Source organism: Apodemus sylvaticus, chromosome 20 (genome assembly GCF_947179515.1).
Source record: "Apodemus sylvaticus chromosome 20, mApoSyl1.1, whole genome shotgun sequence".
NCBI lineage: Eukaryota > Metazoa > Chordata > Mammalia > Rodentia > Muridae > Apodemus > Apodemus sylvaticus.
The window spans coordinates 55,835,142-55,907,230 of NC_067491.1; the positions used below are offsets into that span (position 1 = coordinate 55,835,142).

The following is a 72,089-nucleotide window of genomic DNA, read 5'->3' on the forward strand; positions in this document are numbered from 1 at the left end:
TGCTATGAACATAGTAGAACATGTATCCTTATTACATGGTGGGGAGTCTTCTGGGTATATGCCCAGGAGTGGTATAGCAGGATCTTCTGGAAGTAAGGTGCCCAGTTTTCGGAGGAACCGCCAGACTGATTTCCAGAGTGGTTGTACCAATTTGCAACCCCACCAGCAGTGGAGGAGTGTTCCTCTTTCTCCACACCCTCTCCAACACCTGCTGTCTCCTGAATTTTTAATCTTAGCCATTCTGACTGGTGTAAGATGAAATCTTAGGGTTGTTTTGATTTGCATTTCCCTAATGACTAATGAAGTTGAGCATTTTTTAAGATGCTTCTCCGCCATCCGAAGTTCTTCAGGTGAGAATTCTTTGTTTAACTCTGTACCCCATTTTTTAATAGGGTTGTTTGGTTTTCTGGAGTCTAACTTCTTGAGTTCTTTATATATATTGGATATTAGCCCTCTATCTGATATAGGATTGGTGAAGATCTTTTCCCAATTTGTTGGTTGCCGATTTGTCCTCTTGATGGTGTCCTTTGCCTTACAGAAACTTTGTAATTTTATGAGGTCCCATTTGTCAATTCTTGCTCTTAGAGCATACGCTATTGGTGTTCTGTTCAGAAACTTTCTCCCTGTACCGATGTCCTCAAGGGTCTTCCCCAGTTTCTTTTCTATTAGCTTCAGAGTGTCTGGCTTTATGTGGAGGTCCTTGATCCATTTGGATTTGATCTTAGTACAAGGAGACAAGGATGGATCAATTCGCATTCTTCTGCATGCTGACCTCCAGTTGAACCAGCACCATTTGTTGAAAAGGCTATCTTTTTTCCATTGGATGTTTTCAGCCTCTTTGTCGAGGATCAAGTGGCCATAGGTGTGTGGGTTCATTTCTGGATCTTCAATCCTGTTCCATTGATCCTCCTGCCTGTCACTGTACCAATACCATGCAGTTTTTAACACTATTGCTCTGTAGTATTGCTTGAGGTCAGGGATACTGATTCCCCCAGATTTCCTTTTGTTGCTGAGAATAGTTTTAGCTATCCTGGGTTTTTTGTTGTTCCAGATGAATTTGATAATTGCTCTTTCTAACTCTGTGAAGAATTGAGTTGGGATTTTGATGGGTATTGCATTGAATCTGTATAGTGCTTTAGGCAAAATGGCCATTTTAACTATATTGATTCTGCCGATCCATGAGCATGGGAGGTTTTCCCATTTTTTGAGGTCTTCTTCCATTTCCTTCTTCAGAGTCTTGAAGTTCTTGTCATACAGATCTTTCACATGTTTGGTAAGAGTCACCCCAAGATACTTTATACTGTTTGTGGCTATTGTGAAGGGGGTCATTTCCCTAATTTCTTTCTCAGCCTGCTTATCCTTTGAGTATAGGAAGGCCACTGATTTGCTTGAGTTGACTTTATAACCTGCCACTTTGCTGAAGTTGTTTATCAGCTGTAGGAGCTCTCTAGTGGAGTTCTTTGGGTCACTTAGGTAGACGATCATGTCGTCTGCAAATAATGATAGTTTGACTTCTTCCTTTCCAATTTGTATCCCTTTGACCTCCTTATGTTGTCGAATTGCCCGAGCTAGTACCTCAAGTACAATATTGAAAAGATAAGGAGAAAGGGGGCAGCCTTGTCTGGTCCCTGATTTCAGTGGGATTGCTTCAAGTTTCTCTCCATTTAGTTTGATGCTGGCTACCGGTTTGCTGTATATTGCTTTTACTATGTTTAGGTATGGGCCTTGAATTCCTGTTCTCTCCAAGACTTTAAGCATGAAGGGATGCTGAATTTTGTCAAATGCTTTTTCAGCATCCAATGAAATGACCATGTGGTTTTGTTCTTTGAGTTTGTTTATGTAGTGGATTGTATTGATGGATTTCCGTATATTGAACCAACCCTGCATTCCCGGGATAAAGCCTACTTGATCATGGTGGATGATCGTTTTGATGTGTTCTTGGATTCGGTTGGCAAGAATTTTATTGAGTATTTTTGCATCGATGTTCATAAGGGAAATTGGTCTGAAGTTCTCTTTCTTTGTTGGATCTTTGTGTGGCTTTGGTATCAGCGTAATTGTGGCTTCGTAGAAGGAATTGGGTAGTGTTCCTTCTGTTTCTATTTTGTGGAATAGTTTGAAGAGTATTGGTGTTAACTCTTCTTTGAAGGTCTGGTAGAATTCTGCACTGAAGCCATCTGGTCCTGTGCTTTTTTTGGTTGGAAGACTTTCTATGACTCCTTCTATTTCTTTAGGCATTATGGGACTGTTTAGATGGTCTAGTTGGTCCTGATTTAATTTTGGTATTTGGTATCTGTCAAGGAAATTGTCCATTTCCTCCAGATTCTCCAGTTGTGTTGAGTATAGGCTCTTGTAGTAGGATCTGATGATTTTTTGGATTTCCTCAGTTTCCGTTGTTATATCTCCCTTTTCATTTCTAAGTTTGTTAATTTGGATACTTTCTCTGTGCCCTTTGGTCATTCTGGCTAAGGGTTTATCTATCTTGTTGATTTTCTCAAAGAACCAGCTCCTGGTATTCTTGATTTTTTGTATGGTTCTCTTTGTTTCTACTTGATTGATTTCGGCCCTGAGTTTGATGATTTCCTGCCTTCTACTCCTCCTGGGCGAAATAGCTTCTTTTTGTTCCAGGGCTTTCAGGTGTGTCATTAAGCTGGTAATGTATGCTCTCTCCATTTTCTTTTTGGAGGCACTCAGGGCTATGAGTTTTCCTCTTAGCACTGCTTTCATTGTGTCCCATAGATTTGGGTATGTTGTGTTTTCATTTTCATTGTGTTCTAAAAAGTCTTTAATTTCTTTCTTTATTTCTTCCTTGACCAAGGTATCATTGAGTAGAGTATTGTTCAGTTTCCACGTGTATGTGGGCTTTCTGTTGTTTCTGTTGCTATTGAAGACCACTTTTACTCCATAGTGATCAGATAGGAGGCATGGGATTAGTTCGATCTTCTTATATTTGTTGAGGTCTGTCTTGTGACCAATTATATGGTCGATTTTGGAGAAGGTACCATGAGGTGCTGAGAAAAAGGTATATTCTTTTGTTTTAGGATAGAATGTTCTATATATATATCTGTTAAATCTAATTGGTCCAAAGCTTCAATTAGTTTCATTGTGTCCCTGTTTAGTTTCTGTTTTCCTGATCGGTCCATTGAGGAAAGTGCAGTGTTGAAGTCACCCACAATTATTGTGTTAGGTGCAATGTGTGCTTTTAGTTTTAATAAAGTTTCTTTTACAAAAGAGGGTGCCCTTGCATTTGGGGCATAGATGTTCAGGATTGTCAGTTCTTCTTTTTGTATTTTTCCTTTGACCAGCAAGAAGTGTCCCTCAGGGTCTCTTTTGATGACTTTGGGTTGAAAGTCAATTTTATCTGATATTAAAATGGCTACTCCAGCTTGTTTCCTGAGACCATTTGCTTGTAAAATTGTCTTCCAGCCTTTTACTCTAAGGGAGTGTTTGTCTTTGACCCTGAGGTGTGTTTCCTGTAAGCAGCAAAATGTAGGGTCCTGTTTACGTATCCAGTCAGTTAGTCTGTGTCTTTTTATTGGGGCATTAAGTCCATTGATGTTAAGAGATATTAAGGAATAGTGATTGTTACTTCCTATCATTTTTGACGTTAATTTTTTAAATTTGAATGCTTAACTTCTTTTGGGTTTGATGAAAGGTTACTATCTTGCTTTTTCCAGGGTGAAGTTTCCCTCCTTGTATTGGTGTTGTCCTCCTATTATCCTTTTTAGGGCCGGGTTTGTGGATAGATATTGGGTAAACTTGGTTTTGTCATGAAATATCTTAGTTTCTCCATCTATGGTGATTGAGAGTTTTGCTGGATATAGTAGTTTTGGTTGGCATTTGTGTTCTCTTAGAGTCTGCATGAGATCTGCCCAGGACCTTCTAGCCTTCATAGTCTCAGGTGAAAAGTCTGCTGTGATTCTGATAGGTCTTCCTTTATATGTTACTTGGCCTTTTTCTCTTACTGCCTTTAGTATTCTTTCTTTGTTTAGAACATTTGGTGTTTTGATTATTATGTGACGGGAAGTATTTCTGTTCTGGTCCAGTCTGTTTGGAGTTCTGTAGGCTTCTTGTATATTCATGGGCATCTCTCTCTTTAGGTTAGGGAAGTTTTCTTCCATAATTTTATTGAAGATATTTGCTGGCCCTTTAAGTTGTAAATCTTCACTCTCCTCTATGCATATGGCAGCTCTTAAAGGTTCTTCAAAGCTGTTGACAAACAGCAGGGATGCCACTGACTTCACATGTGCTTGGAAGAAGAATCATACATAAGTCTCTTTCAAACCTACACGTCATATATTGACCTTGAATGTATTTTTCCCCATAAAATAAGAGACAAAGTTCCATGTTGTTTTGGGACACAAAGATTTATCTTATACTTAATTTGTTTTCTGCCTTGATACTTACTTACTGGAGTCATATAGTAATGGGAGGGACAGGTAAGCAGAGCAGACATATCTTGAACGGAGAAATGAAAGCATAGCAATGAGGGATTTGATCAGAAATAATGACTCATTAAATATGGCTGGGACCATTCCCTCAGAATGTTATTCCTCAGGGACAGAGTCCTGAGAAGGAGGATTCAAGTAATCAGAGATTAAATGGATATCACATATGGTCCTGAGGAGTCTTGCATATTCTGGTTATTATGTCACATAAGCTTACTTTGAAGTGAAGTACAGCATTTCATATATTGTCTTTGAAGGTGAAATAGGTCAATATTTACAAAAATTAAACAATGGAACTAAGTCAGTAGTAGTTAATTAAACCATGCTGTGCCATAAAAACACAGGATTTCTCAAGACCATTACAGACCAAACACACAGTGGGTTTAGGACTAACAACCATAACCCAGCAACCATCTTTGCTCCTATGACTGAGCAGACACAGTCCAGCCAGCTACACATAGATCACCTGTGTATTATTGCTTGGCACACAGCCTGCCAGGACTCCACCTGCACCCAGGAGCTGGGCAGCACTGCCACAGCCATCTGTGCACTTAGTCTGCTAGGGGATATCTGCTCTACATTGAGTACCACGATTAGAGGTGAGGTCGCCATCTTCACTCCTGCGACTGAGCGGGCTGCTACAGCCAGGAAAGCAGAGAACACCCAAGTATAAGATCACTTGGGATTTTGTTTTTCAGGACCCCACCTGAACCCAGGAGCTGGGCAGGTATACAGCAAACTGTGCCAGGGGGAAAATGGTCAGCCAGGGGTGCTGAGATAGGGTGCAGGCACACAGGAGGAACAAGCACCAGTCTGTGATAGCAGGACCAACTAACACCAGAGGTAAGCAGATGGTAAAAGGCAAATATAGTAACATTACTAACATAAATCCAGGCAATATGGCATCACCCGAACCTAATTCTCCCACAACAGCAAGTCCTGGATACCCCAACACACCAGAAAACCAAAAATTGGATTGAAAATCATAGACAATGATGCTGATGGAGGGCTCCATAGAGGGTAGCAAGAGGACATAAATAACTCCCTTAAAGAAATACATGAGAACATAAGAAAACAGGGGAAAGTCCTTAAAGAACTAAAGAAAAACACAATAAATCAGGTGAAGGAATTGAACAAAACCATCCAGGATCTAAAAATAGAAACAATAAAGAAATCACCAAGGGAAACAACTCTGGACATAGAAATACTAGGAAAGAAGTCAAGAGTCATGGATCCAAGCATCACCAACAGAATACAAGAGATAGAAGAGAGAATCTCAGATGCAGAAGATACCATAGAAATCATTGATACAGCAGTGAAAGAAAATGAAAAATGCAAAAAGCTCCTGACCTAAAACATCAAGGAAATCCAAGACAATATGAGAAGACCAAACCTAAGGATTATAAAAGAGAATGAAGATTTCCAACTTAAAGGGCCAGTTAATGTCTTAAACAAAATTATAGAAGAAAACTTCCCTAACCTAAAGAAAGAGATGCCCATAAACATACAAGAAGCCTACAGAACCCCAAATAGATTTGACCAGAAAAGAAATTCCTCCCATCACATAATTAAAACACCAAATGTACTAAACAAAGAAAGAATATTAACAGCATTAAGGGGAAAAGGTAGAGTAACATATAACAGTAGGCCTATCAGAATTACCCAGGACTTCGCACAAGACTATGAAAGCCAGAACAGCTGGATAGATGTCAGAGAGACCTTAAAGGAACACAAATGCCAACCCAGACTGCGGTATCCAGCAAATCTTCCAGTTACCATAGATGGAGAAACCAAGGTATTCCATGACAAAAACAAATTTACACAAGATCTTTCCACAAATCCAGCCCTTCAAAGGATTATGAATGGAAAACACCAACATGATCCTGAGCTACATAACCAAGCAGACTGACTAAGGGAATACAGGAAGGTCAAACATAATTTCGCCTCAGTGGACTCAGCTTCAGTTGCTGCCTCCATATCCTACCTTGCGTTCCTGCCAGGTTTCCTCCGTGATATGTTTACATGCTGTAATGTGAACACCCTTCCTCCATAATTTGCTTTTGTCCACAGGGTTTTAGGAAAAGAGCATAAACCTTATCCTGTAGGATTATTCACCTCAGAATACTCATTTATTTGTGCCTAAAATAACAAGTCAACATGGTTGTAATAACAATGCAATGAATTGAAACTGTAAAATGTATCTGGGTAAAAGGAAATCTTGACCATCGCTTCATGACCAATTTGTATTACCCACAGATATGGATCAGTGTGTGAAGTGTCCAGAAACTTACTATGCAACTGCAGAAAAGAGACACTGCCTCAAATAAACTAACATTTCTTTCCCATAGGAATGGGACTCGCAATCACATCTGTGGGATTCTCTGCTCTCAAAGCTCTTGTTATTTGGGTCTCCGTAAACCCCAGAAACACTTCAGTTGTGAAGGCCAATAACAGATCTCTCAGTAACATCCTGCTCATCAGTCTTACCCTCTGTTTTCTCTGTCCTTTTGTCTTCATTGGCCTCCCAAACACTGCCACATGTACCCCTAAGCATAACTTATTTAGACTCCAGTTTACAGAGGCTCTATCTAGTGTGTTGCCTAAACCTTCACTGTGGTTATGGCCTTTGTGATTACTGCTCCAGGAAGGAAGACAAGATGGTGGCTGATATTACAGGTCCTGAATTTCATCATTCCAGTTTGGACCATGATAAAAATACTTTTTTATACTGTGTGGTTGGTTACAGCTTCTCCATTTTTGACATGGGTGCTCATTCTGAGCATAAACACATCATCATTCTATGCAACAAGAACTCATCTCTTGCCCTCCATGGCACTCTGGCCTACTAGGGAGTCTTGGACTTTAGTAGCTACTTCATGGCTTTTCTGTCCAGGAATCTGCCTGACATATTTAATGAGGCCAAGTTCCTGGCTTTCAGCATGCTGGTGTTTTGTAGTGTCTGGATCACCTTCCTTCCTGTCTACCACAGCACCACAAGGAAGGCCATAGGAGTTATGGAAATTATCTTTATCTTGGCTTCCAATGCAAGCATTCTAAGACTATTTTTTATCAAATCAGGAATAAAAGACATCAAAGTAGCAAAAACTTGCTTAAAAGACAGTTCCCATGGTTCTTCAAGTAAAGTGATTATTAGTAGTTATCTACCACACTAATAGTCATATATAAGGTTATAATATTGTATCCCAAAAATAGCTTTATGGGATTTTTCTTACCAAATATTATATTCTGAGCTCGATTTTCTTGAATAGCATGGTAAACTAAGGAACAACCAATTTTCTGTGGTTGAACTAGGATTTGTCCAGGATTCAAAATAAATAAACATGTGTAATAAATGTTTTGAAAACATATTTGTTCAAGATATGATTGTATGAGTTTTTACTGATTTTACTAACAATAAATTATTTTTTCAGATTGAAATCTGTTACATTTTGGAATCATGATTCTCTATGCACCAAATTATATGCTGATTCTCAGGCTTTTCCTCTAATTTGTTATTCCTTATTCACATTAGCAAATTCGACCAGTGGTACTTTTACTTAGAGAACAATTACAATTCTCCCAGTACTGACCAGAACCTGTTTTTCTGATGGAGTTAACTTTGATCTTCTCAGATGTTATGAATTGCACAGAGCATAGCTGCAACATTAATTTCTCTAACAAAGAATTATCAAAACATTTCACATTTTCTAATCAGTCTGTTCCTTTTTAACTTTGAAAAATTATCTTATCTATTCACAAACCATATGTTGATGCCCGTCCCAGTTACCCACTCCAAGAATTCTTCACCCCAACTCTGCTCCTCATCTTCTGTGAGAGGGAGTCATCCCCAGTGGGGCAAGCCCATCTCTGCATCATCAAGTCTGTACAGGATTTTGCACATCAAATCCTTCTGAGGCCAGACAAGGCTTTCAGTCCTCTGATATATACATGCCAGGGTCTACAGACCAGTCCGTGTGTCATTGGTTGGTGGGTTTCTCTCTGTGAGCTCCCAAGGGTCAGGGTACTTGAAATTTTGATCTTCCTATGAGGTTGCCATCCCCTGCAGTTTCTTCAATCCTGTTCATTAGGGATCCCTGAAATCAGTCTCATGTTTGACTGTAAGTACATGCATCTATCTTGATCAACAGCTGGGAAAGCCTCCCAGAGGATAGACAAGCTAGGCTCCTGTCTGCAGGAATACCGGAGCCTCATTAATATGGTAAGGGTTGTGTGCATGCCCATGAGATCAATCCCTAGTTTGGTCTTTCACTGGTCAGCCATTCTTTCAGTCACTGGACCATTTTTTGCTTCCATCTCTTTTAGATATGCACAACTCTGGGAAAAAGGACTGGACCAGAACAGAAATTCCTACCATCACATAATAATCAAAACACCAAATAAACTAAACAAAGAAAGAAAATTAAAAGCAGTAATGGAGAAAGGTCAAGTCATTTATAAAAGCAGGCCTATCATAATTACACCAGACTTCTCACCTGAGAAGATGAAAGCTAGAAGATCCTAGACAGATCTCAGATAGACCCTAAGAGAACAAAAATGCCAGCCCAGACTACTATACCCAACAAAACTCTTAATCACGAAAGATGGAGGAACCAAGATATTATGTGATAAAACCAAATTTATACAATATCTTTCTACAAACCCAGCCCACAAAGGATAATAGATGGAAAACACCAAAACAAGGAGGGAAACTATACCCTAGAAAAAGCAAAAAAGTAATCTTCTTCCAACAAACCCAAAGTAAAGTAACCACACAAACATAAAAATAACATCAACATAAAAATTACAGGAAGCAACAATCACTATTTCTTAATATCTCTTAACATCAATGAACTCAATTCCCCAACAAAAAGACATAGACTAACAGAAATATATTTTAATGTAAATCTTCAATTTTATCAGGAAATGGTTGCAATTCCTATTGCAATTAATTGGTGGTGTTTTTATGTCTATCATTAATCTGTATTATTTTCCATGATAATCTTCAATTTTGACATAGTTTTCGATATATATCTTTAATTTCATCAGAGATATTTTCCATGAAAATATTCAATTTTATCAGAAAATGTTTATAATTTAACTTTCAATGAACTTAGAAATCATTTATGGCTACAATTTTATCTGTATAATTTTCCACAAAATAGTCAATTTTAACGTGTTTTTCTATATATTTTTTGAATTTTATCCATGTAGAAATTTTTCCATGTAAATCTTCAGGCTTATCAGAAACTGTTTATAATTCCACTTTTAATAAAATTAGAAATATTTTTATACCTACCATTTTATCTCTGTAATTTTCCACGATAATCTTCAATTTTAACATGTTATGTTATTTTTCTTTACAATTTTATCAGAAATATTTTCAACATAAGTCTTCAATTCTATCACAAAATGTTTCTATTTCCTTTTTCAATTAATTTAGTAATATTTATTATGTCTACCATTTTATTCTTATTTTCCATGAAAATTGTCAATTTTAGCGTGTTTTTCTATATATTTCATTTTTTCAGAAATATTTTCCATGTAAATCGTAAATTTTATCATAAAATGTTTTTACTTCCTTGTTCAATAAAGTCAGGAAGAAAGAAAGAAAGAAAGAAAGAAAGAAAGAAAGAAAGAAAGAAAGAAAGAAAGAAAGAAAGAAAGAAAGAAAGAAAGACAGAAAGACACGAAGACAGAAACAAAGACAGAAAGAAAAAGAAAGAAAGGCTGGGCAGCAACCCCACATCTCCAGGTCCTGCAAGAGGCAAGAGTGTGTTCCTGGAGGCCAGCTGGGAGAAGTCAGTGTGCTCTGGTGAATCCAGTGGGCCCCGGCAGGAGCCTTCAGGTGTCTGCTTTGGGATCTGAACTGCCACAGCACTAGCTCTCCAGAAAGTGCGGGAGTCCTGGTGTGCACTCAGAGACAGTCTGGGAGCACACAGCTTGCTCCAGTAGCATGGAGCTTAGGTTCCAGTCCTGAGGCCTCTGGCGGGAGCCCTCAGATCTCTCCGATTCTGGATCCAGATCAGCCTGGGAGGCAAACTCACATCTCCAGATCCTGCAAGATGAAAGAGGGGCTTCTGGAAGGCCGGCTGGGAGTAGTCAGTGTGCTCTGGTGAATCCAGCAGGCCCCAGAAGGAGCCTTCAGGTGTCTGCTTCGGGATCTGAACAGCCTGGGCAACAGCACCCTGTGTCCAGGCAGTGAAGGAGGTAAGCTGTGCACCAGAGGCCACCTGGGAAGGGGCAGCTTGCACTGGTGAGTCCAGCATTGACAAGACCAACTAACACCAGTGAGAACTAGATGGCAAAAGGCAAATGCAAGAATGTCACTAAAAGAAATCAAGGCAATATGGCAACATCTGAACCCAATTCTCCTTTAACAGCATGTCCTGGATACCCCATCACACCAGTAAATCAAGATTTGGATTTAAAATCACTGGTCATGATGCTGGTACAGACACACATGAAGGACATACTTAAAGAAATTCAGGAGAAAATGGATCAAAACGTAGAAGCCCTTGCTAGGGAAACACAAAAATCATTGAAAGAAATTCAGGAGAATACAAAAGCCAATAATGAGGAAACGCGAAAAACACTTAAAGAAATACAGGAGAACTTTGGTCAATAGGCTGAGGTCATGAAAGGGGAAACACAAAAATTTCTTAAAGAATTACAGGAAAGCACAAACAAGCAAGTGAAGGAGCTAAGCAAAACCATCCAGGATCTAAAATCAGAAGTAGAAACAACTAAGAAAACTCAAAGGGAGACAACTTTGGAGATAGAAAGCCTTGGGAAGAAATCAGGGTACATAGATGCAAATATCAATAACAGAATACAAGAGATAGAAGAAAGAATCTCAGATGCTGAAGATACCATAGAAACCATGGACTCAACAGTTAAAGAAAATATAAAATGCAAAAAGCTTGTAACCCAAAATATCCAGGAAATCCAGGACACAATGAGAAGACCAAACCTAAGGATTATAGGCATAGATGAGAGTGAAGATTTACAACTTAAAGGGCCAGCAAATATCCTCATCAAAATTATGGAAGAAAACTTCCCTAACCTAAAGAGAGAGATGCCCATGAATATACAAGAAGCCTACAGAACTCCAAACAGACTGGACCAGAACAGAAATACTTCCCATCACATAATAATCAAAACACCAAATGTACTAAACAAAGAAAGAATATTAAACGCAGTAAGAGAAAAAGGCCAAGTAACATATAAAGGAAGACCTATCAGAATCACAGCAGACTTTTCACCTGAGACTATGAAGGCTAGAAGATCCTGGGCAGATCTCATGCAGACTCTAAGGGAACACAAATGCCAGCCAAAACTACTATATCCAGCAAAATTCTCAATCACCATAGATGGAAAAACTAAGATATTTCATAACAAAACCAAGTTTACCCAATGTCTATCCACAAACCCAGCCCTACAAAGGATAAATTTGTAGACCTAGGGTGGTGGTGGAAATCCACATACTGGAGTCCGGAAGATTCCAATTCAAAGACAAGGGAATATGCACAAGGCCCTTCGCAGTGGGTCCTGCCTTCCATGGGAGGGGGAGGAAAACAGAAAAGAGCTGCCACATCCTCCCCAGTCCTACCCGCCCCTTTGACAGCAGGACTCAGTGGCCTGCGACAACTTTCAGTTTGGCAGGAGAAGGATGTGGTGAAGAGAATTTCTCTGCAGAGGATGAGCTGCTCAGAGCTGACTGCAAGTAGACGGTCTTGTGGAAAAGTCTGTTGCTTAAAAAGACCACCAAGGAGAAGAGGCGCAACTGGAAAAGATATGCTTTTCCAGGAGTCTTTGCTTCATTGGTGCTAATGATGAATAAAGGAAACAGGATAGAAAAGAGGCAGCCACTGATAATGTAGGAGGATTGCATTGCTGTGAGGAAAGCCAAGGGTAAGCCAAACCCAAAGTAGTAAGGCCAATTCCTTTCTATGTTTGACAGTCGCTGGTGCATTTCAATTCCTTTGTTGAACCAGCGGTACTCGAAGCAGTACAGCGAGTAGAGAAGAGACATGTGCAGCAGACTGACCAGCTGACCCACAAGATGGATGGGGAAGAGACTCACAAACATCCCCTGGATAAGGAAAAGTGCCTGTAGCAAAAGGTTGAAGAGCATGTCAGCAATTATCTTGTTGACACTGGGGAATGGATGAGGTTTCCTCCCTGATACTTCAAATGCCAAGTCAGCTATATCTTGGAATCAAATGGCATTCACAACTTTGCTAAGCACAAACAGGGGGAGCACCCATAGAGCACTGAAAATTGATGTGAGGAAGAATTCCAGCCATGACCAAACATCTCCATGTAGTGATGGATCACCAATAATCCGGGCTGTTACTGATTGAAGCACAGGAATAAACACTCGATAAAACAAGAGGAGACTGAAACAGAATACTCCACCGTTCCAAGCACAACACTGGAAAATTCTACTAACAATGGGTGGCTCACTCTCTTGCTTCCGTTCTACACTCTGGGGTCTCCTCTGGGCCAAGAGGCTACTTGCTCTTCTTCGATGCTGCTCCTCTGTCTTCTGCTGGATCCGAGCATCTAGCTTTGAGATGGTACAGATGCCCCAGATGGAGTCTTTGATTCCCCTGCCATTAAACATAAAGTGTGCCATTAAAGTTTCGGGCTTTGATCAGTGAATATTGTCTTAGCCATATTTCTTTTCTCCCCTCTTCCCTATTTATTCCTCAGCTTCTGTTCCAGAAACCCACTTCGTAATAGCTGCAGGCAGCTATGGAACCCAAGAGAGTGGCGCCCGGACGCGGGACTGGCTGGATTCCAGAAGATTACCTGAGGTGACCCTATCTTGGCGAAGCTTCGCGGAAAACGGAAAAAGGAAAAGATAGTATCCTGCATGGTGAGTTATAGGATACAGACTATGTGAGGCAGTATAGACCCAGTGCTGTACTCGCTTAGGGGGCAGACAGTGGAATATGGGGAAGGAATTTGGTAGGCATTTGCCCAAAGCTCGTAAGAGCTGATTTAGGCGAAAAAGAAAGGGGTTTTAAAAATAGGCATATGTCCACAGCCTCTAAGAGCTGTTTAAAGAGGAAAAAGGATGCAATTGCTTAACAAGCGCGCTTAACTTTCTGTGTATCTTTCCGTGTTTGTCCCAGTGCACCGACTGTTTGTCTATGTGTATGTTTATGTCCTCTCTGTGTTTTTGTGTGAATGACTGTTTCATGTTAAAAAGAAAAATTGGTAAGGATTTCATCTGCTGGTAACCTCTTGAGCCAGCCACAGTTTGTGTGGGGATTGATTTAAAGCCGGGCCGCAGCAGCGCAGCTCACTCACCCAAGAGGCAAGCATGGCTGGGGAAAAAGCTGCTCTTAAAAGCCCAGAAGCCTCAAGATTTGGGAAAACTTTGGTTTGGCTTGTGAAATTCATGTAGTTGCTTTATACTTGTTTCTAATTGGTTTTAATGGTATAAGGCTTTACATGTCTTGACTAAAGAGTTATAAATTAATTGGTTATTATGTAAAAGGTATAGTGTTATTAAGAAAAGGTTAGTTTAAAACTGGTGATTCAGTGTTGGAGCCATCTTAACTAGCTACACGTGGCCTAACGCAACTCATGCTTTGTTCTTGTTTATAATTGGATTTAAAGATATATTTTGCATGTCTTGACTATAGAGTATTGGCTTAAGTCACTGGACATGATTTAAAAGGTATAATGTTATTAATAAAAGTTAGGTTAAAGCTGGTAGTTTAGGGTAGTCGCCATTTTTAAACAACACGTGGCATGACGGTTAAAGCTGGTAGTTTAGGGTAGTCGCCATTTTTAAACAACACGTGGCATGACACAATCCAGGAAATACAGGCCTTTAAGATGCTCCTAAATTGGCATGGTGTTTCATGTGAATCTTGGCCTGGAGATTGGACTTAATGAAGATTAAGATTTAAAATAATGTCTCTTTAATAAGTTACACTGTCATACACTTGAACATAAGAACTGGCAGACAAATCTTGTGCTGTAAATATGTGTTTGCCATTGATTTTAAAGAAAATAGATTGCTTAAAATTGGGATTTGCTTCCAAAATTGCAATTGTACTCTAATATTGCAAGAAAACATTGAGTTACAATAAAAATCAGTGTGTCATTGGCTGCAGTTTTCAGTTTGCAGGCTCATAATTGTTAACATTTTGTAATTAAGATAATTTTGAGAGTGATACAGCTATGGGTTTTAGAGGCCCATTGCCACTTTTCCACAAGTTTATAGGCTACAATGGTAGGAGCAAAATTTAACCCTCCAAGATTAAAAAGGAGATCTCAGTGGAAATGTATTTGATATCAAGTAGGTTCCTTTGACCATGGAATTACAGGTTTCTTTTGTTTAATCCTCAAAACGTCCTTGCAGGTTTGGGTCTGGTCTTAGATAAAAGGCTCAGATCTAGTCCTTGCCAAGGACTAAAGGTGGATCCTAGGGCAGAAAAAAAAAGTTTTGTCTCTGTTTCAATACTAGAAGTTAGGATCTTAATATTCAGTGTATAATGTTCATGGAATGTTTGTTACAGGCCCTTGCTCCTAACTATGGACCTTTAGAATTTTTAGGTAAATGGCTTTCAAAAGTTGTTAAGATATATTAATTGGCTTTATCTTATATTTACCTCATTTTAAGCTTGCCACAGAAGGTCTTAAACCTCTGTTTTCAAGGTAGGAAACATGTGTTCCTTGCTTCAAGTAGCAATCAAATTTATTATCTATTATATGGCAAACATTTTTAGGCAAAATTAATAATTGTTATCCAAAAGATAATTTGTACTATCAGATCACATGTTTATTCCTTTGTTTCTCCCTGCTTCAACACAGATACCTGAATTGGGTGCTATAGCAGCTATTTTTAAGATGTTAAAAGTCAAGCTTTTAATAATAGTATATATATATATATATATAGCTCATGGTTTATAATTGCTTAAAATTGGTCCATTTTTAATACTGCTAATTCTTAATTTTTACAGTTTATGCAAATGTGATTCAAATTTCTAAGAACAAAGGATATGTTCTCTAAATGACTGTCCTTTAGGTATTTGAAATAATTTTATAGTTTGTACACATCAAATTATAAAGATTTGTTCTTGATGTCCTTAATTTCTACCTCTACCATGTAATGGTGTTAATCCTAGAGGACTTAGTTATTACAGATAAATGATACTCATATTTCTAATTTAGAAGATTAAAATATATGTACATGTGACTAATGATTCATTTTTAGTCTTTCTAGTTGCAACTGCTCTAACAGAAAAAACAACTAAAAATGCTATGTTTATTTTCTATACTTACATATTTATTGCCTATGTTATGGGTTATACTTTGTGTTCCAACTTAAATAAAACAATATCTTCTTAGAAGAGAGAAGAGAGGGGAAATTGTGTCCCTGTGCATATCATTTAAATTATGCTTGCATGTTTTTAAGAAAATTTTAAAATTTAGATGCCAAGAAACTCCTTGCTAAATGTATATGACATCTTGCAATTAGGCATATTGATGTCTAGGTGAAATGAAGGAATTCACTTATTGACATATGCCATGATCCTGATTTAATATTGGGGAAGAAGGCATGTCCCCTATGTTTTTTCCACAGAATGCTGCAGAAGATATGCTGACTGTGTGCTTGCTGATTGCCCAGACCATGGTAACATAAGAGCTATATTGGGTATATGTTCTTGACTTACCTTAATTGTCAAATGTCCCAGGTTAGATAAATTGCCTAGCTTCAAGCTTTTAGACTTTGTGGGACAGAACATGGAGACTGTTAAGCTAGCTTAGGAAAAATTAATCTAAAGAAGAGTTAAAATGACTCTTCTCCTTATTGTGTTCAGCTGACTCAACCATAGACTGGTCTAGAAATAATTCCAATATTGAAGATTCCAATTTTGAAGATGGCTAACGATCTTCAGCCAGCTGTGTTAATTTAACATATAGTCTCCATTTTTCCTGAGAAGTAACAGCATACCTCTTGATACACAAGGCTACCTCTCCCACCCCAGAGGCCAAGCTTTGGGTCCTTAAAGTTGTTAATTTGCAACTGAATTGGATACTTCGGTGACAAGTTAATCCTATTCCACCTTTAAATCTTGACCTTGTTTGTTAAGCAGACTGGCTGTCTCCACCCAGGCTCACCTGGATGGAGAGTTTGCATGTCTGTTAAAGACACTTGCAGACCCCCCTGGCTTCAAAACTTACACAAGTGGATCTCCAAAGAGGGAGTCACATAGAACTCAGATCTATGTGTGTTTGTTTATGAACAAACATCGGTACCAGTGAGACGTGCGAGGCAAAGCACCGCAAGGGGAGGTGAATTTCTGCTTCTGAGTCCCCAGGAAGTACACCTAATTGCATAGGGGTTAACGTCGAGAGGCTGTCCTTAAAATAATAAGGGAGCCTATTACCCCTCCTCTGAAAAAGACGTTATACAATATTTAAGAGGAATTACGGTCAATGCTTCCCCTCCTGGTTAAGGCCCGCCTTCTTATGAAGGATATTTATCCACTTGTTTTCTACCTCCTCGTGTTCTAATTAATAAAAAAAGGGAGGAATTGTACAGAGCCATATTGGGGCAGTCATGCACTTGGCCAGAGTTTGACTTTGGTCAAGGTTAACTTCTCCCAGATAGCCAGGATCCTGCTCCACCTAGGGCAGAGTGCTCGAAGTAAAGGTTAAGTTCATTGTTCCTCCAGGACTAGGAATTCCTGAATTAAGCAGGTGACCCACCCAGCTGCCAGAGCAGTCAAGACGAGGACCTCCAAGAGAAGCTAGACAACTTCCACCGGAACTCAGCCTGGAGTCTGGGGGGAAGGGTTTGCCAAAACTGTTAAAAGGTCTGGCGCCATTAAAGTTTCGGGCTTTGATCAGTGAATATTGTCTTAGCCATACTTCTTTTCGCCCCTCTTCCCTATTTATTCCTCAGCTTCTGTTCCAGAAACCCACTTTGTAATAGCTGCAGGCAGCTATAGAACCCAACAGGAAAACACCAATAAATGGAGGGAAACTTCACCCTGGAAAAAGCAAGATAGTAACCTTTCATCAAACCCAAAGGAAGTTAAACAATCAAATTTAAAAAATAACATCAAAAATGACAGGAAGTAACAATCACTATTCCTTAATATCTCTTAACATCAATGGACTCAATGCTCCAATAAAAAGACATAGACTAACCGATTGGATACGTAAACAGGACCCTACATTTTGCTGCATACAGGAAACACACCTCAGGGTCAAAGACAAACACTACCTTAGGGTAAAAGGCTGGAAGACAATTTTACAAGCCAATGGTCGCAGGAAACAAGCTGGAGTAGCCATTTTAATATCAGATAAAATTGACTTTCAACCCAAAGTTATCAAAAGAGACTCTGAGGGACACTTCTTGCTGGTCAAAGGAAAAATACAACAAGAAGAACTCTCAATCCTGAACATCTATGCTCCAAATGCAAGGGCACCCTCTTTCATAAAACAAACTTTATTAAAGCTCAAAGCACACATTGCACCTAACACAATAATTGTGGGTGACTTCAGCACTGCACTTTCCTCAATGGACCGATCAGGAAAACAGAAACTAAACAGGGACACGATGAAACTAAATGAAGCTTTGGACCAATTAGATTTAACAAATATATATAGAACATTCTATCCTAAAGCAAAAGAATATACCTTTTTCTCAGCACCTCATGGCACCTTCTCCAAAATCGACCATATAATTGGTCACAAGACAGATCTCAAGAAATATAAGAAGATCGAACTAATCCCATGCCTCCTATCAGATCACTATGGAGTAAAAGTGGTCTTCAATAGCAACAAAAACAACAGAAAACCCACATACACGTGGAAACTGAACAATATTCTACTCAATGATACCTTGGTCAAGGAAGAAATAAAGAAAGAAATTAAAGACTTTTTTTTTCTGTACATTTAGTGTTTTATTTTTTTTTAATTTTTTTATTCGATATAATTTATTTACATTTCAAATGATTTCCCCTTTTCTAGCCCCACCACTCCCCGATAGTCCCGAAAGCCCCCTTCTCTTCCCCTGTCCTCCCTCCCACCCCTTCCCACTTCCCCGTTCTGGTTTTGCTGAGTACTGTTTCACTGAGTCTTTCCAGAACCAGGGGCCACTCCTCCTTTCTTCTTGTATCTCATTTGATGTGTGGATTATGTTTTGGGTATTCCAGTTTTCTAGGTTAATAACCACTTATTAGTGAGTGCATACCATGATTCACCTTTTGAGTCTGGGTTACCTCACTTAGTATGATGTTCTCTAGTTCCATCCATTTGCCTAAGAATTTCATGAATTCATTGTTTCTAATGGCTGAATAGTACTCCATTGTGTAGATATACCACATTTTTTGCATCCACTCTTCTGTTGAGGGATACCTGGGTTCTTTCCAGCATCTGGCAATTATAAATAGGGCTGCTATGAACATAGTAGAGCATGTATTCTTATTACATGGTGGGGAATCCTCTGGATATATGCCCAGGAGTGGTATAGCAGGATCTTCTGGAAGTGAGGTGCCCAGTTTTCGGAGGAACCGCCAGACTGATTTCCAGAGTGGTTGTACCAATTTGCAACCCCACCAGCAGTGGAGGAGTGTTCCTCTTTCTCCACACCCTCTCCAACACGTGCTGTCTCCTGAATTTTTAATCTTAGCCATTCTGACTGGTGTAAGATGAAATCTTAGGGTTGTTTTGATTTGCATTTCCCTAATGACTAATGAAGTTGAGCATTTTTTAAGATGCTTCTCTGCCATCCGAATTTCTTCAGGTGAGAATTCTTTGTTTAACTCTGTACCCCATTTTTTAATAGGGTTGTTCGGTTTTCTGGAGTCAAAAAACCCAGGATAGCTAAAACTACTCTCAGCAACAAAAGAAAATCTGGGGGAATTAGTATCCCTGACCTCAAGCAATACTACAGAGCAATAGTGTTAAAAACTGCATGGTATTGGTACAGTGACAGGCAGGAGGATCAATGGAACAGGATTGAAGATCCAGAAATGAACCCACACACCTATGGCCACTTGATCCTCGACAAAGAGGCTGGAAACATCCAATGGAAAAAAGATAGCCTTTTCAACAAATGGTGCTGGTTCAACTGGAGGTCAGCATGCAGAAGAATGCAAATTGATCCATCCTTGTCTCCTTGTACTAAGCTCAAATCCAAATGGATCAAGGACCTCCACATAAAGCCAGACACTCTGAAGCTAATAGAAAAGAAACTGGGGAAGACCCTTGAGGACATCGGTACAGGGAGAAAGTTTCTGAACAGAACACCAATAGCGTATGCTCTAAGAGTAAGAATTGGCAAATGGGACCTCATAAGGTTACAGAGTTTCTGTAAGGCAAAGGACACCATCAAGAGGACAGATCGGCAACCAACAAATTGGGAAAAGATCTTCACCAACCCTACATCAGATAGAGGGCTAATATCCAATATATATAAAGACTTTTTAGAATATAATGAAAATGAAGACACAACACACCCAAATCTATGGGACACAATGAAAGCAGTGCTAAGAGGAAAACTCATAGCCCTGATTCCCTCCAAAAAGAAAATGGAGAGAGCATACATTACCAGCTTAATGACACACCTGAAAGCCCTGGAACAAAAAGAAGCTATTTCACCCAGGAGGAGTAGAAGGCAGGAAATCGTCAAACTCAGGGCTGAAATCAATCAATTGGAAACAAAGAGAACCATACAAAGAATCAAAAAAACCAGGAGCTGGTTCTTTGAGAAAATCAACAAGATAGATAAACCCTTTGCCAGACTAACCAAAGGACACAGAGACAGTATCCAAATTAACAAACTTAGAAATGAAAAGGGAGATATAACAGAAACTGAGGAAATTCAAAAAATCATTAGATCCTACTACCAAAGCCTATACTCAACACAACTGGAGAATCTGGAGGAAATGGACAGTTTCCTAGACAGATATCCAACACCAAAACTAAATCAGGATCAAATAGATCAACTAAACAGTCCCATAACACCTGAAGAAATAAAAAGTGTCATAGAAAGTCTCCCAACCAAAAAAAGCATGGGACCAGATGGCTTCAGTGCAGAGTTCTATCAGACCTTCATAGAAAACCTAACACCAATACTCTTCAAACTATTCCACAAAATAGAAACAGAAGGAACTCTACCCAACTCGTTCTATGAAGCCACAATTACTCTGATACCAAAACCACACAAAGATCCAACAAAGAAAGAGAACTTCAGACCAATTTCTCTTATGAATATTGATGCAAAAATACTTAATAAAATTCTTCTAACCGAATCCAAGAACACATCAAAACGATCATCCACCATGATCAAGTAGGCTTCATCCCAGGGATGCAGGGATGGTTCAATATAAGGAAAACCATCAATGCAATGCACTACATAAACAAACTCAAGAAAAAAAACCTCGTGGTCATTTCATTAGATGCTGAAAAAGCATTTGACAAAATTCAGCATCCTTTCATGATAAAAGTGTTGGAAAGAACAGAAATTCAAGGACCATCCCTAAACATAGTAAAAGCAATATACAGAAAACCAGTAGCCAACATCAAACTGAATGGAGAGAAACTTGAAGCAATCCCACTAAAATCAGGGTCTAGACAAGGCTGTCCTCTCTCTCCATATCTTTTCAATATAGTACTTGAAGTTCTTGCTAGAGCAATTAGACAACATAAGGATGTCAAGGGGATACAAATTGGAAAGGAAGAAGTCAAATTATCACTATTTGCAGATGACATGGTAGTCTACTTAAGTGACCCAAAAACTTCCACCAGAGAACTCCTACAGCTGATAAACAACTTCAGCAAAGTGGTTGGTTATAAAATCAACTCAAGCAAATCAGTTGCCTTCCTATACTCAAAGGATAAGCAGGCTGAGAAAGAAGTTAGAGAAATGACACCCTTCAAAATAGCCACAAACAATATAAAGTATCTTGGTGTGACTCTAACAAAACAAGTGAAAGATCTATATGACAAGAACTTCAGGTCTCTGAAGAAGGAAATCGCAGAAGACCTCAGAAAATGGAAAAATCTGCCATGCTTGTGGATTGGCAGGATTAATATAGTTAAAATGGCCATCTTGCCAAAAGCAATCTATAGATTCAATGCAATCCCCATCAAAATCCCAACTCAGTTCTTCACAGAGTTAGAAAAAGCAATTCTCAAATTCATCTGGAATAACAAGAAACCCAGGATAGCTAAAACTATTCTCAACAACAAAAGAAATTCTGAGGGAATCAGTATTCCTGACTTCAAGCAATACTACAGAGCAATAGTGTTAAAAACTGCATGGTCTTCGACAAAGGGGCTGAAAGCATCCAGCAGAAAAAAGATAGTCTTTTCAACAAATGGTGCTGGTTCAATTGGAGGTCAGCATGCAGAAGAATGCGCATTGATCCATTCTTATCTCCTTGTACCAAGCTCAACTCCAAATGGATCAAGGAGCTCCACATAAAACCTGACACACTGAAACTAATTGAAAAAAAAACTGGGGAAGACCTTGGAGGACATGGGCACAGTGGAAAAGTTCCTGAATAGAACACCAATAGCTTATACTCTAAGATCAAGAATTGACAAATGGGACCTCATAAAACTACAAAGTTTCTGTAAGGCAAAGGATACCGTCAAAAGGACAAAATGTCAACCAACAGATTGGGAAAGAATCTTCACCAACCCTAAATCCGACAGAGGGCTAATATCTAATAAATACAAAGAACTCAAGAAAGTAGAACCCAGAGATCCAAATAACCCCATTAAAAAGTGGGGTACGAAGCTAAACAAAGAATTTTCACATGAAGAACTTCCGGAGAGCTGAGAAACACCTTAAGAAATGTTCAACATCATTAATCATTAGGGAAATGCAAATCAAATCAACCCTGAGATTTTACCTCACACCAGTCAGAATGGCTAAAGTCAAAAACTCAGGAGACAGCAAGTGTTGGGGAGGATGTGGAGAAAGAGGAACATTCCTCCACTGCTGGTGGGATTGCAAGATGGTGCAACCACTCTGGAAATCGGTCTGGCGGTTCCTCAGAACACTGGGAATGTCACTTCCTGAGGACCCTGTTATACCACTACTGGGCATATATCCAGAGGATTCTTCAGCATGCAATAAGGACACATGCTCCACTATGTTCATAGCAGCCCTATTTGTAGTAGCCAGAAGCTGGAAAGAACCTAGATGTCTTTCAATGGAGGAATGGATACAAAAATGTGGTATATTTACACAATGGATTGCTATTCAGTCATTAGAAACAATGAATTCATGAAATTCTTAGACAAATGGACAGAGCTGGAGAACATCATACTAAGTGAGGTAACCGAGTCTCAAAAGATCAATCATGGTATGTACTCACTGATAAGTGGATATTAGCCTAGAAACTTTGAATACCCAGGACATAATCCACAAATTAAATGATGTCCAAAAAGAATGGAGGAGTGGTCCCTGGTTCTGGAAAGACTCAGTGCAAGAGTATAGGGGAATTCTAGAACAGGGAAGTGGGAAGGGGTGGATGGAAGAATAGGGGGACGGAAGAGGGCGTATGGGACTTGCAGGGAGTGGGGGTCCCAGAAAAGGGGAAATCATTTGCAATGTAAATTAAAAAAAAGGTTAAAAAAAACTGCATGGTATTGGCACAGTGACAGACAAGTGGACCAATGGAATAGAGTTGAAGATCCAGAAATGAATCCACACACCTATGGTCACTTGATCTTCAGCAAAGGAAACAAAAACATCCAGTGGAAAAAGATAGCCTTTTCACCAAATGGTGCTGGTTCAATTGGAGGTCAGTTTGCAGAAGAATGCGAACTGATCCATTCTGATCTCCATGTACTAAACTTCAATCCAAGTGGATCAAGGACCTCCATGTAAAACCAGACACACTGAAACTAAAAGAAAAGAAACTGGGGAAGACCCTTGAGGACATGGGCACAGGGGAAAAGTTCCTGAACAGATCACTAATAGCTTATGCTTTAAGATCAAGAATTGACAAATGGGACCTCATAAAATTACAAAGTTTCTGTAAGGCAAAGGACACTGTTAAAAGGACAAAACGGCAACCAACAAATTGGGAAAGGATATTCACCAACCCCACATCTGATAGAGGGCTAATATCCAATATATACAAAGAACTCAAGAAGTTAGACCCCAGGGAATCAAATAACCCTATTAAAAAATGGGGTACAGATCTTAACAAAGAATTTTCACCTGAAAAAATTCGGATGGCTGAGAGGCACCTTAAGAAGTGCTCAACATCATTAGTCATTAGGGAAATGCAGATCAAAACAACCCTGAGATTTCACCTTACACCAGTCAGAATGGCTAAGGTCAAAAACGCAGGAGACAGTAGGTGTGGGCGAGGATGTGGAGATAGAGGAACACTCCTCCACTGATGGTGGGGCTGGAAGATGGTACAACCACTGTGGAAATCAGTCTGGAGGTTCCTCAGAAAACTGGACATGAGACTTCCAGAGGACCCTGCTATACCTCTCCTGGGCATATACCCAAAGGATTCCCCGGCATGCAATAAAGACACGTGCTCCATTATGCTCATAGCAGCCTTATTTATAATAGCCAGAAGCTGAAAAGAACCCAGATGACCCTCAAAGGAGGAATGGATTCAGAAAATGTTGTATATTTACACAATGGAATACTACTCAGCAATTAGAAACAATGAATTCACAAAATTTTTAGGCAAATGGTTGGATCTGGAAAATATCATCCTAAGTGAGGTAACCCAATCACAAAAGAATACACATGGAATGCAATCTCTGATAAGTGGATATTAATTAGCCCAGAAGCCCTGAATAGCCAAGGCACAAATTGCATAACAAATGACTCCCATGAAGAAGTATGGAGAGGGACCTGATCCTGGAAAGGATTGATCTAACATTGGAAGGGAATACAAGGACAGAGAAAAAGGAGGGAGGTGATTGGAGAAGGGATGGAGAGAAGAAGTTTTATGGGACATATGGGGAGGGGGGATCCGGGAAAGGGGAAATCATTTGGAATGTAAACAAGGAATATAGAAAATAAAAATATTAAATTAGAAAATAGAAAAAAAGAAAAAGAATAAATGAATGAATGAATGAATGAAATAATTTTTGTGTTTCCTCTTTAAGGTCTTCTACCTGTTTGTCTGTGTTCTCTTGGATTTCTTTAAAGGAGTTATTTATGTCCTCCTTAAAGTCCTCTATCATCATCATGAGATGTGATATTAAATCAGAGTCTTCCTTTTCTGGTGTGTTGGGGAAGCCAGGGCTTGCTGTGGTGGGAGAACTGTGCTCTGATGATGCCAAGTAGCCTTGGTTTCTGTTGCTTGTGTTCCTGCACTTGCTTTTCACCATCTGGTTATCTCTCTTGTTAGCTGGTCTTGCTGTCTTTGACTGTGGCTTGTTTGTCTTGCAAGCCTGTGTGTCAGTACTCCTGGGAAACAAGTTCTCTCTACAAGGAATTTAGGTATAGTGAGCTGTGGTATAGGGTCAGCTCTGTTTTGGTAGGTGTGTAGGCACTCCTGGGGGACCACCTCTTTCCTGGTGGTATTTGTGTATATATCTCTGTGACCCAGGATCAGCTCTGGACACAGAAGGAAATCAGAAGCCTCCTGTCCCAGGCAACCCCTCTCTTCCTGTGCACTGAGTGTTCTGGGCAGGTTCCTCTAAGCAGCAGGAGTGTTCCTACTTGGACTCATCGGCCTTCCCAAGCTCCTTGTGACCACCTGGGTATGGAGCACTGTGTCAGGAGGTCTATTTTCTGTACGACCTGCATATTAAGTGCTGTGACAGAAGATTGTCTCCAGCCACAGACAGAAACTGGAAGTCTCCCATCGCAGGGCACTCCTGGGTTCTTTTTTTTCCCAATATTATAACACATATTATTCTCAATTTCAAAAATAATGAGAATAAAATTCTGAATAAGAAAAAAGTAATTCATTTTTATTAGATATATTCTTTATTTACATTTCAAATGTCCACTTTTCTGGTTGCCCTCCCTGAAAATCACAGGACTTATCTCCCCTCCACCTGTTTCCCAATAAACCCTCTCCAACTTCCCTTTCCTGGTATTTCCCTACACTGCAGCATCAGCCTTCCCAGGACACAGAACCTCTCCTCACTTTGATGTCCAACAAGGACATCCTCTGCTACCTATGCATCTGGAGCCATGGGTAACTCCAGTATCCTGAGATTTCAACACACTGCAGTCAAAATTGCTAAGATCAAAGCCTCAGGAGGCAGCAGGTTCTGGTAAGGATGTGGAGAAAGAGGAAGACTCCTCCACTACTGGTGGGATTGCAAGCTGGCTCAAGTGCTCTGGAAATCAGTTTGGCAGTTCCTCAGAAAATTGGGTATAATACTACTGGAGGACCTTCCTATACTACTCCAGGGCATATACCCAGAAGATTCTCCAGCATGTAATAAGGACACATGCTCCACTATGTTGATAGCAGTCCTATTTATAATAGTCAGAAGCTGGAAAGATCCCAGATGTCCCTCAACAGAGGAATGGATATAGAAAATGTGGAATAGTTACACAATGGAATACTACTCAGCTATTAAAACAATGAATTTATGAAATTATTAGACAATTGGGTAGAAATGCAAAATATCATCCTGAGTTAGGTAACCCAATCACAAAGGAACACATATGGTAGGCACTCAATGATAAATGGATATTAGCTCAAAAGCTTGACATACTCAAGGCACAATTCACCCCTGGGTTCTTGTGGCCCAAACATTGTTTCTTAAATCTCTTTAACTGCAACTGAAACAGTACTACAGTTACTAGTTTGAAGGAGGAGTATCTAGGATACTATGCACCTTTACAATGACTGATAGAGAGCAATTGTCATGGATAGAGTTAGAGGAAAGAAAGAGCTTCTTGAAGAAGGAATACAGACAAATTTCATGGTGTGAAAATCCTGCACTCCAGACTCCCTCCCATGCACAGAGACAGCTTGATTTCCAGGGTCTCTGTCACAACCAGGCACACAGGACGGACAGGATGCAGGCAGAAAAGCAAGGCCAGTTTATACCTGAGTTAACCAGATGGCAAAAGACAAGTCCAAGAACATAACCAACAGAAACTGATGCCACTTGACACAATCAGAACCTATCTCTCCCACCACAGAAAATCCTGGATATTCAAACACACCTGAAAATCAAAACTCCAACCTAAAATCCCATCACATGAAGATGATAGAGGACTTTAAGGGGGACATAAATAACTCACCTAAGGAAAAACAAGAGAACACAGGTAAACAGGGAGAAGCATTTAAAGAGGAGACACATAAATCCCTTAAAGAAATACAAGAAAACACAAACCAACAAGCGAAGGAATTCAACAAAACCATACAGGATCCAAAATTAGAAACAGAAACAAAAAAGAAATCACAAAGGAAACCCTGGAGATGGAAAACCTAGCAAGCATCATGAAAAGAATACAAGAAATAGAAGAGAGAATCTCAGCCATAGAAGATGCCATAAAAGATAGTGATACAACAGTCAAAGAAAATACAAAGCAGGAAAAGTTTCTAACACAAAGCATCCAGGAAATCAAGTAAACAATAAATAGACCAATCCTAAAAGTAATAGAAATAGAAGAGAGCAAAGATTCCCAGCTCTAAGGACAAGAGATATCTTCAACAAAATCATGCAAGAAACCTTCCCCAATCTAAAGAAGATAGCCATAAATGTAGAAGAACTGTACAGAACACCAAACAGATTGATCCAGAAAAGAAAGTCCTCCTGTTACATAATAATCAAAACACTAAATGCACAGAACAAAGAAAGAATGTTAAAGGTGTAAGAGGAAAAGGCCAAGTAGCATATAAAGGCATACCTATCAGAATTAAACCAGACTTCTCAACAGAGACTCTAAAAGCCCCTGGACATACGTCATGCAGACCCTAAGAGAATACAAATGTCAGCTGAGGCTACTAAACCCAGGAAAACTATCAATCATCATTGATGGAGAAACTAAGATATTGCATAACAAAACCAAATTTAAGCAATATTTATCTACCAATTTAGCACTACAGAATATTTTCGAAGGGAAATTCCAACACAAAGAGGGTATCTATACCCAAGAAAACAGAAGAAATTAATCATCTCACAACAAACCCAAAAGAAGAGAAACACATATACACTCGCACGCGCGCACACACACACACACACATGTACATGCACACACGCATACACACACATGCAATACCACTTCTAACAACAAAAAATCAGGAACCAACAATCACTGGTCTTTAACATCCTTCAGCGTCAATGGACTCAAGTCCCCCAATAAAAAGACAGCCTAATAGACTGAATATGTAAGTAGGATCCATCATTTTGCTGCATATTAGAAGCATACCACAACAACAAAGACAACACCTACCTCAGAGTAAAAGATTGGAAAAAGTTTTCCAAGCAAATGGTCCCAAGAAACAAGCTGGATTGGCCTTTCTAATATCCAATAAAATAGACTTTCAACCAAAAGTTATCAAAAGAGATGGGAAGGACACTTCATACTCATCAAAGGGAAAATATACTAGGATGAAGTCTCAATTCTGAAGGACTGTGCTCAAAGCACAAGGATAACCATATTCATAAAAAAACTTTACTAAATCTCAAAACACACACTGAATCTCACTTAATAATAGTGGGAGATTTCTTTTTTATTGATATATTTTTATTTACATTTCAAATGATTTCCCCCTTTCTGGGTCCCCACTCCCCACAAGTCCCATAAGACATCTTCCCTCACCCTGTTCCTCCATCTACCCCTTCCCGCTTCCCTGTTCTGGAATTCCCCTATACTCTTGCACTGAGTCTTTCTAGAACCAGGGACCACTCCTCCATTCTCTTTGGACATCATTTAATATGTGGATTATGTCTTGGGTATTCAAAGTTTCTAGGCTAATATCCACTTATCAGTGAGTGCATACCATGATTGATCTTTTGAGACTGGGTTACCTCACTTAGTATGATGTTCTCCAGCTCCATCCATTTGTCTACGAATTTCATGAACTCATTGTTTCTAATGGCCGAATAGTACTCCATTGTGTAAATATACCACATTTTTTTTGTATCCATTCCTCCATTGAAGGACACCTGGGTTCTTTCCAGATTCTGGCTACTACAAATAGGGCTGCTATGAACATACTGGAGCATGTGTCCTTATTGCATGCTGAAGAATCCTCTGGATATATGCCCAGGAGTGGTATAACCGGGTCCTCAGGAAGTGTCATACCCAGTTTTCTGAGGAACCTCCAGACTGATTTCCAAAGTGGTTACACCATTTTGCAATCCCACCAGCAGTGGAGGAGTGTTCCTCTTTCTCCACATCCTCGCCAACACCTGCTGTCTCCTGAGTTTTTGACCTTAGCCATTCTGACTGGTATGAGGTGAAATCTCAGGGTTGTTTTGATTTGCATTTCCCTAATGATTAATGATGTTGAACATTTCTTTTTTTTTTATTCGATATAATTTATTTACATTTCAAATGATTTCCCCTTTTCTAGCCCCCACTCCCCGAAAGTCCCTTAAGTCCCCTTCTCTTTCCCTGTCCTCCCACCCACCCCTTCCCACTTCCCCGTTCTGGTTTTGCCGAATACTGTTTCACTGAGTCTTTCCAGAACCAGGGGCCAGTCCTCCTTTCTCCTTGTACCTCATTTGATGTGTGGATTATGTTTTGGGTATTCCAGTTTTCTAGGTTAATAACCACTTATTAGTGAGTGCATACCATGATTCACCTTTTGAGTCTGGGTTACCTCACTTAGTATGATGTTCTCTAGCTCCATCCATTTGCCTAAGAATTTCATGAATTCATTGTTTCTAATGGCTGAATAGTACTCCATTGTGTAGATATACCACATTTTTTTGTATCCACTCTTCTGTTGAGGGATACCTGGGTTCTTTTTGTCAATTCATGATCTTAGAGCAAACGCTATTGGTGTTCTGTTCAGAAACTTTCTCCCTGTACCGATGTCCTCAAGGGTCTTCCCCAGTTTCTTTTCTATTAGCTTCAGAGTGTCTGGCTTTATGTGGAGGTCCTTGATCCATTTGGATTTGAGCTTAGTACAAGGAGACAAGGATGGATCAATTCGCATTCTTCTGCATGCTGACCTCCAGTTGAACCAGCACCATTTGTTGAAAAGGCTATCTTTTTTCCATTGGATGTTTTCAGCCTCTTTGTCAAGGATCAAGAGGCCATAGGTGTGTGGGTTCATTTCTGGATCTTCAATCCTGTTCCATTGATCCTCCTGTCTGTCACTGTACCAATACCATGCAGTTTTTAACACTATTGCTCTGTAGTATTGCTTGAGGTCAGGGATACTGATTCCCCCAGATTTTCTTTTGTTGCTGAGAATAGTTTTAGCTATCCTGGGTTTTTTGTTGTTCCAGATGAATTTGATAATTGCTCTTTCTAACTCTGTGAAGAATTGAGTTGGGATTTTGATGGGTATTGCATTGAATCTGTATAGTGCTTTAGGCAGAATGGCCATTTTAACTATATTGATTCTACCGATCCATGAGCATGGGAGGATTTCCCATTTTTTGAGGTCTTTTTCCATTTCCTTCTTCAGAGTCTTGAAGTTCTTGTCATACAGATCTTTCACATGTTTGGTAAGAGTCACCCCAAGATACTTTATACTGTTTGAGGCTATTGTGAAGGGGGTCATTTCCCTAATTTCTTTCTCAGCCTGCTTATCCTTTGAGTATAGGAAGGCCACTGATTTGCTTGAGTTGATTTTATAACCTGCCACTTTGCTGAAGTTGTTTATCAGCTGTAGGAGCTCTCTAGTGGAGTTCTTTGGGTCACTTAGGTAGACGATCATGTCGTCTGCAAATAATGATAGTTTGACTTCTTCCTTTCCAATTTGTATCCCTTTGACCTCCTTATGTTGTCGAATTGCCCGAGCTAGTACCTCAAGTACAATATTGAAAAGATAAGGAGAAAGGGGGCAGCCTTGTCTGGTCCCTGATTTCAGTGGGATTGCTTCAAGTTTCTCTCCATTTAGTTTGATGCTGGCTACCGGTTTGCTGTATATTGCTTTTACTATGTTTAGGTATGGGCCTTGAATTCCTGTTCTTTCCAAGACTTTAAGCATGAAGGGATGCTGAATTTTGTCAAATGCTTTTTCAGCATCCAATGAAATGACCATGTGGTTTTGTTCTTTGAGTTTGTTTATGTAGTGGATTGTATTGATGGATTTCCGTATATTGAACCAACCCTGCATTCCCGGGATAAAGCCTACTTGATCATGGTGGATGATGGTTTTGATGTGTTCTTGGATTCGGTTGGCAAGAATTTTATTGAGTATTTTTGCATCGATGTTCATAAGGGAAATTGGTCTGAAGTTCTCTTTCTTTGTTGGATCTTTTTGTGGCTTTGGTATCAGCGTAATTGTGGCTTCGTAGAAGGAATTGGGTAGTGTTCCTTCTGTTTCTATTTTGTGGAATAGTTTGAAGAGTATTGGTGTTAACTCTTCTTTGAAGGTCTGGTAGAATTCTGCACTGAAGCCATCTGGTCCTGTGCTTTTTTTGGTGGGAAGACTTTCTATGACTCCTTCTATTTCTTTAGGCATTATGGGACTGTTTAGATGGTCTAGTTGGTCCTGATTTAATTTTGGTATTTGGTATCTGTCAAGGAAATTGTCCATTTCCTCCAGATTCTCCAGTTGTGTTGAGTACAGGCTCTTGTAGTAGGATCTGATGATTTTTTGGATTTCCTCAGTTTCCGTTGTTATATCTCCCTTTTCATTTCTAAGTTTGTTAATTTGGATACTTTCTCTGTGCCCTTTGGTCAGTCTGGCTAAGGGTTTATGTATCTGGTTGATTTTCTCAAAGAACCAGCTCCTGGTTTTGTTGATTTTTTGTATGGTTCTCTTTGTTTCTACTTGATTGATTTCGGCCCTGAGTTTGATGATTTCCTGCCTTCTACTCCTCCTGGGCGAAATAGCTTCTTTTTGTTCTAGGGCTTTCAGGTGTGTCATTAAGCTGGTAATGTATGCTCTCTCCATTTTCTTTTTGGAGGCACTCAGGGCTATGAGTTTTCCTCTTAGCACTGCTTTCATTGTGTCCCATAGATTTGGGTATGTTGTGTTTTCATTTTCATTGTGTTCTAAAAAGTCTTTAATTTCTTTCTTTATTTCTTCCTTGACCAAGGTATCATTGAGTAGAGTGTTGTTCAGTTTCCACGTGTATGTGGGTTTTCTGTTGTTTCTGTTGCTATTGAAGACCACTTTTACTCCATAGTGATCAGATAGGAGGCATGGGATGCGTTCTATCTTCTTATATTTGTTGAGGTCTGTCTTGTGACCAATTATATGGTCGATTTTGGAGAAGGTGCCATGAGGTGCTGAGAAAAAGGTATATTCTTTTGTTTTAGGATAGAATGTTCTATATATATCAGTTAAGTCTAATTGGTCCAAAGCTTCAATTAGTTTCATTGTGTCCCTGTTTAGTTTCTGTTTTCCTGATCGGTCCATTGAGGAAAGTGCAGTGTTGAAGTCACCCACAATTGTTGTGTTAGGTGCAATGTGTGCTTTTAGTTTTAATAAAGTTTCTTTTATGAAAGAGGGTGCCCTTGCATTTGGGGCATAGATGTTCATGATTGACAGTTCTTCTTTTTGTATTTTTCCTTTGACCAGCAAGAAGTGTCCCTCAGGGTCTCTTTTGATGACTTTGGGTTGAAAGTCAATTTTATCTGATATTAAAATGGCTACTCCAGCTTTTTTCCTGAGACCATTTGCTTGTAAAATTGTCTTCCAGCCTTTTACTCTAAGGTAGTGTTTGTCTTTGACCCTGAGGTGTGTTTCCTGTAAGCAGCAAAATGTAGGGTCCTGTTTACGTATCCAGTCAGTTAGTCTGTGTCTTTTTATTGGGGCATTAAGTCCATTGATGTTAAGAGATATTAAGGAATAGTGATTGTTACTTCCTATCATTTTTGACGTTATTTTTTCAATTTGATTTCTTAACTTCTTTTGGGTTTGATGAAAGGTTACTATCTTGCTTTTTCCAGGGTGAAGTTTCCCTCCTTGTATTGGTGTTGTCCTCCTATTATCCTTTTTAGGGCCGGGTTTGTGGATAGATATTGGGTAAACTTGGTTTTGTCATGAAATATCTTAATTTCTCCATCTATGGTGATTGAGAGTTTTGCTGGATATAGTAGTTTTGGTTGGCATTTGTGTTCTCTTAGAGTCTGCATGAGATCTGCCCAGGACCTTCTAGCCTTCATAGTCTCAGGTGAAAAGTCTGCTGTGATTCTGATAGGTCTTCCTTTATATGTTACTTGGCCTTTTTCTCTTACTGCCTTTAGTATTCTTTCTTTGTTTAGAACATTTGGTGTTTTGATTATTATGTGTCGGGAAGTATTTCTGTTCTGGTCCAGTCTATTTGGAGTTCTGTAGGCTTCTTGTATATTCATGGGCATCTCTCTCTTTAGGTTAGGGAAGTTTTCTTCCATAATTTTATTGAAGATATTTGCTGGCCCTTTAAGTTGTAAATCTTCACTCTCATCTATGCCTATAATCCTTAGGTTTGGTCTTCTCATTGTGTCCTGGATTTCCTGGATATTTTGGGTTACAAGTTTTTTGCATTTTGCATTTTCTTTAACTGTTGAGTCCATGGTTTCTATGGAATCTTCAGCATCTGAGATTCTTTCTTCTATCTCTTGTATTCTGTTGTTGATATTTGCATCTCTGTCCCCTGATTTCTTCCCAAGGCTTTCTATCTCCAAAGTTGTCTCCCTTTGAGTTTTCTTAGTTGTTTCTACTTCTGATTTTAGATCCTGGATGGTTTTGCTTAGCTCCTTCACTTGCATGTTTGTGTTTTCCTGTAATTCTTTAAGAGATTTTTGTGTTTCCTCTTTCATGAGCTCAGCCTGTTGACCAAAGTTCTCCTGTATTTCTTTAAGAGATTTTTGTGTTTCGTCTTTCATGACCTCAGCCTGTTGAGCAAAGTTCTCCTGTATTTCTTTAAGTGTTTTTTGCATTTCCTCCTTGTTGGCTTTTGTATTCTCCTGGATTTCTTTCAATGATTTTTGTGTTTCCCTTGCAAGGGCTTCTAACTTTTGATCCATTTTCTCCTGAATTTCTTTAAGTATGTCCTTCATGTGTTCCTGTACCAGCATCAAGACCAGTGATTTTAAATCCAAATCTTGTTTTACTGGTGTGATGGGGTATCCAGGACATGTTGGTAGAGGAGAATTGGGTTCAGATGTTGCCATATTGCCTTGATTTCTGTTAGTGACGTTCCTGCGTTTGCCTTTTGCCATCTAGTTCTCACTGGTGTTAGTTTGTCTTGTCAGTGCTGGACTCACCAGTGCAAGCTGCCCCTTCCCAGTTGGCCTCTGGTGCACAGCTTACCTCCTGCACTGCTTGTAGACAGGGTGCTGCTGCCCAGGCTGTTCAGATCCCAAAGCAGGCACCCGAAGGCTCCAGCTGGGGCCCGCTGGATTCACTGGAGCACACTGACTTCTCCCAGCTGGCCGCCCGGAATCCCAGCTAGCCACTTGCAGGACTTGGAGATGTGGTGCTGCCGCCCAGGCTGATCTGGGCAGCAGAACTCCCAACCGGGCTGCTGCACACAAGTCTAGCCTTGCTGCTCAGGCCCTGAGTCTAGGCAAAAGCCTGGCAGGCCAATGTAGGTACAAAGTTCCCCTCAGCTGTGGGTGTTAATTGGGTGTGTCAGGTGGCTAGGATGGTGGCGTGCGCGAGTTCCCTTATAGTGCTGGGAGAGTCTGCTGGGCTAACAACCTCCTGGCTGGGTCAGCACACAGATGGCCCAACGAGCAGCCCAGGGCCTGGGGGCAGTCCAGGGCCTGACCGTCTGAGACCCCTGCTATGTCCGCCTCAGGCTATGCCTGTTAGCTGGTTTGGTTTTGCCTGCTAGGTCTCTCTCGCTTCCCGTAGGCAAAATGGCGGTGGTGTGCAAACTGGCCTGGATAAACAACCTCCTGGCCGGGTCGGCACACAGATGGCCCACCGAGCAGCCCAGGGCCTGGGGGCAGTCCAGGGCCTGACCGTCTGAGACCCCTGCTATGTCCGCCTTGGGCTATGCCTGTTAGCTGGTTTGGTTTTGTCTGCTAGTCTCTCTGGCTTCCCGTAGGCAAAATGGCGGTGGTGCGCGCTGGCCCGGGCAAACAAGCTCCTGGCTGGGTCGGCACACAGATGGCCCACCGAGCAGCCCAGGACTTGGGGGCAGTCCAGGGCCTGACCGTCTGAGACCCCTGCTATGTCCGCCTCGGGCTATGCCTGTTAGCCGGTGGTTTGGTTTTGCCTGCTAGGTTTCTCTGGCTTCCCGTAGGCAAAATGGCAGTGGTGCGCAAACGGCCCCGATAAACAACCTCCTGGCTGGGTCGGCACACAGATGGCCCACCGAGCAGTCCTGGGCCTGGGGGCAGTCCAGGGCCTGACCGTCTGAGACCCCTGCTATGTCCGCCTTGGGCTATGCCCGTTAGCTGGTTTGGTTTTGCCTGCTAGGTCTCTCTGGCTTCCCGTAGGCAAAATGGCGGGGGTGCGCGCCAGCCCAGGCAAACAAGCTCCTGGCTGGGTTGGCACACAGATGGCCCGCCGAGCAGCCCAGGACCTGGGGGCAGTCCAGGGCCTGTCTGTCTGAGACCCCTGCTATGTCCGCCTCGGGCTATGCCTGCTAGCCGGTTTGGTTTTGCCTGCTAGGTCTCCCCGGCTTCCCTTAGGCAAAATGGTTGTGGTGCGCGCTCTGGCCCGGGAGGAAAAAAACCTCCTGGCCGGGTTTGCACCCCGGTGGACCCCCCGATCAGCCCAGGGCCTGGGTGCAGGCCAACGCCCGTCGGGCTTAGACCCCCATGATGTTGGTCTCGGGTTATATTTGTGTACCTCAGTCTGATTTCTCTGGTGACCGAGAGCCAATATGGAGTCCTCGTAACTGACTGGCGGGAGGCAGAGTTCTGATGTGGCTTCTGTGTGGTGAAAGGCACCGTAAATCCACCGCTGCTTGCAGCCTGGCTGGCCAGCGATGGCCAGTGGTCGTGGGCGCCGGGTCTGCCTGGACCCTGTCCGCTTGGTTCTACTGCTGATGGCCCTTCCTCTGGACCAGCCGCTGCTGCTGCTGCTGCTGCTGCTGCTGCTGCCGCCTCTCTCTCCCCAGAATATTCTTGATATAAGTAAAATGATTATATTGAAACACGTGTCTTATATCTCCAGTTTCCATTGAGACTCATTTAAATTTCTATTTTGTAAAAGAGAAGATATCAACAAATTATTCTGCACACAAACACATACCTGTGTCATTGGATACCTCATTCTCTGGGCACTGAACACAATTAAAGCAGCAGTCTGGTGTCTGTTCCTGATGAAATCTCCTAAATCCAGGGGTACAGATCACACTGCATGTAGATGTGGGAACCTGATGTAAATAAAATATGTATTGGTACTTATGATGTCTTTAAATTCTTGGCCTAGGGAATGGCAGTATTAGAAGGTGAGGCCTTGTGGGAGTAGGTGTGGCCTTGCTGGAGGAAGTGTGTCATTGTGGGCATGGGCTTTATGACCTTCATCCTTGCTCCCAGGAAGCCAGTCTTCTCCTGTTTGCCTTCGGCACACGATGTAAAACTCTTAGCTCTTCCTACATCATGTCTAACTGGATGCTGTGATGCTTTCCGCCTTGATGATAATGAGCTGAACCTCTGAACCTGTAAGTCAGCCCCAATTAAATGTTTTTCTTATAAGAGTTGCCTTAGTCATGGTGACTGTCCAGAGCATCAAAATAATAATTAAGAGAGTAAAATTTGTAGTGATAATAATCATTTAGTTTCATACATTATTTGCCAAATTCAGGTCTCTGAACAATGAATTCATGAAATTCTTAGGCAAATGGATGGAGCTAGAGAACATCATACTAAGTGAGGTAACCCAGACTCAAAAGATGAATCATGGTATGCACTCACTAATAAGTGTATATTAACCTAGAAAAATGGAATATCCAAAACCTAATCCACACATCAAATGAGGTACAAGAAGAAAGGAGGAGTGGCCCTTTGTTCTGGAAAGACTCAGTGAAGCAGTATAGAACAAAATCAGAACAGGGAAGTGGGAAGGGTTGGGTGGGAAAACAGGGGGAGGGAAGCAGACTGATGGGACGTTCGGGGAATGGGGGTCCAGAAAAGGGGAAATCATTTGAAATATAAATAAATATATCTATAAATTAAAATATATATATATATATATATATATATATATATATATATATATATCTCAACATCAATGGAAGCAAAGGCTTTCCACTCTCTCCCTTCCTGTTCAATATAGTACTCGATTCCTAACCAGAGCAATTAGACAACTAAAGGAGATCAAAGGATTTTAGATTGGAAATGGAGAAGTCAGATATCACTATTTGCAGATGATAGGATAGTATAATTAAATGAGCCCAAAAATTCCACCAGAGAACTCATAAACCTGATAAACAACTTTAGCAAAGTGGCTGGATATAAAATTAACTCAAACAAATCAGTATCCTTCCTATACTCAAATGATAAAGAGGCTAAGAAAGAAATTAAAGAAATGACACCATTTATAACAGTCACATATAATATAAAGTATCTTGGTGTGACTCTAAGCAAGCAAGTGAAAGATCTGTATGACAAGAACTTCAATTATCTGAAGAAAGAAATTGAAGATCTTAGAAGATGGAAAGACCTCCAATGCTCATGTATTGGCAGGATTAATATAGTAAAAATGTCCATCTTGCCTAAAGCAATCTACAGATTCAATGCAATAACCATCAAAATTCCAACTCAATTCTTCATAGAGTTAGACAGAGCAACTCTCAAATTCATCTGGAATAACAGAAAACCAAGGATAGCAAAAATGATTCTCAACACTAAAAGTAGTTCTGGAAGAATCACCATCCCTGACCTCAAGCTCTACTACAAAGCAATAGTGATAAGAGCTATATGGTATTGGTACAGAGACAGGCAGGAAGATCAATGGAATAGAATTGAAGACCCAGAAATGAACCCACATACCTATGGTCACTTGAACTTTGACAAAGGAGCAAAAACCATGCAGTGGAAAAAAGACAGCATTTTCAACAAATGGTGCTGGTTCACCTAACAGTCAACATGTAGAATGATGCAAATTTATCCATTCTTATCTACCTGCACAAAGCTCACATCCAAGTGGATCAAGACATCCACAAAAAGTTAGATATGCTGAATCTAATAGAAGAGAAAGTGGAGAAGAGTTTGGAATACATGGGCACAGGGGAAAAGTTCCTGATTAGAACACCAATAGCTTCTGCTGTAAGATCAAGAATTGACAAATGGAACCTCATAAAATTGCAAAGCTTCTGTAAGGCAAAGGATACTATCAACAAAAATAACAACCAAAAGATGATTGGGAAAAGAACTTTACCAATCCTACATGTGATAGAGATCTAATATCCAGTACAAAGAACTCAAGAAGTTAGACTCCAGAGAGCCAAATAACCCTATTAAAAGTGGGGTACATAGTTAAACAAAGAACTTTCACCTGAAGAATTTCAAATGGCTGAGAAGCACCTTAAGAAATGTTCAACATCATTAATCATTAAGGGAATGCAAATCAAAACAACTGTGAGATTTCACCTCACACCAGTCAGAATGGCAAAGATTAAAAACTCAGGAGACAGCAGGGATGGGCAAGGATGTGGAGAAAGAGGAACACTCCTCCACTGCTGGTGGGATTGCAAGCTGGTACAACCACTCTGGAAATCAGTCTGGCGGTTCCTCAGAAAACTGGGGATGACACTTCTGGTGGACCCTGTTATACCACTCCTGGGTATATACCCAGAGGATTCCCCAGCATGCAATAAGGACACATGCTCCACTATGTTCATAGCAGCCTTATTTATAATAACCAAAGCTGGAAAGAACCCAGATGTCCCTCAATGAAGAAATGAATACAGAAAATGTGGTATATTTACACAATGGAATACTACTCAGCAATTAAAAACAATGAATTCATGAAAATTTCAGGCAAATGGTTAGAACTGGAAAATATACAGAACTTGATCAATGTAATCCACTAGCTAAAATCAAATAATAAAATCACAGGGTCATCTCATTAGATGCTGAGAAAAGTCTTTGACAAAATACAACACCCCTTCATTTTAAAAGTCTTGGAGAAATCAGGAATGCAAGGCACATATGTAAACATAATAAAAATCAATATACAGCAAACCAATAGGCAACATCCAATTAAATGGAGAGAATACTTAAGCACTCTTACTAAAATTGGAAACAAGACAAAGCTGCCCCCTCACTCCCTATTTATTCAATATACTACTCAAAGTTCTAGCTAGAGCAATTAGAAAATAAAAGGAGATCAAGGGGACAAAAATTACAGAGTAAAACGTGAAGGTATCACTATGTGTATGAGATATGACAATATGCATAAGCAATGCCCAAAATTCCACCAGAGAAATGATACAGCTTACAAACAACTTCAACAAAATGGCAGGACATAAAACTAACTCAAATAAATGAGTAGCCCTCCTTTATATAAGTGATAAACAGAATGAAAAAGAAAGTAAGGAAGTGATATCCTTCAAAGTAGACACAAATAATATAAAATATGTTGGTGTAACTCTAAAAATGCAAGCAAAAGAATTGTATGACAAGAATTTCAAGGGTCTCAAGTAAGAAATCAAAGAAGACCTCAGAAGATGGAAAGATCTCCCATGCTCATGGTTCAGCAGGATCATATAATTAAATGACCTTCTTATTAAAACAAAACAAATCTACAGATTCAATATAATCCCCATCATAATCCTAACTCAATTCTTCACAGAGATAGAAACAGCAATTATCAACTTCATAAAGAATAACAAAAAAAAAAAAAAAAAAAAAAAAAACCAGGACAGTGAAAATAATTCTCAACAATAAAAGTTGTTCTGGGGGAATCACCGTCCTTGACCTCAAGCTGTAATACAGACCTATGGTGATAAAGAGCACATGGTTTTGGTGAGACAGACATGTGGTTCAGTGGAGTAGAATCAAAGACCAAGAAATAAATTTGGACACGTATTGATACTTGATCTTTGACAAGGAAGCCAAACCATATAGTGGGGAAAGAAAGCATCTTCAAAGAATGGTACTGCTGGCCTAAGTGGCAGTCTGCAAGTAAAAGAAGGCAAATTGATCTATAATTATTTCCTTGTACAAAGGTCAAGTTCCAGTGCAACAGGGACATGCACATAAAACCAGATATCTGTTCTGAATATAACAGAACAGATAATGGGAATAGCCTCAAACTCATTGGCACAGAGGAACTTTTCCAGAACAGAACACCAATGGCTCAGGCCTAAGATCAACAATTGACTAATAGGTCTTCATGGAAAAAAAGCTTTGGTAAAGCAAATGACACTGTCAGTAGGGCAAAATGGCAGTGTGCTGATTGTGAAAAGATCTTCCCTAATTCTAAACCAGACAGAGGGATAATATGTAAATATATAAAGAACTCGAAAAGTTAGACACCAACAAACCAAATAACCTAATTAAAACATGGAGTACAGAGCTAAACAGAGAATTCTCAACTGATAATCTCTAATGGCAAAGAAGCACATAAAGATGTGTTCTACATCCTAAGTCATTGGGGAAATGCAAATCAAAACAGAAATTCTCCCTTACAACAATCTGAATGAATAAGATTAAAAACTCAGATAATGGAAGATGCTGGCAAAGATATGAAGGAGAAAAACGCCTCCATTGCTAGTGAGATTGCAATCTAATGCAAGTACTATTGAAGTTTACCTCAAAGTTCCCCAAAAACTTGAAAATAGAACTACCTTAAGACTCAGTTATACTACTCCTGGGCATATACCCAAAAGATGCCTCACCATGTCACAAGGACACATACAAAACTATGTCAGTAGCATCTTTATTTATAATGACTAGAAGCTGGAAACAACACTGATGGCCTTCAACCAAAGAACTGATACAGAAAATGTGGTATATTTACACAATGGAATACTACTCAGCTATTAAAAATGAAAACTTCACAAATTTTGCAGGCAAATGAATAGAACTAGAAAATATCGTCCTGAGTGAGGTAAACTAGACCCAAAAGGTCATGCATGGTATTTACTCACTGATAAGTGGATATTAGCCAAAATGTTCCAGGATTCAATTCACAGACCATATGAAGCTTAACAAGAAGGAAAGCTCAAATGTGGATGACTCAGTTCAACTTAGAAGGGGGAGCAAAATAATCATGGGAAGCAGAGGGATGAGGGATCTTGGTGGGAGAGGTATGATAGGCAGAGGTGAAATTGAGGACAGAATCATGTATACATGCAGACAGGAGAGAAGTGCAGAGGGTCTGGAGAATGCATAGAACTATACAGGAGTGTGGGATGGGAGATGGGGTATCAATTAGAAAGTCCCAGCAACCAGGAATGGGAAAGGATCCCAGGACCCAGTGGAGATAACATTAGCCCAAATTCACAACAGTGGGCATATGGAACCTGCAGATACCACCTCCAGTGCATTGACAAGGCCCAGAATTGAGGAATTGGGCCCCCACCCAGCTCAAAATTTTTAATTCAGAACTGTTCCTGTCTAACAGAAATGAAGGGACAAATAATGAAGCAAATACTGAATGAAAGGCCATCCAGGAACCAGACCAAGTAGGGTCCATTACATGGGCAGGCACCAAACCCCAACACTCTTGCTGATGCCATGATGTGCTTGCAGACAGGAGCTGGGCATGGCTGTTCTCTGGAAGGGTCGACCAGCACCTGATTAAGACAGATGTAGAAACTTACAGTCAACCATTGTACTGAGCCAATGGAAGAGTTAGCGTAACGACTAATGGAGTAGAATGGGATTATTACCTCATAGGAAGAACATTAGTATCACTGGATACCTCAGAACTCTCATGTACTAAGACATCAATGAAAGAGTATATGTGGACTTGTCCATGACCCCACTACATATGTAGCAGAAGACTGCCTTGTCTGTCCTCAGTGAGTTGGGATGTACTTGGTCCTGTGGAGGCTTGATGCCCCAGAAAAGAGAGATGCTAGAGGGATATGTGGGAGTTGGTGGGGGAACACCCATTTAGAGGTGAATGGGAACGGGTATGCGGTTTTGTGCTTATGGAGGAAGGACTTGGAAGGGGCCAACATTTGAAATGTAAATCAATAAAATAATAAAAATATAAATAAAACATAGAACCAATTTTTATGTGATATTTCTGCATGTTATATAATTATAATATTAATATTTTGAAACTATTTTTACAATGTTTAATGTTTTATTTATTTACATTTCAAATGTTATCCTTTCCCCTGGTTTTCTCTCCACAAATCCCCTATCCCATTCCCCCTCTCCCCAATTCTATGAGGGTTCTCACCCAGCCACTCCTACTTCACTCAAGTAGCATTCCCCTAAACTGGGGCATCAAGCCTTCCCAGGACCAAGGGCCTCCCCTCCCACTGATGCCACATAAGGCCATCCTCAGCTACATATGCACCTGGAGCTATGGGTTCCGCCATGTGAACTCTTTGGTTGGTGATTTAGTCCCTGGGAGCTCTCAGAAGTCTGGTTGGTTGATACTGTTGTTTATGGCGTTGCAAATTCCTTCAGCTCCCTCATTCCTTCCCCTAACTCTTCCATTGGGGTTCCCATGCTCATTCTGATAGTTGTCTACAAGCCAACAACTAGAGCAAAGGCTGACTCTAAAGCTGCTGCCTATCTGTGGAATCCATTCCCAACAGGGATGCCATGTCTTTCCTCAGTGGAAAAGAATGCCCATAACTGTGCAGAAATTGGACACACCAGAGTATGGGGGGGGGTAGCCAAGGGGTGCCCACCCTCTCAGAGAAGAAGGGGATGGAGAGTGGAACGACAGACTACTGTGAGGTGGGGACCAGGTGGGAGGTCAGAGATTGCCATGCAAAAAAAGTAAAATAGGGACAGATATATAATTGCAAATAATCTTGCTTAATAGGAAGAGCAATAGAGTGTGGACAAGAAAAGAGAAACTCAAATGCTATGCAGAATATATTAGTTTACTGTGGTCTGTAGAACCATGAAAGAATAGTTGGGAATATAAAAATAGTTACCCATATCTCCATCAGTGTCAAAATAGTTTAGGGTTATGTGGTTTGATGGCATCTTTTCTAAAGCTATATACTGATAAGAAAAATAACTCTGTGTATAGGAGTATACTTTTCACTTAAGAGACTTCATTCCTTAAATCAATTCTAGTTTATTGAATGCTTAGGAACTAGTTCAAAGATTTCATTACATAGTGTAGTCAGAGTTCTCTAAGGAAACAGAACTGAATATATATGTTGTAATATATATTATATTAATATGTATTATGTTATTAATTATATATTATATAACTAATTTATATTAATATAGTATAATAATGCATATATTATATATAATTGTATAGTATATAAATATTATTTATAGTATATTGTAGATGTTTTAAATATTTCTATTATATAAATATATAATATGTTATATATTATAATATATTGTTAAATGCAGTTTTATTCATATATGTATACTATTTCTTTTTTACATAACCTCACTGTTATTTTGTTAAATGTGTTTTACAGGTTTTACTTTCTGACACCATACAGCACTCCAGATTCATCTTAAATATTGTGTGCACTGGTCTTAAAATCATTTCTTTCCCATGCCAAACTGGTTGACTCATCATACTCCAGGCATGCTCATTGCCTCTGAGGTGCGATTGCTTCAACGTCCCCATGGCTGACAAAGCAAGGAAATATTTGTGACACTAGAGAGATGGTTCAATAGTTAAGAGCACTTACTAGTCTTACTACAAAATTTAATAGACTAAACATCTTTATGATATTTTCAAGTTTTTATACATGTTTTTGCCACCTGAGGTATTCCAAGGAAGTCAGAGCCCCTAGATCTCCAATAGCTAGATTTACAGCAATTTGTAAACGATCATATGTGGGTGCTTTACTCTGTCACAAGACATGAAGTTGTTCTCTACCACTAACCCGTGACCCAGTGCCACAAAATTTTATAAAATAAACATGCAAAAAAGAATAAAAATTACAGTGTACACACCGGTGTTTCTCCCATGGCCCACTTCAAGTCTTCAGATATGTGCAATTGTTGACTCTTTGGGAAATAAGGGAAGTAACCTCCTATTTTCATCTTTAGTCCAAAGCCTTGAGGGAAATTCCAAATGTTGAAAATCTCATATTCTGCACACAGGTTTTCTCTTAGATTCATGTTCACCAGTTCTCCGACAGGATTAGTAAATACCCTCTTCTTCAGCAATGAAGTAATCTAAATGAGATGCATCATTAGATGATTACATATGCCAACTCACTAAGGCAAAGTGACACTGTGAAAGTCCAATAATTTATAATATATTACAGGAAAGCAACTGTATTGAAGGTGTCCTACCTAATGGCACACAAGATATGTCACAGGTAAAAAAAAAAAAAAAACAACTTCATATATATTTTATGACAGAAATTGACAGAACAAATGTTTTTGAACTATTGAGTAACATAATGACAGAGATGTGAACATTTATTAATTACATGAAAAGAGTCAGAAGCCATAATATTCAGAAAGAGTGGAGGTTCTTGGAGTTGTTAAAAGGAAGACAGGGGGTTTTAAAATCATGTAAATACAGCACAGATATAAAAAATAAGTTTAATAAGAACAAAGTCCATATAATTGTGTATATAATTAATTGACACCTCATAAAATAATTATGCATGACCTTGACCAATGTGAATTCTATTTCTTAAGAAAAATGCTAGTTGTGACTTGAAGACTTTATGATAAAAAATCCAGTTACTAATTCAAATATTAAACTAATTTGGCAAAATATTGAGAAATATTCTGACAAAAGTAACTAATCTTCATATAAAAAATGTTGTCATACATTGAATGTTAATGTTGTTCAATCTATTTATCCCCAAATTTACATTAGGGAGTTTTAAGTTATATAAATCCTGATATTGTGAGAATTCTCTGCCAAATTTATAGCAGCATTTCTGGAGCCATTTAAAAATAACATAATTTAAGAATGATAGAAAGTAAGATACCTTACCTTCTGACAATCATAGAATATTCCAATGGATTCTTCTGCTTCCTGAGAGTCTACTTGTTGAAGAATGGCTTCATGGTAAGTATGGGCCACAGCATACACAGCATTGTATAAATTGTAACCTTCTTCACTCAGGACCATATCAAAATTATGCTGGGATAACCATTCCAATAAGGTGTTGAAAGAATAATGATTCATTGAGCTATAGTTGGTATTGGAACCTGAACAATTAAAAGAATTCCACTTCTGTCTCATTTGAGAAATATCTACTGGGTATTTAGAAGTGTTCATTGTTTCCATAAAGTTTCTAAATTTAGATTATCTCAACATGATGCTGTGCAAAAGTGACAGTGCCATGGAAGGCATCAAGGGTGAAATCTCTTTTACGTGTGATGACATCCCATTGTGAGGTGGTGATCCAGATTCTCTGTACACCTAAATATACCCATCTTCTGAAGCTACCTTCTAGGGTAGAGTTCATTTCACCATAAATGATAACAACCTTTGCTGAAGATGTTATGATTCGAGTATCATATATTTCAGCCCTGGTCATGTATGTCTGCATGCTATCAGGGATCACATTCACAAAGGCTAAACAGACTCCATTTCTATGCATCTCTTCTCTTAAATCCAAGAGAAACTGAGTTCCCTGGTCATTATCCAAAATGAGCAACCCTATCCAGTTCCATGTAAAATAAACCATTAAAGAGACCATGGCATGGGGCAAACATGCATCCTTGTGTGCTATCTGGTAGACATGGGGAAACTGGACATTGTCACTCAGGATAGGACGAAATGGTCCAAAGAAAATCTGAAGGATGAAGAACAGAGGAACCAATGTGAGTAATATGATTGGCTGGAAGTCCATTCTCAGCTATGAGTTGTGTTACTTACCTTCCAGAATTCCTCCAAAGGACGATAAGTTTACCCTGTAAATGTTCTGTATCATTCCTATTGGATTCTATAATATTTATCTGAATATAATATTTATCTGAATGTTCAATAAAACATTTGCTTATTTTTCCAGTTCATTCATTCTCGTGATATAAACTTTACTGTCCTGTCAATATCTGATTCCTTGATACTTTAGAATATAAAGACAAGCACATCCAGACCCATGCTGCCCATTCATTCTCCGTGGGAACCTGGGATTGGCACAGACCAACTGTTAACTCTTCTTTTCTCAGAGAGCCTCACCTTTGGATAACTGGAAAAGAGTTCCAGTTTTAAAGAAATAGTCCATGATGGTCCTGTAAGACCTATGTCACATCCAGGCAAGTTACACACATAATTTGGAAATTTTTTATTTTTTTTGTGGTAAATTTATTTCATCAATTATTTCCAATGTATCAAAACACATGTCAACCGGGAAGGTAAATATCAAAGACATGTTGGGTAAAAGGTAGGGGTTCCTGTTAATCTCATCAGTAGCAAAAAGCAGTATAAGAATAAACTCATATTTCCATGTTGGTATTCTAAAAAAAAAAAGCACAGTAACATTATGGAGGATGTTGCAGACATGAAATATTCAAATCAATTGAAGTAATATTTACACTATATCCCCTATATATTTCTGCTTAAATTCTATCTGCCCTAATATAAAGGCATAGAAGAAGAAATCTTTAAAGCTGAAATTATTTTCAGAATTCATCAAAATAGATGACTCATATGAGATATTTTGAGTTAATGAAAATTCATAAAGTACTTGTTTGATCTCTGAATTCTATCCATGAACTAGAACACAATGTAAGACATCCAGTTTGCTATATATTGGTCTTTCAATTCTCATTCTGGAGAAAAATAAAAAAATGTGACTTGAATCACAACTGTCTTTTCTTCAGAGATTAGTTTGAGCATATATTCAAACTGCGTGGATTCAAAACTCCATTCATATGAAAAGACTATTTGTAATTAGTTATGAGAATTTTGTAGCCAACAACATTTATTGGACATATTAGCTGAAGTTCTGGCTGGGTACATATATATTTCAGAGTGGTTTCAAAAGAGGGTTTATTAGCACTATACATTACTAGTGCATTTGGTCCTTTTAATTTTCTCCTGTCTGCAACTGAGATCATCAGGAAATCTCCATTTATCAAATCTGATCTTTGTTACTTTGGAAAAATTCCAAAGCCTTTTTCTTCTTTCCTGTTAACAAAAATGTAGAGCCTCTCTTCCAAACAGCATATCCCTGGTTCAGCAATCTGATGTCACAAAAAGTATAGATTGATTCAATCCAGCAGTACCTGCTACCCACACACCTTTTTTAAAGGCCTACGCTATTTTGTTCTGATGAAAAGGGAATACACCATACAATTACAAACATTTCACTTATGAGTACCTTCATTTTGATAATATAAAACGATTAATATGATTTATTGAGACAGAGTTCCTTTGCATTGGCCAGACTGACTTGAATTTTTTCTGTAGGCTAGGCAAGCCTCGAACACACAAGGAACCTACCTGTCCCTGCCTTTGTCTCCCAAGTATTCAGATCGAAGGCCTGGATTTATTTCCTTATTTATTTATGTATTCATTTCCTTATTTATTTGTTTATTCATTTATTAATTTATTGTCAATGTATGCTTCAAAATATTTATATCAATTTCCATTTCATCCGTCTTTGGAAATTAAAATCTATGTGGATAAATATCCTACATACCCCGTTCTTTGTATAAATTAATTTAATATTTTTCTTGTTATTTGACTTCATTCAAATTGCCTTTCATTCGCTGAGGGTTTTTGACTTGAGCCATGTGCCATTTGCTAGACTGAGCGGTCACCAGTTTCCACATGGGAGCCCACGTTCAAGGAAACCAGCTGCTTAAGGTAGCATTGACACCTTAATTCAGGTTATTCTCTATAATTCTTTTGACTGCAGGATGTATGAAGCCCCACTCTCTGCGCTCTGTGCAGAAGGACTTTGCGTGCCTCACTGCACAGCTAGGGCTTTCCATATTTGCAAGATTAGGCTGCATCTCTACAGCAACACACAGCAGCACCATGGAAGAGCCCAGGCTGACTTTTGAGTCTGACAATTTGTAGTTTATGAGTTCTGACATTTGCTAATCGGTTTGGGGTTGGAGACATAGCTGTAATTTAGTCTACTCTTCAACTCCAGGAATCACCTCCTGGAATCATGTGTACCAAACCAGCATACATAATATTCCCAGACTCTCCCCTACCACCTCACAAGACTTAAGAAAAACCCAACCTTTCAAATGAACTATTTCTCCCCATCTTCCTAGTCTTACAGAGACAGCACACATTTTAATTGGAGTATCTGAAATCAGTTTTGTTAGATGTGAGTTCTTAATAGCTTCTCGGCCTTTTGGTTAAGATCAAATGTAAATGTGAGTTCTTGCCCCCACAATGTTTTGGGAATTTGTTGTAGTTCATATTTAATATCGAGCTGGGGGAGTTCTATGCAGCCTTTGAGCATTCAGTTCCCAGATGAAAGACACACACCTTTAGTTTTACAATAACTGTTTATACCACTAGAGCTGGGAGGATATCTATGCTCTAAACTGTTAGAATTTACTTTCCCATCAATAATCATGTTCCATCTGGGCATATCTTAGATCCAAATGACTGGCACTCATGGTCAATATCAGTCCTACGCCATGTAACATTGTCCTCTCAAAACCTTCTCGCTATTCTTCTCATGATCTCTTTTTATGCCCCCAAACCCAGGAACTCAAATCTGGCCTATCTCTCTTCTGCTATAAGTATCCTTATTCACCAACCAGGTCTAAATTAGGAGGCAAGGTTACCTAGAATCCCTTGTGTCTACTTTAGGATTCTCTCATCCCTGTAGGACAACCAGACCTTGGGAGCTAGTATTTAGCATCACAATACACTATTAGAAGACCAAATCTGAACAGAACTCCATGACAAATCAAGCCTCAGCAGATACCAGAAGATCAAAAACAAAAATAAATAAATAAACCTTGCATCTTATCAGAACACCATGGATTAAAGGTGGACAGAAACACCAGAAAGCACACAAACTCATGGAAATTAAGTAAGTGTATACTCATTGACAAATTTATCAAAGAAAAAAATAAATGAAAGAGTTTCAAAAATTCAATGAAAATTAAGGCACAAAATACCCAAACTTATGGGTAAAAATGAAAGCACTGCTAAGAGAAAAGTTGACATCACTAAATGCCTTCACAAAGAAATTAGACAGTTCTCATACTAGCAATTTAAAAGAACACCTGAAATCTCTAGAAAAAAGAAGTAAACACACCAAGAAAGAGTAGACAGGGGTTTCCATCAGTCCCTGAGCTGACCCTCTGACACAGGGCTCCATACCCAAATAGCACCTGGAGAGCAGGAGTGCAGCCAAGCCTGTTAACAGAGGAAAAACTACCACTGCTGCTCAGAGGGACCCACCAAGAACCGTCAGGACACAGGAACCTAGGAGCAGCCTGGGACAGGAGACTTCCAGTTTCTGCCTACACCCAGAGCTGATCCTGTGTCACAGCACTACACACACAAATACAATCATGGAACACCTGGCCTCCCAGAAGAACTGACACACCAATGAGCACAGGTAAGACCACCACTTCTCTTCAAATTACTGGCCCAAGAGGCATCCTCCCAGAGCCATCAGTACACAGGTACCAAGGAACAGCTGAGGACAGGATCACTCTGGTATCTCTCTGAACCCCAGAGCTGACTCTGTACCATAGCACTTCATACTCAGATTCCTCTCAGAGATAGCTGGTCTCCAAGGAGCACTAACACAGAAGTTTGCAAGAGGGACAGCCACAGTCAGAGACAAGAAGAACAGCTAACATCAGAGATAACCAGATGGAGAGAGGGAAGGAGAAGTACCTAAACAATAGAAACCAAGGCTACTCAACATCATCAGAACCCAGATCTCCCACCACAGTGATCCCTGGATACCCCAACACACCAGAAAAGCAAATTTCTGATTTAAAATCACATCTGGTATAGGGGAATACTAGGACAGGGAAGCAGAAGTGGGTGGGTTGGTGAGCCTTGGGAGGATGGATTGGATAGAGGGCTTTCAGTGGGGAAACAAGGAAAGGAATTTTTATTTGAAATGTAAATAAATAAAATAGACAATGAAAAATAAATAAATAAAATCACATCTCATGGTGCTGATAGAGGACTTTAAGAAGGACATAAATTACACCCTTAAAGAAATACATGAGAACACAGGTCACAGGTAGAGAAGCCCTTAAAGAGAAATTACAAAAATCCCTTAAAGAATTGAAGGAAAACAAAATGTACCAGGTAAAGGAATTGAACAAAACCATCCACAATCTAAAAATTGAAAAAGAAACAATAAAGAAATACAAGCATCACCAACAGAATACAAGAGATAGAAGAGAGAATCTCAGACACAGAAGATACCATAGAAAACATTGACACAACAGTCAAAGAAAATGCAAAATGCCAAAAGCTCCGAACCCAAAACATCCAGGAGATCCAGGACACAATGAGAAGACCAAACCCAAGGTTAATAGGTATAAAAGAGAATAGCCATTCCCAACTTGAAGGGCCAGTAATTATCTTCAACAAAATTATAGAAGAAAACTTCCCTAACCTAAAGAAAGAGATGCACACGAATATAAAAGAAACCTACAGAATTCCAAATGGATTGTACTAGAAAAGAACATCCTCCCATAACATAATATTAAAAGTACCATATGCACAAAAAACAGAAAGAATATTAAAATCAATAAGGAGAAATGTCAAGTAATATATAAAGGCAGTCCTATCAGAATTACACCTAACTTCTGACCAGAGACTATGAAAGCTAGAAGATGCTGGGCAGATTACATACAGACCTCAGAGAACACAAATGCATATGAAATCTACTATACCCTACAAAACTCTCAATTATCATAGATGATAAAGCCTAGATATTCCATGACAAAATCAAATTTACACAATATCTTTTCCACAAATCCAGCCCTACCAAGGATAATAGATGAAAAACACAAATACAAGGAGAGAAACTACACCCTAGAAAAAGTAAGAAAGTAAGATTCTTTCAACAAACCCAAAAGGAGATAGTAACACAAACTTAAAAATAACATCAAAAATAACAGGAAGCAACAATCACTGTTCCTTAATATCTCTTAACATCAATGGACTCACTTCCCCAATAAAAAGGCATAGACTAACAGACTGGATACTTAAACAGGACCCAGCATTTTGCTGCTTTCAGAAAATGCACCTCAGTGTCAAACACAAACACTAGCTCACAGTAGAGGGCTAAAAAACAATGTTCCAAGCAAATGGTCCCACGAAACAAGCTAGAGAAGCCATTCTAATATCAGATAAAAATGAATTTCAACCAAAAGTCATCAAAAAAAGATAAGGAACGACACTTCATATCTATGAAAGGAAAAATCTACCCATTCATCAAAGGAAAATTCTGACCATCTATGCTCCAAATATAAGGGCACCCACATTCATAAAAGAAACTTTACTAAAGTTCAAAGCACACATTTTACCTCACACAATAATAGTGGGAGATTTCTACACCCCACTTTCGTCAAAGGAAAGATCGTGGAAACAAAAACTAAACAGAGACACACTGAAACTACCAGAAATTATGAACCACGTGAATTTAACAAATATCTATACATTTCATCATAAATAATAGGATATACCTTCTTTTAGTACCTTATGGTACCTTCTCCAAAATGAACTAAATAATTGGTCACAAAACAGAACTCAGCATATATAAGAGGATTGACATAATCCCATGCATCCTATCAAATCACCACTAACTAAGGCTGGTTGTCAATAGTAACAAAAACAAAAGAAAGCCCATATACACATGGAAGCTGAACAATACTCTACTCAATGATAACTTAGTCAAGAGAGAAATAAAAAAAAATTAAAGACTTTTTTATAATTTAATCAAAATGAAGGTAAAACATACAAACTTATAGGACAGAATGAAAGTGGTGCTAAGAAGAAAACTTAAAGCTCTGAGTGCCTCCAAAAAGAAACTGGAGAGAGCATGCACTAGCAGCTTTACAGCACATTTGAAAGCCTGAGAAGAAAAAGAAGCAAATGCACCCCAGAGGAGTAGATGTCAGGAGATAATCAACCAAGTAGAAACAAAAACAACTATACAAAGAATCAACAAAACCAGGAGCTGGGTCTATGAGAAAATCAACAAGATAGATAAACCTCTAGCCAGACTAACCAGAGGGCACAGAGACAATATCCAAATTAATAAGATCAGAAAGCAAAAGAGAGATATAAAAAACAGAAACTGAGGAAATAAAAAAAATCATCAGATCCTACTACAAAAGCCTATACTCAACACAACGGGCAAATCAGGATGAAAGGGGCAATTTTCTAGACAGATACCAAATACCAAAGTTAAATCAGGAACAGAGAAACCATCTAAACAGTCCCATAACCCCTAAATAAAGAAAAGTAGTAATTAAAAGTCTCCTAACCAAAAAAGCCCAGGACTAGATGGGTATAGTGCAGAACTGATCACACACTTGGTATGTACTCACTGATAAGTAGATATTAGCCCCAAAACTCCAAATACCCAGACACAGCATACAAACCACATGAAGCTCAAGTAGAGAGAAGACCAAGGTGTAGGTACTTTGGTCCTTCTTAGAAAGGGGAATAAAATACTCACAGGAGCAAATATGGGGACAAAGCAAAGAGCAGATACTGAAGGAAAGGCCATCCAGAGACTGCCCCACCTGGGGTTTCATCCCAGATACAGTCCCAAACACTGACACTATTGTGGATCCTAGAAAGGCTTTTTGAAAGGAACCTGACACAGATGCCCCTGAGAGGCCCTGCCAGAGCTTTACAAATGCAGACTTGGATGTGTAACCAACCATTTCCCTGAGGGTGGGGTTCCCAGAGAAGGAGTTAGAGAAAGGACTGAAGGAACCTCATAGGAAGAACAATAGCGTCAATCAACCACACCCCCCAGAGCTCCCAGGGACTAAGCCACACATGGCTCTGGCTGCATATGTATCAGTGTATGGCCTTGCAGGCATCAATGGGAGGAGAGGTCCTTGGTCCTATGAAGGATCAATAGATGCTCCAGTGTAGGTGAATAGAGGGCAGGGAGGCAGGAGCAGATGGGTGGGTTGGTCGAGGTACACCCTCACAGAAAAAGGGGGAGGGGGAAAAATGATAGGAGGTTTCTGGGAGGAGGAAACTGGGGTAAGGGGATAACAATTGAAATGTAAAAAGCTTAACAGTTAAATTTCAAAAAAATGGTAAACAGCAGGAAAATTATCAAAGGACTGAAAGCAATCAAATAGGAACAAAGAGAACAATACAAATAATCAACAAAAGGAAGAGTGGGTTCATTGAGGAAATCAAAACAATAGACAAACCCTTAGCAAAACTAAATAAAAGGCACAGAGACAGTATCCAAATTAAGAAAATTAAAATGAAAAGGGAGAGATAACAACAGAAAGTGTGGAAATTAAAAAACTCATTAGGTCTTACTTCTGAAGCTTGGACTCCACCAAATTGGAAAATCTAAATGAAAGGGGTGATTTGCTACACAGAAACCACTTAACAAAGTTAAATCAAGATCAGGTAAACTATATAAACTGTCCTATAACACCTAAGGAAACAGAATCAGTAATTAAGTCTCCCATCCAAGAAAAGCCCAGGAACAGATAGTTTTAGCCCACAATTCTACCAAACTTTCAAAGAAGTGCTAATGCAAATATTCCTCAAATGATTCCACAAAATAGAAACAGAGATAAAAGTTTCAAATTCATTCTATGAGGTCAGGGTCACACTGATACCTTAACCAAAAAAAAAAAAAAGAATCAACAAAGAGAAAATTTCAGACAGATCTCACTTATCAATATTGATGCAAAATTACTCGATAAAATATTTGCAAACAAAATAAAAGAACACATACATAACATCATCCACCATGATCAAATAGGCTTCATTCTAGTGATGTAGGGGCGGATCGATATATGCAAATCCACTATATGTAACTCACTATAAAACAAATTGAAATAAAATGGACTTCAAAGCAACAAAAATAGCAGAAAGTTCACATACATATGGGTGATGAACAACGCTGTACTGGATGATCACTTGGTCAAGGAAGAAATAAAGAAAGAAACTAAAGACATTTTAGAATTTAAGGAAAATAAAGACACAACATACCCAAACCTAGGGGATACAATGAAATCAGGGATAATAGGAAAACTCATAGTTTTGAATGCCCCAAAAAGAAATTGGAGAAAGCATACACTAACAGCTTGGCAGCACAAGAGGCGAATGGACAAAAAAGGAGTAGATGGCAGGAAAAAATAAAACTCCAGGCTGAATTCGAACAAATAGAAACAAAAAGAACTATACAAAGAATCAACTAAACCAGGAGCTGGTTCTTTGAGAAAATCAACAAGATAGATAAACCCTTTAGCCTGGCTAGACAAGCTGCCATCTTTCCCTATTCATTTAATATAGTATAGAACTTGAAGTTCTATCTAGAGCAATTAGACAACAATGGGGGGACAAAGGGATAGAAATTTAAAAGTAAGAAGTCAAAATATCACTATTCTCAGATGATATGACAGTCTACTGAAGTGTCCCAAAAAAATTGCACGAGAGAACTCTGAAAGCTGATAAATAACTGAACCAAAGTAGCTGGATATATCATTAACTCAAACAAATCAGAAGTCTTCCTATACTCAAAGGATAAATGGGCTGAGAAAAAAATTAGGGAAACAACACCCTTCACAATAGCCACAAACAATACAAAGTATTTTGGTGTGACTCTTACCAAACAAGTGAAAGAAAGGTCTGTACAACAATAATTTCACGTCTCTGAAGAAAGAAATGACAGAAACCTCAGAAGACGGAAAGAAGATGGGTTATTAGGAATAATACAGCAAAATATGGCTATCTTGTCAAAGTTAATAGACAGATTCAATGAAATCCCCATCAAAATTCCCACCCAATTCATAGAGTTAGAGAGAGTAATTCTTAAATTCACTTGGAATAACAAAAGAAACCAGGATAGTGAAAACTAAATTCAACAATTAAAAACCTTCTGGGGGAATCACCATCCCTGATGTCAAGCTGAAATACAGAGAGATAGTGATTAAAAACTGCATAGTATTGGTACAAAGCTCAAGTCCAAGTGGATCAAGGATATCCACATAAAAACAGATACACCAAATTTAACCCAAAAGAAACTGAAGAAGAGCCTCCAGCACATGGGACAGGGGAAAAGTTCCTGAACCGAACACCAATCAACAATCTGATCAACAATCAATAAAGAGGACCTCATAAAATTGCAAAGATTCCATAAGGCAAAGAACACTGTCAATAGGACAAAATGGCAAGCCACAGATTGGGAAAAGATCTCTACCAATGCTACTTCTGATAGAGGGCTAATATCCAAAATAAACAAAGAACTCAAGAAGTTAGATTCCAGAGAACCATGTAACCCAATTTTTTAAAATGGGGTACAGAGCTAAACAGAGAATTCACAGCTGAAGAATCCCAAATCGCTGAGAAGCACCTAAAGAAATGTTCAACATCTTTAGTCATCTGGGTAATTCAAATCCAAACAACCTTGAGATTACACCCCATACCAGTCAGAATGGCTAAGTTCAAAAACTCAGGTGACAGCAGATGCTGGCAAGGATGTGGAGAAACAGGAATACTTCTCCATTGCTAGTGGGACTACAAGATAGTAAAATGAGTCTGAAAATCAGTCTGGCAGTTCCTGAGAAAATTGGAAATTTTTATTCTGAAGACCCAAATATACATCAATGCAATCCACCATATAAACAAACTAAAAAAAAGCATAATCAGATCATGCTAAAAATTATTTTATAAAATTTAACACATTTTCTCATAAATGTTTTAGAGCAATTTTGGAAATAAGGGACATATGTAAAAAATAATAAAGCCAAATTAGACTAAGCCTATAGCCAACATCATGTTAAGTGGAATCAACAAAGCAATTCCAGTAAAATCAGGAACAAGACAATGCTTCTCACATCTATAATATTTATGCATTATACTACTTGAAGTTTTAACTAGAGAAATAAGACAATAAATCAAGGAGATAAATGATGGAAAGAATGAAGTCAAAGTATCTCTATTTGCAAATGATATGATAGTGCATCTCAGTGACTCAAAAAATACAATTAGGGAATCCTTTCCAGAAAAGTGAAGATACTGTGACGCAGCCTTTTTATACTAATCTCTTGCTAGTGGTGTGGATTCTGTTTTCATGTCAGATCATCAGACACTGTGCAATGACAACACTCAACATAAGGAGATTCATGAGGAGGCAGGCTCTCTTACCTTATATCTCAGTGAACTGGCGTCTAATATAACAAATACACACTACAATGAAATGCATTTGAAAATATTAAAATAATGATTTTAAAGAGAGAAAATTTTCTGTAGTTTATAATTTCAGAGGAAAGAACATAACAGTTTTCTTATTCATGACATTTAGGCAGGAATTGGAGAAGGTAATGATTTACCTAAAATCAATGAGAGTGTTATAAAAATCTTCCTCTACAAATTCCCGAGACAGGAAAAGAAAAAAGTAACAGTCAGTTCTCATATCTCCATCATCATCTGCATTGTACTTTATTCTCCAAAAGCAACTGATGTCTGTCAAACCACACAAGATGAGAGAAATCTTCAGAAGCAATAAGGACACAATGAGAGCACACTGCTCCCTCATGTCTTCCAGTATCTAAGACCGAGCAGAGATGAAAACAGTTCCTTGTACAGACAAACATAACACACACACCTATGTGCCTCTTTTATGACAGTGAATGACTGGGTGGAGGAGGGCACAATTATACTCCCTATTTCCCTCATGCAAAGGTTGTGTCATACTCCCTAGATACATCTGAACTATTCTGGCCTCGGGATCTGGATATGAGGTCTGCAGTATTTTTCAAGACTAGTAAGAAAACATGTTATGAAGGCCATGCACTCCAGCCCTGGGTTCCATAATTTCTTCCATGTCCATGACATGAATGCCCCAAGGACAATATTCTCTTGAGCAACATTGGTCCCCAGCCTGTGTCAACTTCCATTTGCATGAATAACATTTTCAAAGATTCTAGACAAATGGGATCTCGTAAAATTACAAAGTTTTTGTAAGGCAAAGGACACTGTCAAAAGGACAAATAGGCAACCAAAAAATTGGGAAAAGATCTTCACCAACCCTACATCTGACAGAGGGCTAATATCCAGTATATACAAAGAACTCAAGAAGTTACACCCCAGAAAACAAAATGACCTTATTAATAAATGCGGTACCGAGCTAAACAACGAATTTTCACCTGAAGAACTTCAAATGGCTTAGAAGCACCTTAATAAATGTTCAACATCATTAGATATTAGGGAAATGCAAATCAAAACAACCCGGAGATTTCACCTCACACCACGCAGAATGGCTAATATTAAAAACTCAGGAAATATCAAGTGTTGGCGAGGATGTGGAGAAAGAGGGACAGTCCCTCCACTGCTGATGGGACTGCAAGCTGGTACAACCACTCTGGAAATCGTCTGGTTCTGGCAGTTCCTCAGAAAACTGGGGATGATGCTTCTAGAGGACCCTGCTTTACCACTCCTGGGCATATACCCAGAGGATTCCACAGCATGTAATAAGGATACAAGCTCCACTATGTTCATAGCAGCCCTATTTAAAATAGCCAGAAGCTGGAAAGAACCCATATGTCCCTCAACAGAGGATTGGATACAAAGAATGTGGTATATATACACAATGAAGTACTATTCAGCCATTAAAAAAACAATGAATTCCAAGATTTTAAGCATGAAAGGATGCTGAATTTTGTCAAATGCTTTTTCTGAATCCAATCAAATGACCATGTGGTATTTTTCTTTGAGTTTGTTTATGTAGTGGATTGCATTGATGGATTTCCATATATTGAACCAACCCTGCATCCCTGGGATAAAGCCTACTTGATCATGGTGGATGATCGTTTTGATGTGTTCTTGGACTCGGTTGGCAAGAATTTTATTGAGTATTTTTGCATCGATGTTCATAAGGGAGATTGGTCTGAAGTTTTCTTTCTTTGTTGGATTTTTGTGTGGTTTTGGTATCAGCGTAATTGTGGCTTTGTAGAAGGAATTGAGTAGGGTTCCTTCTGTTTCTATTTTGTGGAATAGTTTGAAGAGTATTGGTGTTAGGTCTTCTTTGAAGGTCTGATAGAATTCTGCACTGAAACCATCTGGTCCTGTGCTTTTTTTGGTTGGAAGACTTTCTATGATCCCTTCTATTTCCTTAGGGGTTATGGGAATGTTTAGATGATCTATTTGGTCCTGATTTAATTTTGGTATTTGGTATCTGTCAAGGAAATTGTCCATTTCCTCCAGATTCTCCAGTTGCGTTGAGTATAGGCTTTTGTAGTAGGACCTGATGATTTTTTGGATTTCCTCAGTTTCTGTTGTAATATCTCCCTTTTCATTTCTAATTTTGTTAATTTGGATACTTTCTCTGTTCCCTTTGGTCAGTCTGGCTAAGGGTTTATCAATCTTGTTGATTTTCTCAAAGAACCAGCTCCTGGAATCATTGATTCTTTGTATGGTTCTCTTTGTTTCCACTTGATTGATTTCAACCCTGAGTTTGATGATTTCCTGTCTTCTACTCCTCCTGTGTGAAATAGCTTCTTTTTGTTCCAGGGCTTTCAGGTGTGTCATTCAGCTGCTAGTATATGCTCTCTCCATTTTCTTTTTGGAGGCACTCAGGGCTATGAGCTTTCCTTTTAGCACTGCTTTCATTGTGTCCCATAGATTTGGGTATGTTGTGCCTTCATTTCCATTAAATTCTAAAAAGTCTCTGATTTCTTTCTTTATTTCTTCTTTGGCCAAGGTGTCATTGAGTAGAGTATTGTTCAGCCTCCATGTGTATGTGGGCTTTCTGTTGTTTTTGTTGCTATTGAAAACCACTCTTATTCCATAGTGATCTGATAGGAGGCATGGGATTAGTTCGATCTTCTTGTATTTGTTGAGGTCTGTCTTGTGACCAATTATATGGTCGATTTTGGAGAAGGTACCATGAGGTGCTGAGAAAAAGGTATATTCTTTTGCTTTAGGGTGAAATGTTCTATAAATATCAGTCAAATCCAATTGGTCCAAAGCTTCAATTAGTTTTACTGTGTCCCTGTTTAGTTTCTGTTTTCCTGACTGGTCCATTGAGGAGAGTGGAGTGTTGAAGTCCCCCACAATTATTGTGTTAGGTACAATGTGTGCTTTGAGCTTTAGTAAAGTTTCTTTTATGAATGAGGGTGCCCTTGCATTTGGCACATAGATGTTCAGAATTGAAAGTTCTTCTTAGTGGATTTTTCCTTTGACCAGCAAGAAGTGTCCCTCAGTGTCTCTTTTGATGACTTTAGGTTGAAAGTCAATTTTATCTGATATTAGAATGGCTACTCTGGCTCGTTTCCCGAGACCATTGGCTTGTAAAATTGTCTTCCAGCCTTTTACTCTAAGGTAGTTTTTGTCTTTGACATTTAGGTGTGTTTCCTGTATGCAGCAAAATGTAGGGTCCTGTTTCTTTATCCAGTCTGTTAGTCTATGTCTTTTTATTGGGGAATTCAGTCCATTGATGTTAAGAGATATTAAGGAATAGAGATTATTACTTCCTGTCATTTTTGATGTTATTTTTATATTTGAGTGATTATCTTCTTTTGGGTTTGATGAAGGAAGGTTACTATCTTACTTTTTCCAGGGTGTAGTTTCCCAATATGCCAGTATATATAAATAACTCAAGAAGTTAGACCCCAGAAACCCAAACAACCCTATTAAAAAATGGGGTACAAAGAATTCTCACCTGAAGATTTTCGGATGGTGGAGAAACATCTTAAAAAATGCTCAACTTCATTAGTCATTAGGGAAATGCAAATCAAAACAACCCTGAGATTTCACCTTACACCAGTCAGAATGGCTAAGATTAAAAATTCAGGAGACAGCAGGTGTTGGCAAGGATGTGGAGAAAGAGGAACACTCCTCCACTGCTGGTGGGGTTGCAAATTGGTACAACCACTCTGGAAATCAGTCTGGCGGTTCCTCCGAAAACTGGGCACCTCACTTCCAGAAGATCCTGCTATACTACTTCTGGACATATACCCAAAAGATTCCCCAGCATGTAATAAGAATACATGTTCTACTACGTTCATAGCAGCCCTATTTATAATTGCCAGAAGTTGGAAAGAACCCAGGTATCCCTCAACACAAGAGTGGATGCAGAAAATATGGTATATTTACACAATGGAGTACTATTCAGCCATTAGAAAGAATGAATTCATGAAATTCTTAGGCAAATGGATGGAGCTACAGAACATCATACTAAGTGAGGTAACCCAGACTCAAAAGATGAATCATGGTATGCACTCACTAATAAGTGGATATTAACCTAGAAAACTGGAATATCCAAAATATAATCCACACATCAAATGAGGTACAAGAAGAACGGAGGAGTGGCCCCTTGTTCTGGAAAGACTCAGTGAAGCAGTATAGAACAAAATCAGAAGAGGGAAGTGGGAAGTGTTAGGTGGGAAAACAGGGGGAGGGAAAGGGTCTGATGAGACTTTCAGGGAGTGGGGGTCCTGAAAAGGGGAAATCATTTGAAATGTAAATAAATATATCAATAAATTAAAAAAAAAACAATTAATTCAGGAAATTCTTGGACAGATGGATGGAGCTGGAGAACAACATTCTAGTACATTTCATTAGAGTTTCCACAATAAAATGAGAGGTGAGAAGGTCACCATGAAATTTCCAGAAAATTTATGACTTATAGTGACTCAACAGGCACCCAGTCCAATACCCACACTGATACAGATGTTCACAAACAAACTGAATTCAGAAAACTTGATCACTTTGTAATTCAATTCTTATCTTTATTGTCTTCTAATGAAATATTTCTTTATCCAGAATGGGGATTTCCTCCAGACTTGTTTCTATTACTGGGTAATAGCTAGGTTTCATATCTAGTTTCAATATTCACTTTTTAAAAAAACCTTTGCCTACAAAAAGAACCTTTGTTTGGTTAGCATGCAGAAAATCATTGCCTAATACAGAGTCTCTGAATTAATGTGAATTGGCTTCTTTCATGAATCATTATGGATGTCAGGGAAAACATATTCAGACATTACATTAAATGACTGAATCTCACAGTTGCTTTGGCAGAATATATATCTCCTATTAGTCGTTCACCCATCTAATGATGACACTTCTGTGATTTTTATATCTTGACTATCCTGGATTATAGGGTCATAAATGTGGGTGAAACTGTAGGATGGTGAGTTACACAGGTTGGTTACAGGCCCTAGAGTAATAATGAGGGACCACATAGTTTGAATTTTAATTTTTTGATGGAATCTTATACTAATTTCCATAATGGCCACAGTAGGTAGATTCGAATTCCTCTTGAAGAGGATTCTGTTGCTATAAATGCTGAGCTACTTTGTTGCAATTATTTTCTGCATGTTTTCTGTTCTTAGTTTGTTGGTAAGGAATCCCATGTGGATATAAGTTGTGCTTTTTCTGTCAGTAGAAGTTGGAACCTTTTAAATAAAAGACTTTGAATTCTATGTTTGTTATTTTTCATATCTTCTCAGTACTTTTGCAAGCTTAATGAATGGGTGAATACAGCATAGTTCAAACTTTGCCTAAGGGAACTAGGGGGTATAAATGTGCTCTCCTCCAACACCCAGTCATTCACAGCCATAAAAGAGGCACATAGGTGTGTGTTATGTTTGTCTGTGTGAGGAACTGTTTTCACCTCTGCTCGTCTTAGATACTGGAAGACATGAGGAAGTAGTGTGCTCTTGTTATGCCCCATCTTTATGTATTTTGGATGCTAATCACTTGTAAAAGGAAGAGCAGACAGACTCGTTTTGCATTTTTGAGGCTGTCTTACCACTGGGTTCTTGTTGTGAAGACACTTTCTAACTGCAGTGTTTCATGTGGCAGCTCTTAAAGGTTCTTCAAAGCTGTTGACAGACATCAGGGATGCCACTGACTTCACATGTGCTTGGAAGAAGAATCATACAATATATTAAGTCTATTTCAAACCTACAGGTCATATATTCACCTTTAATGTATTTTTCCTCATAGAGTAAGAGACAAAGTTCCATATTGTTTTGGAACACAAGGATTTAACTTATATTTAATTTGTTTTCTGCCTTGATACCTAATTACTGGACTCATATAGTAATGGGAGAGACAAGTAGGCGGAACAGACATTTCTTGAAGTGAGAAATGAAAGCATAGCAATGAACGATTTGATCAGAAATAATGACTTGTTAAACATGGCTGGGACCATTGCCTGAGAATGTTATTTGTCATTGACACAGCCCTGAAAAGGAAGATTTAAGTAATAAGAGATTAAATGGCTAGGACATATGGTCCTAAAGACTCTTGCATATTCTGGTTATTATGCCACATGAGCTTACTTTGGAGTACAGCATTTTATATATTGTCTTTAAAGGTGACATAGGTGAACAATTACAAAAATTACACAATGGAACTAAGTCAGCAGTAGTTAATTAAACCATGTTGTACCATAAAAACACAGGATTTCTCAAGACATTTACAGACCAAACACACAGGGGCTTTAGGACTAACAACCATACCTGGCCACCATCTTCACTCCTGTTACTGAGCAGGCTGCTATAGCCAGGAATGCAGACACACCCAAGTGGAAGATCACTTGTGACTTGGTTTGCCAGGGCCCCACCTACACCCAGGAGTTGGGCAGCCCCACTGCAAACTGTTCCATGGGGAAAACAGTCACACAGGGTTGCTAAGATAGATTTTCTGGCACACAGGAGGGACAAGCACCAGCCAGTGACAGCAGGACCAACTAATACCAAAGATAAACAGATGGCAAAAGGCAAATGTAGGAACATGGCTAACAGAAATCAAGGCAATATGGTACAATCTGAACCCAATTCTCTCACAACAGCAAGTCCTGGATACCTCAACACACCAGAAAAGCAAGATTTGCATTTAAAATCACATCTCATGATGCTAATGGAGGGCTACAAGAAGGACGTAAATAACACCCTTAAAGAAATACAGGAGAACACAAGTAAACAGGGAGAAGCCCTTAAAGAACTAAAGGAAAGCACAAAAAAACATGTGAAGGAAATGAACAAAACCATTCAGGATCTAAAAATGGAGGTAGAAACAATAAAGAAATCACAAAGGGAAACAACTCTGGACATAAAAAAGCAAGGAAAAAAGTCAGGAGTCATGGATCCAAGCATCAACAACAGAATACAAAGATAGAAGAGAGAATCTCAGATGCAGAAGATACCATAGAAAGCATTGATACAACAATCAAAGAAAATGAAAATTGCAAAAAGCTTCTGACCCAAACATCCAGGAAATCCAAGACAAAAATGAGAAGACCAAACCTAAGGATTATAGGTATAGAAGAGAGTGAAGATTTCCAACTTAAAGAGCCAGTAAATGTCTTCAACAAAATTATAGAAGAGTTTCCCTAACCTAAAGAAAGAGATGCCCATGAACATACAAGAAGCCTACAGAACTCCAAACAGACTGGACCCAATCAGAAATTTCTACCAGCACATAATAACCAAAACACCAAATGTATTAAACAAAGAAAGAGTATTAAAATCAGTATGGGAAAAACATCAAGTAATATATAAAGGTACACCTACCAGAATTACACAGGACTTCGCACCAGAGACTATGAAAGCCAGAAGAGCTGGGCAGATGTCATAGAGACCGTAAAGGAACACAAATGCCAACCCAAGGTGCTATACCCAGCAAATCTCTCAATTACCATAGATGGAGAAACCAAGGTATTCCATGACAAAGACAAATTTACACAGTATCTTTGCACAAATCCAAACCTTCAAAGGATAATGAATGGAAAACACCAAAATGATCCTAATCTACATAACAAAGCAGACTGAGTAAGGCAGTACAGGCAGATCAAACAAAATCTTCCCCCCACGGACTCAACTTCAGTTGCTGCCTCCATATCCTACCTTGAGTTCCTGTCTGATTTCATCAGTGATATATTTACATGCTGTAATGTGAACACCCTTCCTCCATAATTTGCTTTTGCTCATGGCGTTTTAGGAAAGGAGCATAAACCTTATGAGTATTCACCTTAGAATACTCATTTATTTATACCTAAATTAACAAGTGAACATGGTTGTAATAACAATGTAATGAATTGAAACTGTAAAATGTATCAGGGAAAAGGAAATCTTGGCCATCCCTTCATGACAAATTTCTATTACTTACGGATATGGATCAGTGTGTGAAGTGTCCAGAAACTTATTATGCAAATGTAAAAAAGAGACACTGCCTCAAGAAAACAGTAACTATTTCTGTCCTATAGTGATCTCTTGTGGATGGGACTCACAATCATGTCTGTGAGATTCTCTGCACTCACAGCTCTTGTTATTTGGATATTTGTCAACCACAAAGGCACTCCAATTGTGAAGGCCAATAATAGATCTCTCAGATACACCCTGCTCACCACTCTGACACTCTGTTTCCTCTGTCCTTTGCTCTTCATTGGCCTTCCAAACACTGCCACATGTATCCTTCAGCAGAACTTATTTAGACTCCTGTTCACAGGGGCTCTGTCTAGCGTGTTGGACAAAACCCTCACTGTTGTTATCGCCTTTGAGATTTCTGCTTCTGGAATAAAGGCAAGATGGTTGCTTATATCACCGGTAGTGAATTTCATCATTCCAGTTGGTACCCTGAACTTTTTTCTTGTGTATGGCTGGTTATAGCACCTCCATTTGTTGACATGAATGTACCCTCTGAACAAGGACACATCATCATTTTGCGCAACAAGATCTCAAATCTTGCCTTCCATGGCACTCTGGCCTATTTGGGTGTCTTGGCCTTTAGTAGCTACTTCATGGCTTTTTTTGTCCAGGAATCTGCCTGACATATTTAATGAGGTCAAGTTCCTGGCTTTCAGCATCTTGGTGTTTTGTAGTGTCTGGATCACCTTCCTTCCTGTCTACCACAGCAACATACGGAAGGCCATGGTGGTTATGGTAACTGTCTTTATCTTGGCTTCCAGTGCAAGCATTTTCAGCCTAATCTTTGCTCCAAAGTGCTATGTTATTTTGTTCAAATCAGAGGAAAACACACTTCATCAAATCAGGAATAAAAGACATCAAAGGAGCAAAAATTTGCTTAAAAGATAGTTCACATGATTCTTCAAGTAAACTGAATATTACTAGTTATCTACCACACTAATAGTCATATATAAGGTTATAAGATGGTGTCCCAAAAATAGCTTTGAGGGATTCTTTTTAAAAAATCTTATATTCTGAGCTTGATTCTTTTGAAGCACATGATAAACTAAGGAACAACCAATTTTCTGTGGTTGAACTAGTGTTTGTCTAGAATCCAAAATCAGTCTGTTCCTTTTTTAACTTTTAACGAATTATCTTATCTAGTCACAACCCATATGTTGTTGCCCCCTCCTAGTTGCCTACTCCAAGAATTCTTCACCCCAACACTGCTCTTTTATATGCATAGCCCATCTCTGCATCATCAAGTCTGTACTGCATTTTGTACATCAACTCCTTCTGAGGCCATACAAGGCATTCAGTCCTCTGATATATACATTCCAGGGACCTCAGACCAGCCAGTGTATCATTGGTTTGTGGAGTTATCTCTGTGAGCACCCAAGGGTCAGGGTACTTGAAACTTTTGGTCTTCCTATGGGATTGCCATCCCCTTCAGTTCTTTCAATCCTTCCCCTAACTCTTCATTAGGGGGTCCCTGAAATCAGTCTAATGTTTGAATGTAAGTACATTCATCTATCTTTGTCAGCTACTGGTAAAGCCTTTCAGAGGATAGCCAAGCTAGGCTCCTGTCTGCAGGAACACCGTAGCTTCATTAATATGGTAAGGGTTGGGTGCATGCCCATGGGATCAATCTCTGTTTGGGTCTGTCACTGGCCAGCCATTCCTTCAGTCACTGGCCCATTTTTTGCTTGTGTCTCTTTTAGATAGGAACAATTCTGGGCAAAACGATTGGACCAGAACAGAAATTCCTCCCATCACATAATAATCAAAACAGCAAATAAACTAAACAAAAAAAGAATATTAAAAGCAGTAATGGAAAAAGTTCAAGTAACTTATAAAGGCAGGCCTATCAGAATTACACCAGACTTCTCACCTGAGAAGATGAAAGCTAGAAGATCCTAGGCAGATCTCAGATAGACCCTGAGAGAACAAAAATGCAACCCAGACTACTATACCCAACAAACCCTTAATCATGATAGATGGAGAAACCAAGATATTCTGCGATAAAATCAAATTTACACAATATCTTTCCACAAACCCAGCCCCACAAAGGAAAATATATGGAAAACGCCAACACAAGGAGGGAAACTACACCATTGAAAAAGCAAGAAACTGGCGGCAGCGGCAGCAGCAGCGGCTGCGGTGGCTGTGGTGGTGACAGCAGTGCAGCAGTGGCTGGTCCAGCTGAAGGGCCATCTGCAGTGGAACCAAGGCGACACAGGGTCCAGTTAGGCCCTGTGTCCACGACCACTGACCTTCACTGACCAGCCGGGCTGCAAGCAGCTGCAGTTTTGCGGCGCCTTTCATTGCACGGAAGCCACTTCAGAACTCGGCCTCCTGCCAGTCAGAGGAGGCTCATCTCCATCTTGGTTTCGGACTCCAGAGAGATCGGACAGACTGGGGTACACAAACATAATCTGAGGCCAACACCGCAGGGGTCTGACCCCGATGGGCATTGGCCTGCACCCAGGCCCTGGGCTGTTCGGGGGGCCATCTGGGTGCCAACCCAGCAGGAGGTTTTTTGCCCTGGCCTGTGCGCCAGCCGCCATTTTGCCTACAGGATGCCAGAGAGCTCTGGCGGGCAGAGCCTTAACAGGCATAGCCTAAGGCTAACAAAGCGGGGGTCTAGGCCCCAAAAGGCTCAGGCCTGACCCCAAGAACTGGGCGGCTTGGTGGACCATCTGTGTGTCAACCCGCCCAGGAGGTTGTTACCACAGCAGACTCTCCAGGCGCTTTCGGGGAGTGTGAGCATGCACGCCCGCCATCCTGGTCACCTGACAGACCCAATTAACAGTCATAGCCCTAGGGGAACTTTGCTCGGACCTTGGCCTCCCAGGCTTTTGCCTGGACTGAGGGCCTGGGCAGCCAGGCTAACCTTGTGTGCGCCAGCCCGGTTGGGGGGATCGGCTGCCCAGCAGAGTGATCAGAACACAGGGGAGGTCCTGGCAGCATACACCGTCGGCGCTCCCTGGGGGTGCACATAGGCTCCATCTGGTTCACAGACACAATCTGGGGCAAGGCCTCAGGCAGGAGCCCTCAGCTTAACTCCCTCTGCTTTCGGATCCAGATCAGCCTGGGCGGCGGCACCACATCTCCAGGTCCTGCAAGAGGCTAGAGGGGCTCCCGGGCGGCCAGCTGGGAGAAGTTGGTGTGCTCCAGTGAATCCAGCGGGCCCCAGCTGGAGCCTTCGGGTGCCTGCTTTGGGATCTGAACAGCCTGGGTAGCAGCACCCTGTCTATAGGCAGTGCAGGAGGTAAGCTGTGCACCAGAGGCCAACTGGGAAGGGGCAGCTTGCACTGGTGAGTCCAGCACTGACAAGACCAGCTAACACCAGTGAGAACTAGATGGAAAAAGGCAAACACAGGAACGTCACTAACAGAAATCAAGGCACTATGGCAACATCTGAACCCAATTCTCCTCTACCAACATGTCCTGGATACTCCATCACACCAGTAAAACAAGATTTGGATTTAAAATCACTGGTCATGATGCTGGTACAGGAACACATGAAGGACATACTTAAAGAAATTCAGGAGAAAATGGATCAAAAGTTAGAAGCCCTTGCAAGGGAAACACAAAAATCATTGAAAGAAATCCAGGATACAAAAGCCAACAATGAGGAAAGGCAAAAAAACATTTAAAGAAATACAGGAGAACTTTGGTCAACAGGCTTAAGTCATGAAAGAGGAAACACAAAAATCTCTTAAAGAATTACAGGAAAGCACAAACAAGCAAGTGAAGGAGCTAAGCAAAACCATCCAGGATCTAAAATCAGAAGTAGAAACAACAAAGAAAACTCAAAGGGAGACAACTTTGGAGATAGAAAGCCTTGGGAAGAAATCAGGGGACAGAGATGCAAATATCAACAACAGAATACAAGAGATAGAAGAAAGAATCTCAGATGCTGAAGATTCCATAGAAACCATGGACTCAACAGTTAAAGAAAATGCAAAATGCAAAAAGCTTGTAACCCAAAATATCCAGGAAATCCAGGACACAATGAGAAGACCAAACCTAAGGATCATAGGCATAGATGAGAGTGAAGATTTACAACTTAAAGGGCCAGCAAATATCTTCAATAAAATTATGGAAGAAAACTTCCCTAACCTAAAGAGAGAGATGCCCATGAATATACAAGAAGCCTACAGAACTCCAAACAGACTGGACCAGAACAGAAATACTTCCCGTCACATAATAATCAAAACACCAAATGTTCTAAACAAAGAAAGAATATTAAAGGCAGTAAGAGAAAAAGGCCAAGTAACATATAAAGGAAGACCTATCAGAATCACAGCAGACTTTTCACCTGAGACTCTGAAGGCTAGAAGGTCCTGGGCAGATTTCATGCAGACTCTAAGAGAATACAAATGCCAACCAAAACTACTATATCCAGCAAAAGTCTCAATCAACATAGATGGAGAAACTAAGATATTTCATGACAAAACCAAGTTTACCCAATATCTATTTACAAACCCAGCCCTACAAAGGATAATAGGAGGAAAACACCAATACAAGGAGGGAAACTTCACCCTGGAAAAAGCAAGATAGTAACCTTTCATCAAACCCAAAAGAAGTTAAGCAATCAAATTGAAAAAATAACGTCAAAAATGATAGGAAGTAACAATCACTATTCCTTAATATCTCTTAACATCAATGGACTTAATGCCCCAATAAAAAGACACAGACTAACTGACTGGATACGTAAACAGGACCCTACATTTTGCTGCTTACAGGAAACACATCTCAGGGTCAAAGACAAACACTACCTTAGAGTAAAAGGCTGGAAGACAATTTTACAAGCAAATGGTCCCAGGAAACAAGCTGGAGTAGCCATTCTAATATCAGACGAAATTGACTTTCAACCCAAAGTCATCAAAAGAGACTCTGAGGGACACTTCTTGCTGGTCAAAGGCAAAATACAACAAGAAGAACTCTCAATCCTGAACATCTATGCTCCAAATACAAGGGCACCCTCTTTCATAAAAGAAACTTTATTAAAGCTCAAAGCACACATTGCACCTAACACAATAATTATGGGTGACTTCAACACTGCACTTTCCTCAATGGACAGATCAGGAAAACAGAAACTAAACAGGGACACAAGGAAACTAATTGAAGCTTTGGACCAATTATATTTAACAGATATATATATAGAACATTCTATCCTTTTTTTTTCTTTTCTTTTCTTTTGTTCTTTTTTACTTTTTTTTATTCGATATAATTTTTTATTTACATTTCAAATGATCTCCCCTTTTCTAACCCCCACTCCCCGAAAGTCCCATAAGCCCCTTTCTCTTCCCCTGTCCTCCCACCCAACCCTTCCCACTTCCCCGTTCTGGTTTTGCCCAATACTGCTTCACTGATTCTTTCCAGAACAAGGGGCCACTCCTCCTTTCTTCTTGTACCTCATTTGATGTGTGGGTTATGTTTTGGGTATTCCAGTTTTCTAGGTTAATATCCACTTATTAGTGAGTGCATACCATGATTCACTTTTTGAGTCTGGGTTACCTCACTTAGTATGATGTTCTGTAGCTCCATCCATTTGCCTAAGAATTTCATGAATTCATTGTTTCTAATGGCTGAATAGTACTCCATTGTGTAGATATACCACATTTTTTGCATCCACTCTTCTGTTGAGGGATACCTGGGTTATTTCCAACTTCTGGCAATTATAAATAGGGCTGCTATGAACATAGTAGAACATATATCCTTATTACATGCTGGGGAATCTTTTGGGTATATGCCCAGGAGTCGTATAGCAGGATCTTCTGGAAGTGAGGTGCCCAGTTTTCAGAGGAACCGCCAGACTGATTTCCAGAGTGGTTGTACCAATTTGCAACCCCACCAGCAGTGGAGGAGTGTTCCTTTTTCTCCACACCCTCTCTAACACCTGCTGTCTCCTGAATTTTTAATCTTAGCCATTCTGACTGGTGTAAGGTGAAATCTCAGGGTTGTTTTGATTTGCATTTCCCTAATGACTAATGAAGTTGAGCATTTTTAAGATATATATAGAACATTCTATCCTAAAACAAAAGAATATATGTTTTTCTCAGCACCTCATGTTACCTTCTTCAAAATCGACCATATAATTGTTCACAAGACAGACCTCAACAAATATAAGAAGATCGAACTAAGCCCATGCCTCCTATCAGATCACTATGGAGTAAAAGTGGTCTTCAATAGCAACAAAAACAACAGAAAACCCACATACACGTGGAAATTGAACATTATTCTACTCAATGATACCTTGGTCAAGGAAGAAATAAAGAAAGAAATTAAACACTTTTTAGAACACAATGAAAATGAAGACAAAACATACCCAAATCTATGGGACACAATGAAAGCTGTGCTAAGAGGAAAACTCATAGCCCTGAGTGCCTCCAAAAAGAAAATGGAGAGAGCATACATTACCAGCTTAATGACACACCTGAAAGCCCTGGAACAAAAAAGAAGCTATTTCACCCAGGAGGAGTAGAAGGCAGAAAATCATCAAACTCAGGGCTGAAATTAATCAAGTAGAAACAAAGAGAACCATACAAAGAATCAACAAAACCAGGAGCTGGTTCTTTGAGAAAATCAACAAGATAGATAAACCCTTAGCCGGACTGACTGAAGGGCACAGAGAAAGTATCCAAATTAACAAACTTAGAAATGAAAAGGGAGATATAACAACGGAAACTGAGGAAATCCAAAATAATCATCAGATCCTACTACAAGAGCCTGTACTCAACACAACTGGAGAATCTGGAGGAAATGGACAATTTCCTTGACAGATACCAAAATCCAAAATTAAATCAGGACCAAATAGATCATCTAAACAGTCCCATAATGCCTAAAGAGATAGAAGGAGTCATAGAAAGTCTTTCAACCAAAAAAAGCACAGGACCAGATGGTTTCAGTGCAGAATTCTATCAGACCTTCAAAGAAGAGCTAACACCAATACTCTTTAAATTATTCCACAAAATAGAAACAGAAGGAACACTACCCAATTCCTTCTATGAAGCCACAATTACGTTGATACCAAAACCACAAAAAGATCCAACAAAGAAAGAGAACTTCAGACCAATTTCCCTTATGAACAGCGATGCAAAAATACTCAATAAAATTCTTGCCAACCGAATCCAAGAACACATCAAAACGACCATCCACCATGATCAAGTAGGTTTCATCCCGGGAATGCAGGGATGGTTCAATATACGGAAATCCATCAATGCAATCCACTACATAAACAAACTCAAAGAAAAAAACCACATGGTCATTTCATTGGATGCTGAAAGCATTTGACAAAATTCAGCATCCTTTCATGCTTAAAGTCTTGGAAAGAACAGGAATTCAAGGCCCATACCTAAACATAGTAAAAGCAATATACAGCAAACCGGTAGCCAGCATCAAACTAAGTGGAGAGAAAGTTGAAGCAATCCCTCTAAAATCAGGGACTAGACAGGGCTGCCCCCTTTCTTCTTATCTTTTCAATAATGTACTTGAGGTACTAGCTCGGGCAATTAGACAACATAAGGAGGTCAAAGGGATACAAATTGGAAAGGAAGAAGTCAAACTATCATTATTTGCAGATGACATGATAGTCTACCTAAGTGACCCAAAAAACTCCACTAGAGAACTCCTACAGCTGATGAACAACTTCAGCAAAGTGGCAGGTTATAAAATCAACTCAAGCAAATCAGTGGCCTTCCTATACTCAAAGGATAAGCAGGCTGAGAAAGAAATTAGGGAAATGACCCCCTTCACAATAGCCAAAAAGAGGAACACTCCTCCACTGCTGGTGGTGTTGCAAATTGGTACAACCATTCTGGAAATCAGTCTGGCGGTTCCTCTGAAAACTGGGCACCTCATTTCCAGAAGTGGTATATCCTGCTATACCACTCCTAGGCATATACCCAGAGGATTCCCCACCATGCAATAAGGATACTTGTTCTACTATGTTCATAGCAGCCCTATTTATAATTGCCAGATGCTGGAAAAAACCCAGGTATCCCTCAACAGAAGAGTGGATGCAAAAAATGTGGTATATCTACACAATGGAGTACTATTCAGCCATTAGAAACAATGAATTCATGAAATTCTTAGGCAAATGGATGGAGCTAGAGAACATCATACTAAGTGAGGTAACCCAGACTCCAAAGGTGAATCATGGTATGAACTCACTAATAAGTGGATATTAACCTAGAAAACTGGAAAACCCAAAACATAACCCACACATCAAATGAGGTACAAGA

General features: G+C 39.4%; 2 pseudogenes; both read right to left on the reverse strand.

Annotated features, from left to right (window-relative positions):
• Nucleotides 1-11,967: 11,967 nt before the first annotated feature.
• Nucleotides 11,968-13,083, reverse strand: LOC127670581 (etoposide-induced protein 2.4-like; annotated as a pseudogene).
• Nucleotides 13,084-41,006: 27,923 nt separating this feature from the next.
• LOC127670582 (vomeronasal type-2 receptor 116-like) lies at nucleotides 41,007-56,243 on the reverse strand (annotated as a pseudogene).
• Nucleotides 56,244-72,089: the final 15,846 nt, after the last annotated feature.